This window comes from Leucoraja erinacea, chromosome 4 (genome assembly GCF_028641065.1).
Source record: "Leucoraja erinacea ecotype New England chromosome 4, Leri_hhj_1, whole genome shotgun sequence".
NCBI classification, from domain to species: Eukaryota; Metazoa; Chordata; class Chondrichthyes; order Rajiformes; family Rajidae; genus Leucoraja; species Leucoraja erinaceus.
The window spans coordinates 83692204-83764292 of record NC_073380.1 but is presented as its reverse complement, the minus strand read 5'-3'; the positions used below and the strand labels follow the sequence as shown (position 1 = coordinate 83764292).

Below are 72089 nucleotides of genomic sequence, written 5' to 3'. Positions count from 1 at the left end.
GAAACAGGCCCTATAGCCCACCCTGCTGACCAGCGATCTCCGCACACTAACACTATCTTGCACACGCCAAGGACAATTTACAATTATACCAATCCAATTAACCTGCCATCCTGTACGTCTTTGGAGTGTGAGAGGAAACCGGAGCTCCAAAAGAAAACCCACACAGATCACAGGGAGAAAGTACAAACTCCGTACAGACAGCACCTGTTAATCAGGATGGAGCTCGGGTCTCTAGTGATGTTAAAGCAGCAACTCATCCATTGCACCTCCGTGCCGCCCAAACTTGACCCACAATCTTCCTTCAAATCAAGTCTGATCCCATCAGCTGTTCCGTTTCATCACTCTGTCCCCTGCATTATGGATGCGTCCGAATTATCATGGGCTAACCTATAGATCTTTGCCTTTTAAAATCCATTTAGATGCAGAGGGACAAAGATGATGATGATCCAGCGCATTTGGACCTGTCCACAACATTCCAAGAGCTTAAATTTAGTCGTCAAGTCAAGTCACATTTATTTATATAGCACATTTAAAAAACAACTCTCGTTGGCCAAAGTGCTTTACATTTGTTACAAGAATAGCACAACAAAACAAACTACATACATATATACATGTAGCCCTCACTCAGAGGACGTCAGGGAAGGCTTGGGAGTATAGATAAGTCTTTAGTCTTGACTTAAAACAGTCGATGGAGGGGGCAGTTCTGATGGGAAAGGGGAAGCTGTTCCACAGTCTAGGAGCTGCAACCGCAAAGGCGCGGTCGCCCCTGAGCTTATGCCTAGACCGCGGGATATTCAGTAACCCCAAGTCGGCCCATCTGAGGGGACTGGAGGTGGAGTGGTGGGTGAGAACACTTTTTATGTAGGTGGGGGCAAGCCCATTGAGGGCTTTGTAGACATGGAGGAGAATCTTGAAGTTTATACGGAACCGCACAGGGAGCCAGTGGAGAGAGGCCAGGATCGGGGTGATGTGGTCCCTTTTTCGGGTGCCCGTCAGGAGTCTCGCTGCGGCGTTTTAGACCAGTTGCAGGCGGAATGGGGAAGATTGGCTGATGCCAGTGTAAAGAGAGTTGCAGTAATCTAGGCGGGAGGAGATAAATGTGTGGATGATCTTTTCGAGTTCATCAAACTGGAGGAATTTGTTTATTTTAGCTATCGTCCGAAGCTGAAAGTAGCTAGCTTTTACCACGGCATTGACTTGTTTGTCAAATTTCAGTGCTGAGTCAAATATCACGCCAAGGTTTTTGACGTGAGGTTTGAGTAGTGGGGTAAGGAATCCAAGACTGCCTGCTATCATTTTGATTGAGTCCGAGGGGCCGAGAAGGATGACCTCAGACTTACTCTCGTTTAGTTGGAGGAAGTTCTGGGCCATCCAACACTATATATCCTCGAGGCAGTGGGTAAGGTTAAACAGATTAGATTGTTTTTTGGGCTTCAGGGGGAGATAGAGTTGGGTATCGTCTGCGTAGCAATGGAAGGAAATGCCGTGCCTTTCAATGACTTGGCCAAAGGGGAGCATATACAGGGAGAAGAGAATGGGGCCAAGGATGGAACCTTGTGGAACCCCACAGCAGAGATTAGCTGGTGGGGAGAATGAGTTGATATGTTAGTCGAGAAACTCCTACCTTTTAGGTAGGAGATGAACCAGCTCAGGGCAGTGCCATCAATACCAACCCTATACCGGAGACGGTCAATTAGGATGGTGTGGTCGACTGTATCAAATGCTGCACCGAGGTCAAGAAGGAGCAGGATTGCACAGTCGCCGGAGTCAACGGTGAGGAGTAGGTCATTGTGTACCTTCAACAAGGCAGACCCTGTGCTATGGTGAGCCCTGAAACCTGATTGGAAAGTTTCCAGGATAGTGTTTTGGTGAAGATAAGGTATAAGTTGACTTAAAATTACCTTTTCAAGGGCTTTTGAGAGGAAAGGCAGTTTAGAAATGGATCAGTAGTTACTTGGCAAGGTGGGGTCGAGGTTAGGTTTTTTCAGGTGTGGCTGGACCACCACATGCTTGAAGCAGGTAGGTACAGTGCCAGTGGCCAGAGAGCTGTTGAAGATGGCGAGGATGCTGGGACCAGCTGTTGTAATGATGTCCTTTAGGAGGGCAGAGGAGACAGTGTCGAGGGGGCAGGTAGTAGGTTTCATGGTGGTGATCAGTTTTACAAGGGAGGGTAGAGTAACGGGTTGGAAACAGTCTAATTTTGAAGAGCAGACCAATGAGACAGCCAGGTCACGGATGGGAGGGGAAATATTAGTTCTTATATTCTTTACCTTAAATTTAGGAACATTCCACCAAATATTGACATGGAAAAAGTAGATACACCTTTGTGAAGCAACAGGTCTTCTTGACAACGTTAAGCATCTCGTTGGTAAAGTGGTCACATGCGCCCCACTGCCTGATTTCATCAGTATATTGAGCTGTGCCCTCAGTGGGATATGGAAGAGGCTACATGAATTACTGGATAGACGCAGACAGTACTTACATGTGGCAAGAGATGTAAAAACGCATCCCCGCTCAATGTCCCGACAGCCAAAGCAACCAAAAATGTCAAGAGAAACTTGAAGAATGCCTTATTCATTAAAGGCATAAAGATGATGCCCAATAGAGATAGCAGACTGATGATTGTGACAGATATGAAACCGCCAATCCATGCTGTTGCAAAACAAGAAACAGGCAGAGGTAAATGCTTCCTTATACTTTCCAAAAATATACTTGCATTTATCAATAACATTTGGTAAGTGATTTACGAGCCATTTCCTATCCTCCCCTTCTCTCCACATCAAGACTGCAATCACTGTAGTGGTCAGTAAACTAGCTTTATGGTCCATGATGCGATTTTAATTCGACTTCTCCATTAATGCTGTTATAAAATGGATGAAGCCCTGGGTTTCATAAAGACAGAGTGAAGCAAAAGGAAGACTCTCCAAGTCTGTGCATTGGCCCGTTTGGATCTCAAGATAAAGAGAAATGCACAGCACCATGGGGGAGGGCAGCAATAAGTGGGAGTGAACGGACAACTCACTCAAAGTCTGCATTGACAATCTTTCCCCTGCTGTGACAGATTTTGGACACGTGCATTACTCAGTATGAGGCAATCATTCCAAATTACATAAAGTGACTCACCTGCCCCAACGGAGTAAGCAGAATATTTCTCTCCGGGTTCATGTGCAATGCATGCCTTGCTTTCGATCTGATCCAGAAGCGCTGGGCAAAGGTAGCTGAACTGCTCAGCACTCAGAGTCGCATGTGGGTGCATTCCATGGGATGAGAGTATCTTGTCTGCATTCAGGCACTGCATGGGACACAAGAGGACGTAGCCTGATTAACAGCACTGAACTCACCAAACATCATGGGTAGCCACCAATGATCTAGCCCCTTAAATAATGTGGTGTTTATGTTACTGAACCAGCAGACCCCTTGACCATCAATAAGACCATGGTTGATTTTTGTTAACCTTAGAACAGATTTCTTGCACTATATCCATAAAATTGAAAGAAATGTTGATTCCTGATTGAATATACTGAGTGAATGAGTCTCAACTGTCCTCTGAGGAGAATTCTAAAGATTCACCAGCCTTTGGGTGGAGATATTTCTTCTCATATCTGTCCTGAATGGCCAACTCTTGATTTTGAAGCTCTGATCCTCCATTACGGATGTCTTTGTCATTACTTTTCATTTGCTCAACCAAACACATTACGAAATTTGGATATTTCAATGAGGTCACCTCTTATGTTTCTAAAATCAATAGAGTACAGGCCCTGTCACCTTAATCTCTTCTAATCTACCACCTCAAGCTGGTGAATATTGCCTCCCTATTGAGTATGTGCTGCTGTAGGAAGAGGGAGCAGACCTGCCCACAACATTCCAGAAGCAGCCTCACCAGGTACTACGGTCTCATCAGTCGGGTACTACGCAAAATACAGTGGACTAAACCCCCAGTCATGGTTCCCAATGGTCCTCGACATGGTCATCAAAACCCTATGATTCCCAATAGCCTAGGCTTATCAACCCACCCAGTTCAGGCATAAACCATCCATGCCACGATAAACTACTAGGTTGCAGGAAGAAAGGGCCTGGATTACAGAATTGGGAAGACCACTGCTGGGCCTGGATCAGACAGCACTATCAACATGATGACAGCATTCTGTCGCATATCCACTAGGGAACATACCTGGGAAGAAACTGCTCAAACTCAGGAACTACACATTCAACTACAACAAAACCTGTACTGGAGTTCCTGGCAGGCCTTCACCACAATGAAGGACTCAGCTACTGCGCCATCAATATAGCCAGAAGTACTCTGTCAGCCTACTCAACTCAGGCACCATGACAACAGGGCAAGGGTACCACCCACTGGTGATCAAAATACTATTTGTCTGATGAAATGTTTGCTGTTCTCGAAAGTTACCATTCAGTGATTTGTGTGCAAGGCCATTCAGTTCCAGTTGAACACCAGCACCAATTTATGCTTATCCAAGGCTTTCAATCCCGTTTAAAAAATATTTCACAACCAGCATGAATGACCTCCTTCCCTACCTTCTCTTTTTGTCTTCTCCTATACCCCCCCCTTCCCATCCTCCATTAAAAGTTGGTTAACCAGTTCCAGTCTGAATCAGTCTGAAGTAGGCCTGTCTGAATCAGTCTGACCCAAAACGTTACCTATCCATTTTCTCCAGAGATGCTGCCAAACCCGCTGAGTTATTCCAGCATTTTGTGTCTATCTCTAGTTGACGTCCTGCCTTTCTACTTTATATTTGTGTTTCTATTCGTATATGTCCTTGCCCATTTGCTAAATAACGTTCAATAGTACTATATTTGTTTGGGGTTGAAGTGACTCCACCAACACGATCCCTCTAAACTGCACCCTCATTCTCCACCCTGTGTACAAATAAGCCTCTGGGTAACCCAAGCCTGTGTGGCCTTGTGTGGAACAATAACAATCACCCTGCACTCACTGAATGGCACGGCCTCTGACACCATCGCCACTGTCAGATACTCCTATTTTCTAATCCGTCCCCATGTCTCACCACCTCCAACGCCCCGACACTGCTCCAATTTCAGCCTTTCATGTTTTCAGCTGCCCAAATTTGTTTCAAACCTACCTGCCTCCCTTTATTCACAGTGATCTATAAAACCCATGACCCCAACCAAGCCTGAAGAATGGTCCCAACCTGATACATTGTCTATTCGTTCGCTCCACAGAAGCTGCCTGACTGCCTGTGTTACTCCAGCAGTTTGTGTTTCACCCCAACCAAACCTTTGGTTATCTGTCCAAATATCTCCGAATGCTAAAAGTGATTCACCTTGGTATGTAGGAAAGAACTGCAGATGCTGGTTTAAATCGAAGGTAGATACAAAATGCATGCTGTGCCCACCTGTGATTCACCACCACATTACTAAGTGCTACATAAATGTAAGCGGCTGTTGTTGCTGCAGATTGACAAAGTGAAAGAGTAAAAGGAATCCTTACCTCTTCTTTGCTCGGGTCTTTATCTCCATGGTCCACAAGCTGATTGTTTTTTCTGCGTAGCTCTCCTACAGTATTGTGGGTAGAATCAGGCGGCAGTTGTCCCCCTGTGTTGGTGATGTACCCGGCCGTTGTGCCGAGCTGCCCCCTGAGCTCGAGCACCGCAGATGGCCCGGTGGGAGGGGAGCTGGCGGTCGGAGGGCTGCGGGCCGGCCGTGCGCGCTGCTTCCTTCCCGATCTGTCGCCGGGCGGGACTGAGTGGGCGTGTGCGCCGGAGCCGCTCTGGGCATCCGTCCCGGATACGTTGACGTGCTTTGGAAAACGCCCAGCCTCTCTTGGGGTGGTCTGCAGGCCGATTCTCAGCTGGATCTGCCGGCAGCCGGGACAGCAGTGGCGACGAATGGTCCCTTCTGCTAATACCGTGCGTTTCTTGGTGACGTGGTCAAAGTGCTCGCCTTTGGTCACCATGGTCCGGACTCCCCCCACCCCAATGTTACACAGCAGCTTCTCCAATCCCTCCACGGTCAGGGTGCCATTTTCTCCATACTGGTTGAAGAGCTTGTGCAGGTAGTATTTCTGTTCAAACACGGCCTTGTACCTGTCCATGGCGGTGATGGTCGGATCAGGCCGCTGTGCGTGACCGTGCTCACTGTGCGTTGTGCACTGGGGATCGTGGTCGCCCAGGCTATTGCACCCGTCCCACAGGAAGGTCAGCAGGCAGGCACATGTGAGACCGACAGCGAGAACCCTCCCCCCTGCCATCACCCCTGCAAAATGAAAGAAAGACGTATCATTCTGTTTTTGATATACAGCATGGAAACAGCGTATCATTCTGTTTTTGATATACAGCTCTTCGGCCCATCGAGTCCTCGCTGATCACTCATTCCCACTTTCACATCCATTCGTTACACACTGGGGCCAATTTTGCAGGGACCAATTCACCGGCAAACCGCACGTCTTTTTGGGATGAGAGGGGAAACCGGAGCACCCGGAGGAAACCCACACGGTCACAGGGAGAACAAGGAAAGTCGACACAGCAGCCGAGATCAGGATGGAACAGGTCGTTGGCGCTGTGATGCAGCAGCTCTATCTGCTGCGCCACTGTGCTGCCCATCCACACACATGTATAATCAGTGGAGACGATAGAACAGCACTTTAAGGAATCTTGCAGCTTTGCACAAATCAATGTTCTGTGTTGGTAAGTTCCAAACATTCAGACCACCTGTTCCCTTCCCTACTTGGGACATTTTTAATGGCACCTCAGAATCACGGAAAATTTATGGCTGATGCCCTTCAGATCCAATTTCATCTCAGTTAAATCCCACCTCCCTACAGTGGGAAAGTAATCCTGCAGGACGCAACTCTTCAAGTGCCCATCGAGCCCTTGTGAAATGTGGTGAGACTTTCTGTCTCTCTCACTAGTTCAGCCACTGAGTTGCAGACCCACACTACCCATGGAATCAATTATTCTACCCACATCTCCCCTTTAATTCTACAAATTACTTTACATCTATTCGCTCTGGGTTTTTTTAAACTTTCAAATAAAATACATCTAATGTGCCATCTTGTAATTTTATACTTTTAAATTGAGCTGATTCTTCAACAACATGATCCCAGCCCATCCCTCTTTTATTAAAGATAGAGTTTGTTTTTATGCTCCTGATGCCATGTATTTGTAATGTGACCAGAATTATCTGCAGTGTGCAAGCCCTGACAGTTGCGTACTGTTCTAGCACAACCTCCTTACTTTTATATCACATGCCTCAGGTATAAAGGGAGGCTCCTTTTCACCATCTTGTGGACCTGTCCTGATACCTTATATCCTGTTACGGATATAATGTCCCTCTGTTTCTGCAGATCAAACAGTATTCTACGTTGCTCACCTTCCTTTTCACACTTCCTCAAGTGGGGTGCCCCAAATCCAAAAGTCATAGTGTCCTTCGGCCCATCACATCCATGCATTCCCTCTCCCTCCTTTCTACAGTAATCCCAATTCCTCACATTACGTCTGCAGCTGTCTATGTCATGGTAGGTACTTCTCCTGCTTCTCAAGTAGGGTGGTAGTCTCTGCCTTTGCCACATCTTCGGGTAGCGTGTCCAGGACACACAGAGTGTACAGCGTGGGTACTGCAGCCCAGGGCAGACCTCCCTCCTGCCCCACACAACAGGCTCCAACAACTTGCTCTCTCCCTCCCGGCTCCCCCCCACCCTCACTCACTTGATCCCTCCCCCCCCACCCACCAACCCTCCTTCCCTTGTCTCTCCCTCCCTCCCTCTCTATCCCCCACCCTCCCTCCCCTCGCCCCCCCCCCCACCATCCCATCCCCCCCTTACCCCCCACCATCGCTCCCCCCCCCCCCCACCATCCCTCCCTCCCCTCCCCCCCCCCCCCCACCCCCACCATCCCTCCCTTCTCCCCCCCCCCCCCTCCTCCCCTTTCCCCCCTCTCCCCTCACCCTCCCTCTCCCCCCCCACCCTCCCCCCCCCCTCTCGCACACTCCTCTCCCAACCCCCCCCACCCCACCATCACCTTCTCTCTCTCTTTCTTTCCCCCACCCTCCTTCTCCCACCCCTCCTCTCTTCCCCACCCATCATTCTTCCTACCCAATCTTCCCCCTCCCCGTCCTCTTCCTTTTGTCACTTTCCCTCCTCCTCCCTCTCCCTTTCTCTCCCCTTCCTTATCCTCCTTGCACTCCTTTCCTTCGGTCCTTTTTCCATCTCCAAGGAGAGAGAGCTGAATGGATAGCAAATTGACTCCATGGAAGGAAGCAGAGGGTGATGGTGGAAGGTTGCTTCTCAGACTGGATGCCTGGGACTAGTGGTGTGCCTCAGGGTTCGGTGCTGGGCCCGTTATTGTTTGTCAACTGCATCAATGATTTGGATGAGAACATACAGGGCAAGGTTAGCAAAGTTGCTGATGATACAAAAGTTAGTGGGTTTTTCCGATAGTGAAGATGGTTGTGAACGATTGCAGCAGTATCTGGATCGATTGGCCAGGTGGGCGGAAGAATGGTGGATGGAATTTAATACAGAGAAGTGTGAGGTGTTGCATTTTGGGACGTCGAACAAGGGCAGGACCTACACAGTAAATGGTAGGCCTCTGGGTAGTGTTGTAGAGTAGAGGGATCTAGGAGTACAGGTGCATGGTTCCTAGAAGGTCGAGTCGCAGGTAGACAAGGTGGTCAATAAGGCTTTTGGCCTTCATTAGTCAGAGTATTGAGTATAGAAGTTGAGGTCATGTTGCAGACATAGGTGAGACCGCATTTAGAATATTGTGTTCAGCTCTGGGCACCATGTTACAGGGCGTTCAGAAAAGATTTACGAGGATGTTGCCAGGACTAGATGGTGTGAGCTATAAGAAGTTGAGTAGCCTGGGTCTCTATTCCATGGAGGGCAGGAGAATGAGAGAAGATCTTATAGAGATATACAAAATCATGGGAGGAATAGATTGGGTAGATGCACAGTGTCTTTTGCCCAGAATAGGGGAATCGAGGACCAGAGGACATGGGTTCAAGGTGAAGGGGAAAAGATTTAATAGGAATCCGAGGGGTAAAATATTCACACAAAGGGTGGAGGGTGTATGGAACAAGCTGCCAGAGGAGGTAGTTGAGGCTGGGACTATCGCACTGTGGAAGAAACAGTTAAGGGCCTGTCCCACTTAGGCGACTTTTTAGGCAAGTGCAGGAGATTCTGCGCTCGCCACATGTTCGCTGGTGGTCTCTGGTGAGTCTCCTTCATGGTCGCGAGGAGTTCACGCATTCAGGGAACTAGTCGCGGCCTCAATAAGGTTGGCGCAAATTTTTCAACATGTTGAAAAATTTTCTGCAACCAAAAATTGGTCGCCATGGAGAAAGTCGATAATCCTGTAGTCGTAGGTGCAGTTGTAGTGGGGTCGCCATGTAGTTATGGGTAGTCGAGGTAGTCGTAGGTAGTTTTAGTTAATCACCGTTGCTGAACGGTCATTTTCATTGGCTCATTGGGAAAAAAAACGTAGGCACGAGTTTTCAGAACCAAGGATAACCGACCGGTAGTGTTAAATGCCCGCCGAACTTCACAGCTGTGTATCTCTGGCTTCTTAAAAGTAGTCTGGCTTCTTAAAAGTGTCTCCACTCCTTATCTCCCCTCCCCCCCCTTCTTTTAAAGGACTTACCGTACACTGTGCTAGCTGTCTTAACCTTCCTGTTCATCGCGGTGTGTGTCTGTATCACCTTGGCTTTGTACCGTGTGAATTTCAGACAGCGTTCCCCTCCCTCCCCCCCCCCCCCTGCCCTGGCCCCCGCCTTCGCGATGTGTATGTGTATGTGTGTCCAACTCTGACAGTCGCCAGCAGTCCGCTGGAAAAATCACCTATGTGGGACAGGCCCTTTAGACAGGTACATGGATAGGAAGGGTTTGGAGGGATATGGACCAAGTGGGACTGGTGTAGCTGGGACATTGTTGGCCTGTGTGGGCGAGTTGGGCCGAAGGGCCTGTTTCCACACGGGATCCCTCTTTGACTCGCTCTCCTCATCATCATTCACGAACCCCCATGCTCTCTCTCCTCTCTCCCATGCCTCTCTCCTCCCCCCCCCCCACCATCTCTCCCTCCTTCCCCCACCATCCCCTCCTCTCCCTCCTCCCCCCCCACCCTCTCCTCCCCGGTCCTCCGATCCCCTCGATGATGAACCTCAACCGGAACCGGCGGATTGTGTCCGGACCAAAGCTGCTGGAAGCGGCTCACAGGGCCCGAGATCCGCCCAATCACCGCGCGTCGGCTCCACAGCGCCCCCGACTGGCCGCCCCGGTAACAGCAGAGTCCCGCGGCTCAGTAGCTCCCCCGAGTGGTCATGAGTCCTCTAGGATCTTTGGTCATGAGCAAAGATCTTAGAGCGAAGCAAGATAGGCTGCTCCTGCTGAATGCAATGGACTGACGTGTAGTACGCTATGGAGGGGGATCATGGGCATTTTCCACGCCCATTTTAGCTCTAAGATCTTTGGTCGCCCCGGTAACAGCAGGGTCCCTGCGGCTCAGTAGCTCCACCGAGTGGTCATGTCATAGAAACATAGAAATTAGGTGCAGGAGTAGGCCATTCGGCCCTTCGAGCCTGCACCGCCATTCAATATGATCATGGCTGATCATCCAACTCAGTATCCCGTACCTGCCTTCTCTCCATACCCCCTGATCCCCTTAGCCACAAGGGCCACATCTAACTCCCTCTTAAATATAGCATGTCGGCAACAGTAGAGTCGCTGCGGCCCAGTAGCTCCACCGAGTGGTCATGTCGGCAACAGTAGAGTCGCTGCGACTCATGAGACGCCTCCCACCCTCTCCCTGAGTCTGCACCGATAGCAGAATTCCAACAGATTTGGTCTGGCTAACCCTGAGCTCCACAGAAGTTTGTAAGAAGGAACTGCAAATGCTGGTTTAAGCCGAAGATAAACACAAGAAGAAAAGTACAGTATCCAAGTTCAAGTTTAAGTCAAGTGAGTTTATTGTCAGTACACAAAAAAGCTGGAGAAAGAGTTTATTGTCATGTGTCCCTGTATAGGGTGAGATCTGGATTAGTATTAGTAGACGGAAATTGGCTAGTTCTGCGGCTGAGAAGAAACAGAGGGGTTTAAGTCCTTCCTGTTGAGGGATGGAGGTGTAGAGTGACTGGACATCTCCGCTCAGTCCGCATTAATGTACCTGATCTCTCGTTTGCTCAATACTTTAACTCCTCCTCCCATTCCCAATCTGACCTTTCTGTCCTGGGCCTCCTCCATTGTCAGAGTGAGGCTCATGTTGTCGACCTCCCCGTGGTGAGCCCCAAAGATCTTAAGAGCAGAGCTCTAAGATCTTTGGTGAGCCCTGTCAACTGACCTCAGTCAGGCAAACGACAACAAACAGAGACAGCAGCGGAAATACCAACAGCACATAGAACTGGCTGCAGTGCCTGGAAGGCATTACATAACTTCTTCTGCCTCAAACGCAAGAAGAAGAGTGAGGCCCACCGCAAATTGGAGGAATAGCACCTCATATTTCTCTTGGGCAGTTTACACCCCAGCGGTATAAACATGAACTTCTCTAACCATGTAGCCCTTGCCTTCCCTCTCTCCATCCCCTCACAATTCTCTCACCAGTCTTACTGTCTCCAACGACATTCTATCTCTGTACTTCCCACTCCTCTGACATCAGTCTGAAGAAGGGTCTCGACCCGAAACATCACCCATTCCTTCTCTCCAGAGATGCTGCCTGTCCCGCTGGGTTATTCCAGCATTTTGTGCCCAACAGCTGTTCTTCATGATGAGCGAGGAAACCTGAGCACCCAGAGGAAACTTGTCAGAAGGAGAACAGACCAAAGATTCTGTAGCCAAAGGTTCACAAAAATGCTGGAGAAATCCGATAGACAATATGGGAACAGACAAACTCCACGCAGGCTGGGGGCGGGGCCTGTGCATAGGGGCGGGGCCGGCCCTGGGGCGGGGTGACCGCATAGGGGCGGGGCCTGTGCCCAGGGGACGGGGCATATGTGGGCGGGGCCTTGTCCAAGGGGCGGGGGCTGTGTGGGTTGGGCATGTGTGGGCGGGGCCTGTGTCCAGGGACGGGACATGTGTGGGCGGGGCCTGTGTGTGGGGGCGGGGCCTGTGCCCGGGTTGGGCATGTGTGGGCGGGTCCTGTGTCCAGGGGGCGGGGCCTGTGTGGGCGGGTCCACATGTACAGGGGGTGGGGCCTGTGTGGGCGGGGTCCTGTGTGGGGGCGGGGCCTGTGTGGGCGGGGTCCACATGCACAGGGGGCGGGGCCTGTGTGATTCTATTTTCATCTCCCATGCGACCCGCTGCGGCTGTACGGAAGTGACGTTATTGCCATGCGCCTGCCAGGTGATTGGCGGCGAGTTGACCGCCGTTGGAGGCGGCGATGGCGGAACCGTTGGCGTCCGGGAGCGGCGGCGGTGAGGGAGCGGGGCCGGGGTAGTGGGGTAGTGGGGGTAGAGCGGAGCGGGGCCGGGGTAGTGGGGGTAGAGCGGGGCCGGGGGTAGTGGGGTAGAGCGGGGTCGGGGTAGTGGGGTAGAGCGGGGTCGGGGTAGTGGGGGCGGGGCCGGGGTAGTGGGGTAGAGCGGGGCCGGGGTAGTGGGGTAGAGCGGGGCGGGGTAGTGGGGTAGAGCGGGGCCGGGGTAGAGCGGGGGTAGTGGGGAGCGGGGCCGGGGGGGGGTGGGGTAGAGCGGGGCCGGGTAGAGTGGGGTAGGGGAGCGGGGGCCGGGGTCGGGGGTGGGGTGGTAGAGCGGGGTCGGGGTAGTGGGGGTAGAGCGGGGCCGGGGTAGAGCGGGGCCGGGGTAGTGGGGGGTAGAGCGGGGCCGGGGTAGTGGGGTAGAGCGGGGCCGGGGTAGAGGGTAGAGGGGCCGGGGTAGTGGGGGGTAGAGCGGGCCGGGGTAGGGTAGAGTAGAGCGGGGCCGGGGTAGAGCGGGGCCGGGGTAGTGGGGGGTAGAGCGGGGCCGGGGTAGTGGGGGGGTAGAGGGGGGGGTAGTGTGGGGTAGGGGGGGGGTAGAGCGGGGAGCGGGGCCGGGGGGGGGTAGAGCGGGGCCGGGTAGGTAGAGCGGGGCCGGGGTAGTGGGGGGTAGGGCCGGGGGGGGGCCGGGGTAGTGGGGGGTAGAGCGGGGCCGGGGTAGAGCGGGGGCCGGGGGGTAGAGCGGGGCCGGGGTAGTGGGGGGTAGAGCGGGGCCGGGGTAGTGGGGTAGAGCGGGGCCGGGGTAGAGAGGGGCCGGGGTAGAGCGGGGCCGGGGGCCGGGGTAGAGCGGGCCGGGGTAGTGGGGGGTAGAGCGGGGCCGGGGTAGGGGGGGTAGAGCGGGGGGGTAGAGCGGGGGGGGGGGGTAGAGTGGCCGGGTAGGGGTAGAGCGGGGCCGGGGTAGTGGGGTAGAGCGGGGCGGGGTAGTGGGGGTAGAGCGGGGCCGGGGTAGTGGGGGGTAGAGCGGGGAGCGGGGGGGTGTGGGGTAGAGCGGGGCCGGGGTAGAGTGGGGCAGAGCGGGGTCCGGGTAGTGGGTAGAGCGGGGCCGGGGTAGTGCCCGACATCATAAGCCAGGACCCGTCCCCCCGTCCTCACCCCGGTCTCTCCCTGGTGCCCCCCTCGCCTCCTCCCTGTTGTGTCAGATTTCCCCTGGGTCCCGGCTCTGCCCTGGGGGTTGGAAGTTGTCCACTGATATTGATCCAGCAGCAAGTTACTTTGGGTCCGTTATCGAGTTTATGTTGAAGCTGGTCCACACACAACGATGCTCTGCAACTGCTCAGTGCCTCTGGTGTCGACTGGTGGTTGTCCTTTGTGATGACCTATTCGTTGCTGTCTCCCAACATTATGCCCCTTGATCTTCCCCAGAAGCTATCAGACAAAGATTTTCCTTGTTAATTCCCCAGGCAGCTTGTATGTTGACACTGAAAGGAAATGCTGCAGAGCACTTTAATTTTTCGAAAGTTTCGTATTGGAAATCATCAAAAACGTTTTATCTGCAGAAGTCAAGCATAGTGTCACTCGAGTATCTCTGTTGAATAATTGTTTCTCTATTGTAGATCAGGGGACCGATGTGAAAATAGAAAACAATTCTCTGTCACCAGGAGTTGCTGACCATGAAAAGGAACTTGCGAGCAATGCTTATCAAGCTTACGCAGTGAGTGTTGCAATGTGAGAGGCACGGAGAAGTGAGAGCTGATATACAATCATACCTATAACATTTTATGCAATTTTCATTTCCATGTGCAATTTATTCTCATTCATTAATCTTTGTGATTAACCAGCTAAAAGCAGATGATGCTGAACATACTCAGCAAGTCAGACAGCACCTTGGAAAGACAAATGGAGTTGATGTTTCAATTCGGTGAACCTTCTTTGGAGATTGATCTGCTGACTTCAGCATTTTCAGTTTTTTAACATCTGCATTTTGTGTTTGGTTTTATTATTGTTGCTGCCTCTCCTGTTATTGCCTATGTCCTATACACTTAAATACCAGTTGCCATAAAGGACCTCCAATCAAATGTATTATTTGTTTAAATATGACTTTAGCGGCAAATTATTATATCATTCAAGAGATTAGCCACTTAAGAGGCAACATAGGGTAAGGAGAATGTCGTATTACGTAATTGAGCATTCTCCATGTTGTCTCTCTGTGGCTAGATCTTGAATGATAAATGACATGATGACATGAAGGCAAATAACGACACAATTGTGCTCTTTAGAACAGAAAATCCCATGTTATTTACCAAGTGCTCTGTCATTCCAAGATTAATTGAAATATACAGCATGGAAACAGGCCCTTCGACTCAACTCATCCATGCTGACAGAGGTGCCCAATCTGAGGTGGTCTCATTGGCTTGTATTTGGCCCATATCTCACTAAATCTTTCCTAAGCAGATTCCTGTCTAAATGTCTTTTAAACATTGTAATTGTACCACTTCTGGCAACTTGTTTCATATACCCCATCATCCAGATGTGAAACCCTTATAAATCAAACTCTCCGGTTCCATCAAAATCCTTGTGAATCTCTAGCTTACTGCCTATTTTAATAGCTTAATCCTTCCTGTAGCAAGACAACTCGAACTCTACTTGTGGATGTCAGCTAGCATTTCCAGCATTTCTTTATATGCTGCCTGGTGTCACATTTCATGTGATCTCCAGTTTGCACCTCCCCAGATGTACCTTTTTGCTATTCACTGCCATCCACTTTCAGCTAGCCACTATTATTTCTTATCATTCAACTTTTCCCGTACTCACAACCTTTCACAGACTTTATGTTTACTCTTCCTCTCTCTGCAACTCGGCTTGTTTTATTTATAACTTTGATGAAAGTTAATCGATCTGAAATGTACCTCTTAATTCCCCCCCACTGAGAATTTGACATTCTATAGTTCTGCCTACAGCAGCGATCCTCCACAGTGATTGAATCCTCATCCTCCTTATTGATGGGACATTAGCATAAGCCCCTCAGATCTCTGATTTATTTGCCTGATGTCCACCTTTTTAATATACTTTGTGTAGGAAACTCCTCAATATAGTTGTAAGAATCAAGAGCAGCTTATTGACTCCTTCCCCTGGTCCGGGGAATTTGATTAAATTATTACAATGTAATGTTGCAGTGACCATGCTAACTGAGGCAGAGATATAAAAGTGGAGCTCTTTCTTGTGCTTGTCACAGTGAAGCACAGAGACACTGCACAATTACTAGGCCGATCATGTTGACAGTATTTTGTTGATGGTATATTTATCTCATTAAAGCAAATGAAAGTGTGGGTTTCACATTTTGAAACATAACAGAACAGTAAGAGTTAAGCACAATGACACAGCTAACAGAACAGTTATTATGACTTGAATTCAATCATAACCTCTGGATCTATCAGTGTGGAGCTTGAACGTTCTCTCTAGATTTCCTCCACATATCCAAAAGACTTGCAAGTTGCTAAATTAATTGTATACTGTTGCTGCTTGTCTCTCGCTAAGTGGTTGAATATGGGAGAGGTGGTTTATGGGAATGGGTTAGGGGAGAATTAGTTAAAAAATGGGTGCATGATGGTCAGTGTAGATTCAGTAAGCCAAAGGTCCTGCATTGTGTAGTATCTTGTACAATTCTGTATGTTGCAGAAATAAATTCTGCCTTGCAGACTATTTCTTGGTTCTCTTTTATGAGACTGTTTGCCATCTCTAAGCTTTGCTTGCCTACTCGCACTATATCATGGACTGCTTTTTGTGGAGCCCCAGCGCCGTATATTATTGATATGAAGTTCTAAAGGATAAATTGCTGTAAATCGTGGTTGTCTTTGTGTTTTTATGCATTGTTTTACTTCAGGCAGGGCAGTTTGACACTTGCCTCCAGTGTCTGGCTCATCTGCAAGAACTGAACAAAGATGATTACAAAATATCTCTGAATAAAGCAGTGGTGGAGTTCTATAAAAATGGGCAGACTTTGACAGACACCTTGAGGCAGACACTCAACTTGTTGAGAAATCAGGTAAGTACCCAGCGCAACATTATCTGTGACTTTTCCCACACTCTGGGATATTAAGGAAGTGAGGCAGTTCCTATCTCGAGGAATAGAAGTTTATTTTGGTTCCTGTTTCAGCATTCATTGAGAATGTATCTGTTGTGTGATCTAACCCGGTCTTTTAATCTAACCCTTTTTTATTTTGCTTAATCAATAATAAATCTGTTATAAACTTAATTGATATCGTACAGATTGTTATTTGCAGAGAAAAGTCCCATACTTCTATCACACTCGGTGTGTAGAAGAGTTGCTGAAAGGCCCATTTGTCTTGGGCTCTCCAACCAGACTCGGTCTACACCACCCATTAATATCTGTAAAACTTTGTTCAAATTAAAGGGAATACAGCCAGCCCTTGTTTGTGAAAACTCTCATGGTAATTTGAACCTTGGAGCTTATGGCATCATTTTGCTCAGTCTACACTGCACTCCGTCCAAGACCAATATTTCTTTCCTGTGTCACATGCGTTAGCTCCTGTTGTAATTTGACCAGGTGGTGTGGTGTATTGTATCATCGTGTGCTCCATTTCTCAAGATAAAAGGGCAGATTCCACTGATCTTTTTGGTTTTATTTTGTGTCTGTACATACCAGTTCAATGTGCAGGTGGATTCTTGAGTGTGAATGAACATCCACCCGTTTCCAGTTTTTTCCATGGTTTAAGTAGATGATTTGGGATCACATTAAGATTATATTAATATGCCCAATTGCTGAATTACACATCCTTGTTAAATTATGTTATCACCAACACTGCTCGCAGTGCTCCCATTTTTGTCATTGATTGATGGAGATAGGGAGGTGTTTTCCCATCTGTGGTTTTTAAATACAATGATTATATGTAAGCTCAAATCCTCTTGGTGCGCAATCCAAATGTGCGGCCATTATGAATGAATAAAACTACGAATGAATGAAATCTCTGCCACCAACGCAGATTCCTAAAAAAAGGTCAATAATGTACATTCCACAAGCTTCAATTGTAGCCTGAAACTTGTGCAGATTTATCAAATACCTTCTGAATGACCCAAAAACAACACATGTAGACATTCTCATGCATCTTACAGTAACTAGTCATAATGTATCTATGCTGACTGTCACTGACTATCTGAGATTTGAGGTGTCTTTATATTCACAATGATAAACGTTAGCCGCTGTTTTCTAACTCCTCTCAGTTCACTTAAATATTTGAGGGCACAGCACAGGCTTTCAACCCACGGGAGCCTGCATCATGTGAATGCTGACAGATTGTAGATAGGCTATCCGCAATGCAACCGACATCTTTAAAATCAGGGAATCTGAACCACCTGGTCTTCGCCATTCTCTGTGCAGCAGTTATTGGCTTAATTGCTGTTAAGAGTAGTGTTTCAATAGACAATAGGTGCAGGCGTAGGCCGTTCGGCCCTTCGAGCCAGCACCGCCATTCACTGTGAGCATGGCTGATCATCCACAATCAGTATCCGATTCCATCCGTCTCCCCATATCTCCCTGACTCCGCTATCTTTAAGAACACTAACTCTCTCTTGTAAGCATTCAGAGAATTGGCCTCCACTGCCTTCTGAGGCAGTGAATTCCACAGATTCGCAACTCACTGGGAGAAAAAGTGTTTCCTCGTCTCCGTTCTAAATGGCCTATTCCTTATTATTAAACTGTGGCCCCTGGTTCAGGACTCCCCCAACATTGGGAACATTTTTCCTGCCTCTAGTATGTCCAATCCCTTAATAATCTTATATGTTTCAATAAGATCACCCCTCATCTTTCCAAATTCCAGTATATACAAACCCAATCGCTCCATTCTATCAACATATGGCAGTCCCGCCATCCTGGGAATTAACCTCGTGAACCTACACTGCACTCCCTCAATATCACGAATGTCCTTCCTCAAATTTGGAGACAATATATTCCTCAAATATTGCACACAATACTCCAGGTGTGGGCTCACTAGGGTCCTGTGAAACTGCAGAAGGACCTCTTTGCTCCAATACTCAACTCCTCTTATTATGAAGGCCAACATGCCATTAGCTTTCTTCACTGCCTACCGTACCTGCATGCTTACATGAACAAGGACACCCAGATTTCGTTGTACTTCCCCTTTTCCCAATTTGACACCATTCAGATAATAATCTGCCTTCCTATTTTTGCCACCAAAGTGAATAACCTCATATTTATCCACATTAAACTGCATCTGCCCACTCACCCAACCTGTCCAAGTCACCCTGCATCCTCATAGCATCCTCCTCATAGTTCACACTGCCACCCAGCTTTGTGTCATCTGCAAATTTGCTGATGTTATTTTTAATCCCTTCATCTAAATCATTAATGAATATTGTAAATAGCTGTGGTCGCGGCACCAAGCCTTGCGATGCCCCACTAGTCTATAATCTATAGTTTTGTTACCTCATGTACCGTAACAGAACAATGAAATTCTCACTTGCTGAACCTTAACAGATCTGTAAATGCAATAACATACAGGTAAATCTATTGTAATCATAATGTAATGATTCAATAACACATGCTAGGTAACTGCAATAGTGCAAAACCAAGTACCTAGTGCAAGCAATGATGCAGTCCATAGAATATCATAGTTTCTGAGGTCAGTGTTGTGTAGTGTTCAAGACCCTGACGGTTGCTGGGAAGAAGCCCTTCATAAATCTGTTGGTCATAGTTTCAGGCTTTGCGTTAATTTTGCTTGCGTTAATTTCGATGAGTCTCGTCCCTGATTCAGTGTTAGTTTTCTTCGGGAATCGAGCATACTATTCTTTTCCGCCATTGTGAACATTGGTGAAATGTAGTTGCGATGGTTGTGGATGGGGACAGGCTGTGAACATGTTAATTGAGAGCAAGTTGATCAGCTGGAGGAGGGCAGGTTGAGGGTGGAGTGGTGGGGGAGGGGGGGTGCCAGGTGGGATTGTAGAGGAGGATTCTTAGTATATCAGTAGCATATTTCTCAGGAACAAATTCATGTGGGGAGAATAGATACTTGATAAGGTCACTGCAAACTGTTGGATTGTTTTAGGTCCATTCCACAGTGGAAGAAATGGATGGACTGGACGATGTTGAGAACAGTATGCTTTACTACAACCAAGCAATCATTCTTTACCACCTGCGACAATATACTGAAGCAATATCCATTGGGGAGAAACTTTACCAATTCATTGAGCCCTTTGGTAAGTGTAGGTCCTTTCACTCTCTTGTAAAATGCTTCGTTGGTAGTAGAATGTTCACTTGTGTTGCTCTAGTCATCATAACCCTGTGGCTGGTTAAAGCAAAGTGATATTATTTTAAAAAATTCTAAAATGTTTTTTTAAATAACTGCTTAGATTTGATGTTCTGTATAAGCCACAGCCACTATTGCAATGTCCAAAAAATGTCCCAGCATCCCCCTAAAGATTTTCTTGCAGATAATTTTAGCATGCATCTTAAACAATGTCGAGGTACCACCACCATCATTTCTGCCTAATCTGCTGATAGGCTAAGTGAATGAAGAGCAGTGTTCTTTCCCTGGTTTATATCCCCAGTGTGGAAACTCTAATAATTGACCAGTTCCAGTAGTTGCACTGTGTTGTTTGAATGGAAAGAGCAGAATTCTGGAACGGACACGCTACTGTGAGCTCCACCATGATGCAGGGTGGGCAGAGCTTCCTGGAAAGAATATAATGTTCCCATTGACTCATGGGGATCCACTGGCTCATGGCCATTCATATAGGATACGGAGCATTTGGCACAGTTCCACTGCCTTCAAGGGCAGAGAGAAACCAGTGAGGATGACAGAAGGATTGTGCCTCCTCCAAACTGTCTACCCACCCTGGCCCATAAACCACTGTGTGCTCCACCTTATCAGATTCTGCCACCCAAGAACCTACAGTATTAGTGGAATCGGATCATTTTGGACCTTGAGTAAATGTAGAAGAAATCAGCAGGTTGGAATAGTGAGAGAATTATCAGACCACCACTCATGGAACTGCTTCCTATATATTTACCTTGCTTTGCTTTAATTCACTATTTGTGACTCTTGGTGATATCCTTTAGAATCTTGAGTAGGATTTGTCCTGGAGTCTCTTTGTGGTTTGTGTGAACAGTTCCAGCTTCTCAGGGACTTTATCTCGCCACTCGGGCGAATGGCTCTTTATCTGGCCTTCTCCAATGTACCAAGTGACCACATTCAAACACAATGCTAGATAGGTCCTGATATGATCTTCACATATCCTCTATTATTCTACTTGTTTTTTCTATTACTTGATAAGATTCTACTTGCTATCTTTATTGCTTCAGACGATGCTCTTATAGAAACATAGAAATTAGGTGCAGGAGTAGGCCATTCGGCCCTTCGAGCCTGCACCGCCATTCAATATGATCATGGCTGATCATCCAACTCAGTATCCCGTACCTGCCTTCTCTCCATACCCTCTGATCTCTATGGTCTCTAACCTTCATTTACGTCTCCCCTACCCATGTTGTCGGAACTGTGCAATAACAGCATTTAGCGTGCATTGCACATTTATTATTTTTTCTCAATCGCATGGTTTGAATTATTCCTCATTAAATCTTCCTACTGTGGTTTTCCCTAGATGCAATACTCAATTAGCTCTTATCAAAGCTTCTATTGATCTTTTGTGATTGTGAGAAATGTCATCTTTACCTCTATCTGCAGACTTTGATGTGGCTGACCATCACATTGACCTTCAGTGCCACCATCCTAGCCTGGTTCCAATTTCTATACAGTTGTAGCTGGAGACTCTGCTCTAATTACTTCTCTTGCTGAGCCCAAACTGCTACCTCTTAGCCCCTCAGGAATTCCTCCACAGTCCCTCTCCTCCACTTCCCTTGGAAAGGTTATCGGAGCACCTGTTGACATGGGTGATATGCTTTACCACTCTCTTGACCAACTATCCCTTAAATTGTCTGAATCCCTGTCTGATGTCCAGTACCAAATAAGGAGAAATTACTTGCAGAACTGTAGTCATTATTGTTTCCCAACAATGCCTCCAATCAGTGATTCCAGTGTGTTTGCAGTAATTTCAGCGGTGTTTTGTGTGCATTCCAAGATGGGTTCAAGAAAGAGGGCATGGATAGATGAAGGAATTACATCCTCAAATGTAATATTAAAAATTCCTTTTTATCACTTGTAGAACAAAAAGGGAATTTGTTTATGCGAATGTTGTAAGGACTTGAGGGCCTGAGCTTTAGGGAGAGGTTGAGCCGGCTAATGCTTTATTCCTTGGAGTGCAGGAGGATGAACGGTGATCTTTGAGAGGTGTATAAGAGCATAGGGGGAAATAGTTAGGGTAAATGAACATTTTTACCAAGAGTTGGGGATCAGGAAGCAAGAAACATAGTTTTATGGTGAGGGGGGAAAGATTTAATAGCAACCTGAGGGTCAATCTTTTCCACACAAAGGGTGGTGGGTATATGGAACGAGCTGCCAGAGAAAGTAGTTGAGGCAGGTACCATAAACAGCATTTAAAAGACATTTGGACAGGTAAATCGATGGGAAAGATCTTGAGGAGTATGGGGCAAACACGGGTGGATGGGACTAGTGTAGATGGGCCTTCTTGGTCGGCATGGGAAAGTTGGACCAAAGGCCTGTGAGGTGGTATGTGCCATGGTGTTTTAGTATTCAGGAGCTGTAACTGGAAATTATTGAATCGGGTTGATTGGAAGTAATACTGTTACCTTTGGATGTTAACCCAGCGCCCAATAAATCTTCATATCTGCCATGTAAAAGCTGGATTGAGCATGGTGGATCTGATGAGACTGCCTGTCTATTTGAAATTGCAATATATCATTGTTTTAGATCAATGGTAGTTTGTCAGAATTCTCTCTTTGGGCTTGAGGTGCTTAGACTTCTGCTCATTAAAATCTGACTTTGTTTTGTATTGTTTTTGTCCCTAATCTTAAAACAGAAGATAAATTTGCCCAGGCGCTGTGTTTCTTGCTCGTTGACCTTTACCTATTGACATATCAGCCTGAGAAAGCATTGCTGCTGCTTGCAATCCTGGAGAAAATGATCTCGCAAGGAAACAACAAAAATGGCAAGTCCAATGAGGTCAGTATATCTGCCTGATTTAGATCTTGGGTACGTCCACCCTTGTGTGACCCTGGCGTATTCTGACCATGGCTGTACGACTTATTACAAGCCGTGAACACAGGTTTCTTCAGTTCTATCTCACCGCTTCCCCATCATCGAGCACAGGTTTCTGCAGTTTTATCTCATCGCTTCCCTATCATCACTTAATCTGTTAAGGTATAAATATAACTTTAAAACCAAAAGACCTGCAGCAGACACTCAGAAAGCCAGCAAGATTTTGTCAGATTAATGTTCAGAGTGAATCTACCTTAAGAGATATTCTTTGTATTTCTGTGGCTGACATGGTAGAGACATACACCATGAAACAGGCTCTTCGGCCCTATAAGGTACGTGAAGCCAACAGTTGTGAACCTGGGTTTTAGGATTGACAGTGACTTTAAATTAGATCGCCAAATATGCGCGGTGGTTAAGTCCAGCTTCTTTCACCTAAGGAAGCTGGCGAAGGTGAAGCCCATTCTCGAGCGGCAGCATTTTGAGACAGTAATCCATGCCTTTATTACATCTAGGCTGGATTACTGTAACGCGCTCTATTTTGGTGTTGCTCGTTCTTCACTGGCTCGTCTCCAGTTGGTTCAGAATGCTGCTGCTCGCCTTTTAACAGGGACTCGAAAGAGGGAGCACATATCGCCAATTCTGGCTTCCCTACACTGGCTCCCAGTGCACTTTCGGGTTCATTTTAAGATACTGTTATTTGCTTTTAAATCTCTGAATGGGCTCGCCCCGCCTTACCTCTCTGAGCTGCTCCACCCATACGCTCCTGCCCGGTCCCTCAGGTCAGCTGGTCAGCTGCTCCTGGAGGTACCGAGGTCTAGTCGGAGGCTCAGAGGGGATAGAGCCTTCTCTGTTGCTGCTCCGGCACTCTGGAACACCCTGCCGTTGCACATCAGACAGGCCCCCTCACTGTCCATCTTCAAATCCAGTGTTAAAACGCATTTGTACTCCCTGGCTTTTGACCATGCCTGAGGCTTTGCTTCTGTTTGTGGTGTTTTTGATGTTTCTTTATTTTACATGTCTTTTCCTACTATTTCTTTTGATTGTTATTTTTGGTGTGTATTAACTTTTTTGTCAATGATTAGTGATGTACAGCACTTTGTTGCAGCTATGTTTGTTTTTAAAGTGCTCTATAAATAAAATTATTATTATTATTATTATAATCCATACCGGCCAAGTTTCCTTCCTGAGCTAGTGCCATTGGCCTGCCTTGCATCCATATTTCTCCAAACCGTTCCTGTCTATGATCTGTCCAACTTGTTGTTATAATGAATCTGAGATATTTTGTATATTTTCAAAATTCTTTTACCAGCCTTTGTTAAATGTGGCCCAGATTGGGAGACACTGGTGGATTAAACGGTAGATAACAACAATCAGCCAAGCGGATAAATCTAAAATAAAATCAGAATGCTAGAAATTCTTAGTCTTGGAGTCCCATGTTCTTGAAACGTTAACTGTCGCTCACTCTTGTTTGACCTGTTAAGTATTTCCAGCATTCTTGTTGTGATATTTTTATTTAAATCGTACCTGCAAACTGTGTTTATTGCGGTATGCAGCAATGTAAAATTATTTAAGGCCACTTCTCACTCTTGTGTAATTTGAACAAAGGCTAACAAAGATGCCACCAATCAGAAGATTGATGCTGGAGTTATGGTGGAAGCTGCAAAGTCTAAAATTCATCAGGTCAGTGAACAATTTGTCTTCAACGGGTTTTCCTTCAAGCAGATTTAGTGCGTGGTAGGGGAGGATTTTCAAAGTGCTCTAAATTGAAATGCATTTCGATAGAACAAATAAGGCAAAATTATTTCCATTGTGGTTGAAGGCCACTGGTCTAAAATGAAGGATGTGGGAATGAAACGAGTTAATTAATTTATTCAGTGGGATATAGCCTTGAATGCTCTGTTTGATATGTTGGAGAAAACAACTTCAACAATAAGCCACAAGAGGGAATTGATCAAAGCTTGAAGAGGAAATAAAACCAGACCCTTAGTGTGGTTGAAATGGGGTTCAAGTTCATTCAAAGAATTAATTTGGGTATGATGGGCTGAATTGCCTCCTTTTGATGTAAAATAGTATGATTAGTGTTCATCATCGGGCAAGAATTACAAAGTGATCCCGGTTATTGGTTAGAAACTGGACTGTGAAAGCGTAACGTCACATTGATAGAAAAGTTGGTACAAATGAGATGTGTGTGCTTGCCAGACCTGGGTGTCATGCTTGTAATTTTCACTCCCCAATCAGAAGTAAAATATAATTGTAAATTGATAGAGGAGAGGCGAGAGGTTGATTCCTTGCCATCTTTGGGTGTAAACACCCTTCAAGATGGTCTGGAACAGAACAAATAATTAACATTTACATTGATCAGGCTTTGCAATGGGCTTTCTGATGGGGTATGTGCTTTTTATTTCTATGTCTCCGATATTTTTCTTTTTGCAGTGTAAAGTGAGGTCTTATGTACAGATGAAATCATTAAAAGCCTGTAAACGAGAAATCAAATCTGTTATGAACACAGCTGGAAATGTAAGTAAATCAAGCCTCTGCCAGTCTTCATTAAATCTTAGCAATTTTAGTCTCTGCACACTATCTCTTTCATCCACCACTTTCACCATCTGACATAAATCTGAGTATGGTAGATGGGGGATGATGGCAATCTTAAACGTTACGGCATAAGGAGGCACTCTGCTCAGTGACTTTGCCAGCTCTTTAAAGGAGATTTCCAATCAGCCCCACCCGGCACTGTCCATAAAAGTAGTCGGTTTCCATTTAACTGGTGTTATGGAATTTGTTTTGCTTTCTCAGGTGGTATTCCAAATCGTAACAATCAGTACCTTCAAAACTCTTCGTTCCCCTTTACGTTCTGTACATCTTTTCTGGTTGCTCTCTTGTCTGTCAGAGCAAACAGTTTCACTGGAGTTCAACTTGCTGTGCTCCTGAAAAATGGGAATATACATAACATTGAACAAGAATCTATTCCTCTAAAATTGTTAAAACCTAAGATCTTTCTTGAGCAGTCTTTCAGAGTAACCAGTTTATTTTATATTAGTTCACATTAATTGTCAGTTTCTGTGTAGTTTCAGAACATAAGAATGTAAGTGAAAGCTGGTATAGGATGGTCATCTCCTCTTGCCTGCTTCGCCATTCAATGTTCATGGCTGATGTTTTGGCTCCGTGCCTTTTTCCTTCATTAATCCATATCGATTGATTTAATATCCAAAGATCGATTTAATATCCAAAGATCAATTGATTTATTTCTTGAATGTATTCACTTACTGAGCCTCTGCTGCTCCCTTTTGTGCTTAAATCTATGAAGTATCTTTTAACTTCGACATGATTGTACTCAATTGAATCACGGCTAAGGTTAAATGTTGCAGTAAAGTGTTCAGTTTATGAGTATGTAAGTGAGCACGTTTATCGGATCTAGGTCTATATGCCTGGCATTTGAAAATCAAGCAATATTTTTTTATAGTCGAATTAGTTCTTGCAATAATATTTTGATGGATTGCCATAACTGGGCTTTGATTTATCATTTGTACATAAACTATAATTGTGCGTCTATGTGCATATCTATAAGTTATTTACTCTGGTTTTACGTAGTCGGCCCCATCGCTATTTCTGAAAAGTAATTTTGAATATTTAAGAGGAAATTATCGAAAAGCAGTGAAACTATTGAACAGCGCAAACATCACAGATCTTCCTGGGTTTCTCAGCACAGGTAGGAGTCAAAAGAATTTAGAGTTGTTTCATTCTTACTTTTATTTATTAGGAACATAGTCATAATCAGCAGCATGTTGTAATGCAAGAAAAATATATTTGTATGTATTTCAGTCGTATACAAGCCAACTTTCTTCAGTTTCTCAGGGAGTGCCAAAAAAATCCTAAATGGCTTTCTAAGAAAGAGCTTTCATTTCTTTGGTGTCCTTGTGACACAATATTGTGTTTCAGTGATCTCTGTTAAAAATTGTTTGTTTTATTCATTTCATTTTGTTTCTTCCACAGTTAGTGGTCCAATATCAGCAGTCCTTTCTAACACGAGCTTGCGTTGATATAGTACCTTTGACATGGCAAAGTGTTAGAAGGCTTTGCAAAGAAATGCCATTACACAAATATACTGAGGCACATAAGGAACTTAGTCAAAGATGGAAGCTTAAGATGTATCTTAAATGAATAATTTTGTGGAGTAAATTAGTATTTACGGAGGAAATTCTATTGCTTTGGGCCTTGGGCAGTTGAAGGATTGTGGTCGAGAGATTGAAACATGAGATGCTTGAGATGCCCAAACTAAAAGAGCGGAGGGATTGCAGTTGGTAGAATCTTAGAAAAGGGGGAGAAGCCATAACTACATTTGAAATTGACTGTTTATAGTCATAGAATTGTACAGCACAGAAACAGCCATGCTGAGCATTATTCCCCTACAGTAATCCAATTTACCCACATTAGGACTATATCCTTCTCTGCCGTTCCTATTTAAGTGTATGTCTAAATGTCTTTTAAACTAATAATTGTATCAAACTCCACCGCCACCTCTTGACAGTGCGTTACAGATCTGTGTTTTGCCCAATTGGGTTTCAAGAAATGTGCTCACACCGGCTCCCTGAGGTTTGTTGGACTGGACATCACTCTGACAAATAAAGAGAGAGTTTGGCAAGCCTCTGTAATGGATGAGCTAGCACACAGGCACTCAGTTCTAGGTTTGTAGAAGATAGAAATAGGCTAGTCAAGACGTGTTAACAAAGTCATGTTTACAGCATCTGTTGAACTGACACAGATTTGAACAAAAAGGAAAAAGAGTGGATATGAGGATATTAAGTCTAAAGCATATGTCTGTGTGGATTACCCACTGTTGCGAATTAACTGGTTCATTTTTAGGAAGATGCTTGGAGCTTGTGATTAGTTCGTAAGACAAAGCTATGATCTAAACAGTTTTTAGCTGGAGGGAATCTTTTGTTAATCTATGGTGACCAAAATGTAGCCTCACCAATGTCTTGTACAACTGTAACATGCCCATCTCAACTTCTATCTACCTGTGATGCCAAAAGTTGCATTTTCATTCTGAATATTCTTGATTATCTTGCTGTGCCAAAAAAAAACAACTAAATTTTGACTATTTTCCCTGAATCACTAAATCCCCTCATTGATGAATCCACCAAAATCCTGTCACCTTGAAAATGTTGTCTTTTTGAGCAGTGACTGTTCACTTTAATTTTTGTTTAAACATTTACCCACAGGTGAATGCATTCGGTGCATGTTCTGGAATAATCTTGGATGCATCCATTTTGCTATGGGAAAGCACAATCTTGGAATTTTCTACTTTAAAAAGGCATTGCAGGAGAATGATATTGCTTGTGTGCCGTTGACAGGAACAACCAAGGATCAAGGTGGTTCCTTTTTGTAATTGTGTTTCAAGATTTAAATCAAAATGTTTATGGTAAATAAGTTGAAGTTAAATGCATGCAAAGTGGTGGATACTAATTTCTTGCTTGTGTAGTCCAGCTGCAATTAGGTTTTTTTTTGTACAATCTGGTGATCAATTTGGTGATATATTTTCTGTTGGTCAGCAGTATTGCAAACTTGATTTTGTCAGAGGATTTTGGTGTCCACCCACTCCAGACACTTGAGCGTAACATTCAGAATGCCACATTAACAAAGTTCTCGTCTTCCGTATAGGATATGAATCAAGGCACTTCAATTTGTTAGCCGGTTTAAGATTTTACAGCTCCTTTCTTGGAACTGTAGACAAGTTCTTTCAGGTGTCCAGTGTTCATTTGTGCATTATGACATTAGAAGATAGAACAGTACAGCACAGGAATAGGTCATTCGGCCCACAATGTATGTACGGAACATGATGCCAAGACCAACTCTTATGATGGTGATACTTTATTGCCACTTGTGCCTAGCTAGGTGCAGTGAAATTCTTTGTTTTTTGCAGACAACGTACACAGAAGAGATGCCACAAAAGTGCCAATAAAATTACAAACCGTACTTAACCCTTCCTCGGCCTCCCCCCACACCTGGTCATCCCTTTGTTCTCAGCGCTTCTCCCCACACCGGCTCCCACTGCCTGAACATAATTCATATTCCTCCATTCACTGCATATCCATGTCTTTATCTGAAAGTCTCTTAAATGCCACTATCGTATCTGTTTCCACCACCACCCCTCGTAGCCTCTCATACTTTTATATATTCCAGAGAAAATGATACAAATCTATCCAACCTCTTCCTGTAGTTAATACCCCCTAATCCAGGCATCGTTCTGGTAAACCTCTTCTACACTCTCTGTAAGCCTTCATGTAATGCACACAATACTCCAAATGCTCACTCTATTTCCGGACCAATGAAGCCACGCATCTATTTCCGGACCAATGAAGCCACGCATAGCATATGCCTTCTTAACCACTCTATCAATTTGTGTTGCCACTTTCAGTGAATTATGAACTTGGACCCCAAGATCCCTTCGTACATCAATGCTGTTAATTGTATATTTTCCCCTAACATTTCACCTTCCAAATTGCAACACCTCACGCAAAGCTGTATCATTTGACAACGTTCCTCACTCCATTGGTCACAGAGCTCAACCTGAATATTGTCCTTTCACCATAACCTTTCTTATCAGTAAGCTAGTTCTGAATCTATACAAATGTTAACCCTTAGTATCTTAATCTGGATCATCTTATCATTGGGGACTTTATCAAACGTGTTTTACTAAGATCCCTGTAGAGAACATCTACTTACCCTCATCAGTCATCTCTTCAAAAAAAACTCGATCAGGTTGGCAAGACATGAACTGCTGTGTACAAAGCCATGTGGACTGTCTGTAAGTAACCCATTCTCTTCCAAATGTGAGAAAATCATGTCCGGAAGAATTCTCTCCGTTACTGTAGCTGATCTATATCCCATTCTATACCTTGTAGGAAATTGTGCACATTCTGCAGAATTTCCAGCTTTACAACAGTGATCACAGTTCAACAGTAATTTAACTAGTAACGTTTGGAAAAATACAACCCAAATTTTTTTTTTTAATGTACATGCTTCCTTGTACCCATCGATATATTTTTGTTTACTCATTTTTGTTGAACATAATTCTACGCAGAAATTTCTCGTAGCGGAGCAAACTTTTTTGCTAGTTCAGAATTATAGGGATTGGAAATGTTAGAATTTTCACTTTTTTTGGTTTGCTTTGGGAAGTTAACTTTGAAACCAATTCTCATTTAGCTAGTCCTGCTAAAAGTGAAATAGCTTACAAGAAAGGTGATCAATTTTGCTGCAGTTGGTAGCTTTTCCAAATGCTTCATCAAATAATTCAATATTTTTAATTTTGCTTTTTGTATATTTTTGGTGATTCAGGGAAGAAGTTTTCAGGCAGACCAATGAGTTCTCTGCTCACAAACAAACGTTATGAACTGTTACACAACTGTGGAATCCAGCTGTTGCACATAGGCAGACCTTTGGCAGCTTTTGAGTGCCTGATAGAGGCAGTTCAGGTGTACCATTCCAACCCACGTCTTTGGTTAAGGCTGGCAGAGTGTTGCATCGCTGCCAACAAAGGGGTGAGTGGATTACTTGAATTGTCAACTACTAGATAGCTCGTTATTTCTCCCCATCCCCCACCTACCCATACTCCTGTATCTTCTGTTTCTTTAAACTTTGCCATTATCTTTCTTCAGACATCTGAACAGGAGACCAGAGGACTGCCAAGTAAAAAAGGGATAGTACAATCGATTCTGGGTCAAGGCTATCATCAAAAGATAGTTTTGGCATCACAGTCTACGCAGAACACAGTGTACAAGTGAGTGAGCACCTTGTATTAGTGCATGAGGGAGTCGGTGAACACAGCATGTATATGGGTGATGCTACTTGTACACACCAATGCTGGGTGCAAATGATTTATCAAGTGATCATATATCTATGTTTATAAAGGATTACACTTACAAAATACTTTGATAAGATCCAGATTATCCAGTCTAACAGCATAGAAACCTGTAACTTCAAAATTATTTTGACGTCACTTTTGTAATGTGGTAGTCTCGGTTTTGGGCATATTACGTGATGGGTGGATAGTTTTTTCAAGTGGGCTTATTACAGGAAACTGGCACTGAGGTAAAAGATCAACTATGATCTTATTGAATGCTGGATACTAGCTTGTATTTCTAAAGATCTTTTCTGAATTAGAAAAAATAGACATTAAAATACTTACTGGAAATATGATCTGTTGGGGTACTGGCAAACTGCTAGAAATTTAGTGTTGGCCAGTTTTGGGTATGTGCATATTTCTGGGGGTTGGGGGAAGGGGGAGTGAGCGACAGGGACTATTCAATTGCAGCGGTCATCACGGCTGTGTTATCTTGATCTGACAATTTTATTTGAAGGCCTGCATTGGTTTACTGGTTCAAAATTACAACTATAAGAAAATTGCTGAAGCAATCTTTCTTGGGGGAGCAAATATTTTACTTTGCACTTCGAATTGTGATCTGGTCTAATCTGTTGGGTACCGATTCAATATTATCTGCAAATGGGAATTGGATAAATGCTTAAGAAATCTATTAGCCTCTATATGGGAGGGAATGGGACTAAACAAATAGCTCTCTCTAATAACTGGTATAGATACTGTTGGAACAGGCTGAATGGCCTCCTTTTTCCACTCTGATTCTTCCCTCAGATAGTGCCTGCTGATATTGGAGGCTGAACATTGAGAGCCTTTTTAAATTGAATACGCCACAATATGTGTTAGAAATTGTGATGGATACATTAAAGATAAATTTATGCAAATTATTCAATTTAGCTATTGAAAATACGCCACCCATAATTTTTTTTTTTGGCATGCCTTCATTCTTTTCCAGTGATGGGCAGTCTTCAGCCATCCCAGTGGCCAGTATGGAGTTTGCAGCCATCTGTCTAAGAAATGCTTTGCTTCTGCTCCCGGAGGATCAGCAGGAGATGAAGAAAGATAACGGTTTACGAAATTTCAATCAGTCAGGCAGTGGTGAAATCAATAATGAAAGCAGTGAGACATGCAGGTAGGTACATTACCTTGGAAGGTGTGTTTGTGGGTCAGTGTATAAGTAGAGTGGAATTAGAGTGCACAAGTTTGAATAACAAGTATTGGAGGCGAGCAATCTCTGTTATGTGGTACTCACCATTGTCTCCATGGTCCATGCCTCTCCCCTCAGTAACATGCTGCCTCTTGGTCCAAAGGCATTGGGTGCATGCATGTAAGATGAATCTCCATCTTCAATTCCATACCTCTCTTTTGGCTCCTTTCTACTGAGGCTGTGCAGGCGCCCAGTGTTGGGTGAATGCTGTATTTATATAATGATCAGCAAGGCCCAAATCATCACACCGTAACCCCTGTTTTCTTGTTACCAGGTCAACCTTCCTCTACAAAAACATTAATTCCTCCTTCATTAGTTCAGACATTTTCTTGTACTTCAGTTGCTGGCAGGGTTAACGTTTATTACCCATGAGATGTTGATGGTCATGAACCACTTTAAACTTCTGGTTAAGGTGCTCCCACCATGCGGGTGAGGATTTAAACCCAGCAGTGGTATATTTGGAAGACATGTTAAGTAATGTGGAAGAGCCTTCAGGTGATGATAGACACAACATGTGTATAGAATAGCTGGTGGAGATTACAAGTATAGATGTAGCCTTACTGACGTGCCTTTTGAAAGTGGTACATACTGCAGATGTAGGTGCTGGTGGGGTAGGGAGTGGATGTTTAGAGTGGGAGAGTGGATGCCAGTCAAGCTAGTCTACTTTATACTGGAGAGTGTTGAGTTTCTTGAGCGTTACACTTACCTAGGCAAGTGAAGATTATTCAATCATGTTCCTGACTTGGACCTCATTGATAGAGAAAATTCTATGTGAACATTAAATAATCAATCAAAATAACATGGTGAAATATTTTATCCCATCCACCAGTGGTAAACCACATGAAGGAGAGAGGTATTTGGTTCCAGGCCCACCATCTTCTCCATTAAGGAAGCAGGAGTTAGACAATTTGAGGTAAGAATGCTTTCCTACCTGATCCATTTCCCCAAAGTTATCCTCTACAATGTTCTGTATAAATCTGAAGGGTTTCTTCAGTGGGAATCAAAGGAGAATTAATAATTTAAAGCTTTGAAAGGATTTTAGCTCCAAGTTTAAGTCTAGTAATGGAATATCACGATTACAGGTTGATTATATCACATCATGTTCACTGCTCTCTTAGGTGCTCCATTCTGGCTGGCAGTGCATACATTGCCCTTGCACTTGGTGACAACCTAATGGCCTTAAATCATGCAGAGAATCTTCTACAGCAGCCCAAATTGTCTGGATCGCTAAAGTAAGTAACAGAAGATGTACAACCAGGTGGTTATTATTAAATTGGATTGTATGAACCTTTTGAGGAAAGTGCCTCCTTAAACGTGGCCTCTTGGGCATTTGCTTGAAATGGAACAATAGCCCATTTTCCAAATTGTCTTAATCATTCCCCATTGCTTTGTATATATTTTCAAAAGGGAATTAGACTAAATAGAAAGTCGTTACTAAACGTTGGGGGTATCAAAAGATCAAAAGATGTAGTAAATGAGGGACCAAGGGAAAGAGACAGCGATGTTGAGGAGAAATGTAAGGTAGACGAAAATGCTGGAGAAACTCAGGAGGAGAAATGTGATGTTTATGCTGGGAGAGTATAGCATAGCAGTTCAGTAAATAGGTTAGCATTCCAGAGAGCTAAACTAATGACTGAGCTGTTAGTTCCAATCCCACAACAGCAGCTGGGAAAATTTAAATTACTAACTCAATGATCTGGAATAAAAATGTTAATTGTGATCATAGCATGACCAGACTGTAGAATGCACTAATCCCCTTTAATGTAGAAAATTTGCTTTATTTAGCCACAGCTATGAGATTGTCTAAGTCGTCTCTGAAATGGCCCGGCAAGTCACTGGTAGAAGGGTGAAGAGTGATTGGCAATTAATACCAAGAGATTGGCCAGTGATGTCCACAGCCTGTAAATGTATGGGATGGGGGGGGGAAAGGTTTTAAAGTAATTGGTGAATGAGCAATTCTCTTGATTTGTGCAGCCTTTCTCTTGTCTAATTTTGCTTAGGTTTCTGGGTCACTTGTATGCAGCAGAATCCCTCATCTCCCTGGATAGAATCTCGGATGCCATCACTCATTTAAACCCTGAAAATGTTACCGATGTGTTCTTGGGAGTTTCTTCAAATGAACAGGATCAAGGTATATAATTTTTGAGTTTTTAATATTGATTTGGGGGCAAATTTAGCAGAAGGATGAACTTGCGGGATATTCTATTTTAAGACTTTATTTTACCCCTCATGAAATAGTACAGCACAGCAGAAAACTGAAATCAGCTATTTATCCCTGTTCTTTCGCTAGAGACCTGGATTTTTTCCTTTCCATGTATTTTTCCAACTCCCTATGAAATTTACTTCCACTACCATATTACCATAAAGCAAGTTCTGCTTTACAACAAATCACTCTTCTTAAATAAATAGATAAATCTTGTATTTTTTATACCAATTAGCTTAAACCTGTCTTTATGCCATTTGAAGCAATTTTCAAACTTACCCAATCTCCTCTTGATCTTGCTTGCTCAAAGAACATCTTTAGAAAACTGAAGTTTGCCATTCCAAGGGTAATTTCAATAATCTGCTCTGTGCCTTTCCAAGGCTTTGACATTCTTGCTAAGGTGTGGGGCAGAGACATCAATTAATTGATTACTTGGGAGCAGATGAATCAAGCTTTCACCATTATTCAAACACTTTCTAAAAAATTCTTTCCATCTGTTATTTCTCTGATGTCTAGGCTTTTAAAGCAAAGGTAGAATTTAATTGAAAAAATGTGTATGCTTATCTGTAAATTGTCCAAATGCTGTCTGAAGTATGTTGCAGGGTCAAGAACATGATTACTGTTTGAGGTTTTTGACATGAAGCAACTTATCTTGAATCACTGGTTAATATTTGACAACTACACGGTAGTTGCATTTCTAACCAGAGCACTCATTCAGTGACAAACGTCTCGGTAGTGTTCGTAAATCCTCAAACCATTTAGCCCCCCCGACACCTCCTTACTTCCAATGTCACCCCTCACTCTCATTTCTATCACAAGAACTTCTGACATCTTCCATGCTTCTAGTGTCTTGACATTCTGACCTCAGTACTTTTGAAAATCTCTTAAGATTACTCCTAAGAGGTTTCAGATGTAGCCATACCCAAATACTGAGGTTACAGCTGCACTACAGTGATCCTCGTAGTCTTCTCCTGTTGTAGAGGTCTCTTTTCTGCCAATGGTGACCTAAGAAATGAATGCACATCACGGGAGTAATTGGTGTGTGTAATCCAGTGTTTTGCCTATACGTGGTATTTGGGTACTGGTTGAACTTGCCTCGGGAAGTTAGTTCCAAATTGAGCAACTATCTAGGAACGTAGTCATGAGTTTAGTCCGAGTGACCAAAAATGTTTTTTCCAAAAACTCCCCTCAGTTGCCCCCAGCCTACATTCTCTTCTTCATGCTAATTTTCTAAAAATGAATCTTCAAGGTGAGAGCAATGTTAGAAAGCTTGCCATTCATTGCCCATCCCTGTGCTACTAATAAAGGTGACTACTTTCAGCTGTAGTGGATTTGGGGAAGGTGCTTCCACAGTTTTGTTAGGGAGCAGATTCTCTAACAATCAATAATGTAGGTGGGGCATATACTTCTCTGAGTTGTGAAGTTCATGATTCAAAAGAATTTGAGTTTTGGGTGTCCTCCTGGTTTGGACTTCCACCTGTTGGAGGCTATGTGTTTGGGAGCTACAATGAAAGTTATATAATGTATCATATTTTGTTTCATTGGTTTTAACTTCAGATTGAAGAATGACATAGGAGATTGCAGCGATCAAATTGACGTGCAATTTAGTTGCTTGAAAGGACTACATTTCTTTAGTCATTATTGTATTGAGACATTTTGGCATTTTATTTCAGGTTCTGACCGAGGAGAAAATGAACAGATGGAAAGCTGTAAGTATACATTTAAAATCTTCCCATTTAGAGACAAATTATGGCTATTTCTAGAATCCAAAATAAAATTAGAACATGCTGGAAACGTTCAGTGAGTCAGGTGTCATCTGTGGAGAGAAACTGAGTTAATATTCCATGTTCTTCTTGGTTTCCTGGTCCTCCACAAATATTCCAAAATATTCCAAACTGGAGGTGGCGGAGGGTGGACTTGAGCATGTTAGTGATCTAACATGGTAAACCTAAGCCTAATCTTCCGTCAGAACTGGAAGATGGTCAGAGATTTTTTTCCTCTGAGCTAATGTGAAGTTAATGGAACGAATAATTGCAAAAGTTACTGGTACAATGATTAAACATAAAATGACTCCCATGGCTATCTGGACTACACTTCTTCCCACCCTGCTTCCTGTCTCCGCCTCTTCCTTTCTTCTTCCGGCCCCTAACCCCCCCCTCCCCGACCCAAAACGTCACCTATTCTCTCGCTCCATAGATGCTGCCTCACCTGCTGAGTTTCTCCAGCATTTTATCTACCTTCGATTTTTCCAGCATCTGCAGTTCTTTCTTAAACAAACAGAAAATGGAAGCTTATTTTGGATACTCTGATTTTTATTAAATAAATAGCAAAGCATTTTACTGCTTAGAAACCCGGAGTTTTGTGGCTTTTAAGTATAAACTAGAAATATCTTGAGTTACTTGTATCTGTGTTACATGTAAGGTATGTTGTTGTGTGAGGCATAGTAGACCAGAACCTTTCCTGTGATACCATCTGTGCATGTTATTGTACATTGACGTTCTCACATTGTTGGACAGCAACCACATGATTTAAGTGTTTACAAGCGGGTTAATTTTCCGTTCAAGTATCACCACAAGCTGGATGACCTGCCTTGGCTTCCAAACTGGCAATGCCTTGGTTTAAAAAATGTCATCTATTTAATCAAATCCATGGTTTCAGACTTCCTATCTTTGCAACCGCTTTTGCCCTCGAATTTTGGATCTCTGTACTTTTCCCCTTTTGTGTGTTCCAACTTTAATCCCTTTGCAACTGACAGCCTTTCTTCCGCCTGCCTAAACTGTAGAAGAATTTCTCAAAAAAAACCCCTCTGCCCTTCTTGAAACGCTGCTTAAAACAAACACTTTCACCAACCATCCAATCACCCTTCTTTCATGGCTATGTCTCAAGTTTAATTTATTTCAAGACCCTTCTCCAGTAGGATCATCAGGCTGTTGATTGAGTTTTATTTAGTTTGATGTGACAAAATGGAGATTAGCTTACCTCAGCTAAGCATTTAGTAGAATCATAAATAAAATGACCGTGCCCTTGTCCATGCCAGTGAGAATCTGCTGCGCAAACTAATCCCACCATTGGCATCAGGCCCATAGCCATGCAGGCCATGTCTTCAAATACACATCTGAGGACTGTTTTAATGTGATAAGGATTTCTGCATCTATCATCCTTTTTAACACTACATTCCAGATCTCCACCAATCTATTAAAATAACACAGCACAGGAACATGCCCTTCACCTACAATGTCAGTGCCATAAATGATGCCAAGACCAACTCGTACCTGCCTGCACACATGGGCGGAAATCCTGGGGGAGTGGGGGGCACGTTTCCACCAGTGGATATTTATCCTTCAGTCAGATAGGTCTCAGAATCTGATTCCAAACTAAATTGTGCTGTTCTAATTTTATTTTGTGCATTTAACAGCAGGAAAACAGATACTGCAATGTTATCCAAACTCTGTTACATCTGCCCGTGCAATGATGCTCTTTAACCTTGGCAGTGCATATTGTCTACGCAGTGAATATGATAAGGCTCGCAAGTGTCTTCACCAGGTGAGATAGCAAGAGCATGTGATTTAACCTGCTCCATCCAAATCCTTCAGTGGCTTCAACGTCAGAACCATTGGCCCATTCTCTGGGGTTATTTGCCTGTTGAATCATTGCTGTGAAAGATCACGTTCAATTGCCATCTGACTGCTGGGGTGGAGGGAAGAAGAAATGGGATGTGGAGTCGTGTTGCATTCCTTAATTCTCTAAATGTTGGCTCTTTGACAGTTTGTACACAGCCTTGTCGTGTGATTCCTGTAACAAAACTAAGCTTTCTGCTTTCTTTCTAATGCTTATCAGTGCCCTGGATCTCTTGCACAAATTTGTCCATTGAATATTTAAATATGATGATTAGTCTCTATTTCACCGACCTCTTGGTTGCATACCATTTGTATTTGGATGCTTGTCCTTGTCCAGTTAAGCATTCCTTTCGTATTTATCTGTTGCTTCTTCCTTGCTGTAAATACATGGAGGCCAATGATAGTAGTCTTGCCTGAATAAAAAGTATTCCATGACTGCATCATGTAATCTGTTCACTTTTGGATAGGCTGCTTCATTTATGAATCTTATTAATGAAATTGCAAGCAGCTATTTGCTTTTTACAGTCATTCCCATCTTTCTTTACTTTCCTTCCCACTCATTCCAATCCTGTTTCTATTTGTAAATTATATTTCTTTCAACTATTTTCAAAGAATTGTGAATGTGCATTTAGGGAATAGGTGTATTTGCAGTTTGGGTTTCCAGGGAGTACTGAATGAAGTTTTGACATGTCCTTCTGTAGCTTTTACATGTCTGTCTTTATTGTAACTGGATACTGGCTCATTTCTATGTTTTTCTTTATCAATTAAAGGCTGCCTCAATGGTTAATCCCAAAGAGATTCCACCCGAAGGTATCCTTCTAGCTGTTTATCTTGAACTGCAGAATGGTAAGATTCCATTTGATAATGGTGACTAAGGTCATAACTTTTATATTTAAAATGTTGCCTTGAAATCACAGTGTGATTTTTTTTTTTTTTTTTTTTTTTTTCTTCCCTGAATGGGCTTGTTTCAATAATTAACGTTAATTTTTTTTAATGTAGTATTCTAAGACTGATACATCAAATTTCTATGGGGAATGAGGTTCCAGGGGAATAGTTTGATGCGGCTGAGACCCTGTTTGAGGGCATGAGTTTTTAATTTAAAGTTCACTGACATCTTTTCCAGTTCATAATGCTTGACTGTCAGTGCATATCCTCCATCCCTGGCTCATTGACAGAGATGCCAGTTGGTGTGTCAGATAATGAGCTTCCAGTGAAGGTGGTGGAGGCAGGTTCGTTTTTATCATTTAAAAATAAATTGGATAGTTATATGGACGGGAAGGGAATGGAGGGTTATGGTCTGAGCGCAGGTATATGGGACTAGGGGAGATTATGTGTTCGGCACGGACTAGAAGGGTCGAGATGGCCTGTTTCCGTGCTGTAATTGTTATATGGTTATATTCTGACTCACAAGGGCTTGCGTTTATAACGTAGCTGTCATTCTGCCTCGCACCAATGGATGGATCTCTGGTTCTTTGGGTGCTCACAAGGGATTCTAGTGTCAGTAATACTGCAATGGACACACAAACTTTGAATGGAGAAACAAAAACGGGGGGGCACGTCCCCCCATGTTTTGAGAGGAGGGGGACAATCTTTCTTTCCCCCCCCCCCCCTGTTTTGTAATCCAGACTTTATCAGGCGCTTTCTAAGGGCTGAATCGGCCCGATCGCGGGGGCTTCTCAGCGCCCAGCGCGGCTTAAAATCAAACTGCTGCATCGAGGAGATCTAGGCTCCCGATGTTGAAGTCCCTGCCGGCTGATGAAAGGCCCCGTGAACGGGCCGATTGAAGCCCCACGATTTAGAGCGGGCGAAGCGGCTGTTGCTGGAGTTCGGAGTCGGTCACCAACCAGGTCAACTTCCGATGCTACCGTCCATAGGGCCCACGGCCGAAGCCCAGCGCAGCCGCCAAGAAATTGTCTTTTTGTGTGTGTCTGGTGTGTCTGTACCTGTGTGTCTGTCCTCCTTTCCTCCTCCCCCCCCCCCCCCCCCATGTTTTGTTAGCCATTTCCATGCCTGTAGCTAAGTAATGAACAATTCAAAATTGTTGGAACATAGAATCTGGAAGAGGGATGAATGAGATTACAAAGATGAGGAAGGCTATGAAGAGAATTGAAAAGCAGGGCAAATCTTGCATTCTCATGAGGATGTAAGATTAAAAGCAATCACATTAAATTGTTTTACGATTAAAACAGTATAGAGTAAAACTACTACAGTGGATTCTGCAACAAAGGACCATTACCTTGATATTAGCATCTTGCCGTTCACGGCTGTTATTTGGAAAGACTTCTCTATAAACTGGGTGCTGAAAATCTGAAACAGATTTATAGTTCCTTTTAAGAAAAGGATACTAGGTAAATGCATTTAAGGTATCAGGCAAGGTCACATTGACAGAAGCAGGTAAAGGTTTTGAATGTCTGGCTTATAAATTTCATACCCCCTACATGGGCATCAAGATGCATTAGCCCTCATTCTTGGTTGTATTAACTTTGCTGTAAATTTACGGTTTTGTATTTGTGCTGCTTCCTTTCTTGTCTCTGGTTGCCTACAATGAACCTGTACTGTGTTTGTGGATACAGGCAACACACAGTTAGCGCTACAGATCATTAAAAGGAATCAGCTGCTGCCCTCAGTGAAAGCCCTGTCTTCTGATGTGAAAAAGAAACCGATGTTTCAGTCCATCCAGACTGTGCAACCACCGCCATTCAGCACTGTCCAGCGGAAGTGAGACTGCTTACTGCTTGAGACCAACATCTGCTTGCTGCCTTCAAGACTATTCCCCTGCTGGGGAAGAAGCACAGGCTGCAGGGGAGAAACCCTCGAAGCACTGCTGCTGTCAGCTACCCAGCCAGGGAGAAGGCGGAAATCTATCACCATCCAGTACTAAGGATACAAGCACCAGTCAGGTTAGGTTAGGGTTAATCTAACTTGAACTTGAATGCTCACTGAAGGTAACATGTGCATAGATTCAGTGTGTTTCTGGACCTTGGGGATTTATTGAGTTTATAATGTTTTATTTTATGTAATAGTTTGTAATAACCACAGTATTTATAGATGATCAGATTTGTTTCCTGTTATATAAAGACCACTTTTATATTGCCTTTTAGTTGCCCTTCTCTGTACTAGGTATATGTTATAAATCAGTTTTCTTATGTCATCCTTTAATGAAACTGTCATGGGGTTGCTGGTTGAATTTGATTCTGGAAACACAATTAACAAAATTAATATGATATAACTATTCATCCTGTTATGAAGAATATTGCAAATACTCTTGGTGTCAATAATATAATCTACCAGAGCTGAGGAGACAATGTATAGGGGGGGGGGGGGGGGGGGGGGGGGGGGGGGGGGGGGGGGGGGGGGGGAGGGAGATACTCCTAGACACCATAGAAAAATCTGCAGGAACACAGCTTCCTGAACTGTTATAGATATTTTATGGGAATTTCACTAACAAGTTGAAGATCCTGTCGTAATCAAACCAATGACATTTTGTAAAGTGTTTTGTCAGATCTGCATTTCTTGCTGCTTTTCAGCAGTGATTTTGCTTTTTTTCTGGAGCCATTCAAAGTGTGCAAAGGCAGACCTAGAGAAAGAAATTTAAAAAACTTAAAATATACCAAATGAATAAATTATATTAGGGTGGATTTTTCATCCAGGAAATTTGTAAAAGGAAACAATTTATTTTTGCTTTCCCGACCTGGAGCTGGGCTTTCAAAGGGCACTGAAGGAGTTGGAAGAAGGGAAATGAGCTGAAGAAAATGTGGAACCACAGGAATAGAGCTGGGGTAAGGGGCTGACTAGATTACACCTGCAGGAAGCTGGCATGGATGCAAGGGGCCAAGTGTTTGGAATCATCTTGGAGAGAGGACAGTTTGATTCTTTGTTTCCCCAAAGCGTTCCTTGGACATTCTCCCGCAGGTGATTCACAGTACTAATGCTGAATTTGGCTGCGTGAGTTCAAATACACAGCATTGCCTCAGGACCTGCCATTAGCAGCACCCTACCCCATGTAGCAGTGCTAATTGATCAGCAGGCAAGTACTGCTGTGAGTTGGACTCTCTGCCCACAGCCTCAGAACCACCAGCTGCATTCGACCAAGAGGGCAAGGTTTCAATGTACCACAAAATATTATTGGTCAAACACGGGTACTCCTAAACATTGCAAATCAAATGATATTTTGGAAGCATTGTTGACACTGATTGTGAATAAAGAACAAACAGTTAATTCTGCATTTTGCTGATCAGTGTGATTACTTTGTTTTGGCTGTGAAATGCTCTTGCTTGCCCTCTGTCTCTGCCACATAGGGCTTGATTTCTTAATTATTTTGAGGCTTTAAGATAGTTTCTGTAGGAACGGCTGGTTTGCGAGAGATTCTTCAGCTCTTGAGATGGTACAGTTTGATTATGGCGATCCGATCTACCCAGCACATTTTATCCTTGCTCAACAAAAATCTACTCGCCACACATCCATCTTTTATATTTATGATTATGGACCAAGTTTATTTGCATAATTTAAAACTGAACCTCTCATTTTGGATGTGAACATCCAAGGTTAGTACCTTGTGCTCGAGGAGTATTGCCCAGATCTGCCATTCCAACTAACTACATGTGGTCTCCCAGTGTCTGAAGTTTGTCATTTTGGGCAACCTGCTATGCACACCAGGGTAGTAAAGAAGCTAGTAGCAATCACAATCCTGTTTGTCTTCTACTCCAACACCACTCCCTCCCTCTTTCCCTCCCTCTCCCCCATTCCTGTAAATCTGCTAACATGTATGTGTATAACCTGCACTTAAATCCTGACATTTTTTGTCCTTTGGCCATTGACTAATTTTAGACAAGAAATTCTTGCACATTGTTTTGAATTCCCTTGATTTAAGAATTGGGGTACAATATGTCTGTTAACAGCATGAGTTCTATGAGGTGAATTTCAAGCTATTTCCAACAGGAAGGGAGCACTCAGGTGCTTTTTGTCACGTGCAAATGAACTAAGGATGTTCTGGCCTTTATTGTCATTCAGACCTTGCGGTCTGAACAAAATGTTGTTGCCTTGCAGTCCTACATATAGTAAAAATGACAAAAACACACAATAAACACAAATTAACATCCACCACAGTGAGTTCACCAGGCACCTCCTCACTGTGATGGAAGGCAAAAGTCTTAAATCTTTGTCTCTTCCCTATTTATTCTCCCACTGTGCCGAGGCGATCCAGGCTTCAGATGTTGTGACCCCACCGGGCGATGGTAAGTAATGTCAGTCCCACGACTGAATCCAAGCTCCGCGAACGGGCCGGTTCAACTCCGCAGCCTGGGGTGGGCGAAGCTGCCGAAGCTGTGGCCCTCCAGTCCAGCGGACGCAGCTGTTGTTGCGGGAGCTCCGGAGAACAGGTCACCAACCTGTGACCTGCGAGCTCCCGACGATGTCGTCCACTGGGCCCGCGGTCGGGTCGGGTGGCTGCCACCGCCGGAACACTGCCCTAGCTCCGAGCTCCGAGGCTCCGGGTCGCCGCTGCCACTGCCACTGCCCCAGCTCCGTGGCTGGGTCGCCGCTGCCGCTGCCCCAGCTCCGCCCCAGCTCCGAGGCCGGGCCGCTGCCGCTGCCCCAGCTCCGAGGCCGGGTCGCCACTGCCGTCAGAACACCACAGCTCCAGAGTCGGACCGCTGCCCCAGCTCCGAGGCCGCCAGCTCCGCTATTAGGCCTCGGCGCAGGCGGAGACGGAGACGGGGGATATGACAAGAGGAGTCGCATCCCCCCGGAAGGAAGGAAGAGATCAAAAACATGTTTCTCCCCCCCACCCACACACGTATATAACCTAATAAACCAAAAATTAACTAAAACAGGACAAAAGAACAACAAAAAAAAGAAAAAAAACAGGCGGACTGCAGGCGAGCCGCAGCTGCTAAGGCAGCGCCGCCATCTTGGACAGGAACTGACCTTTGGACCTTTGAACCAAAGATGTTGTGGCAATGTGTGTAGACCCAAGTCACAGACAAATGTATTATTTGCAATGAGAAATCATGTGATAGCTTGGTTTGCTTCCCTTAATATCAGTAGGAAGCTGAACTGTTGCCCAGCCAGCATGTATGCAAGGGAAATTGACAGACTGACCAGCTGTGCATGGTACAGACAGCTCCGTCTGCCACACTCGGCTTCTCTCCTCATTTATTACTTGCCTGCTGAGCAAAACAACAAAGATATTTTATTCTCTTTTAACAGAAAATTATAAGGGAAATGGTTTATCCCGTTCATTGCGAGAGGATTTGCATTTAGTAGCAAGGAGCTCCTACTGCAGTTGTACAGGGCCCTGGTGAGACCACACCTGGGGTATTGTGTGCAATTTTGGTCTCCTAATTTGAGGAAGGACATTATTTCTATTGAGGGAGTGCAACATAGGTTCGCCAGGTTAATTCCCGGGATGTTTAAGAAGGAAATGCACATGCTGGTAAATCGAAGGTAGACAAAAGTGCTGGAGAAACTCAGCGGGTGCAGCAGCATCTATGGTGCGAAGGAAATAGGCAACGTTTCGGGCCGAAACTGGCATATCATGAAAGAATAGGTTGACCGGGCTTGTATTCACTTGAATTTAGAGGAATGAGAGGGAATCTTATAGAAACATATAAAATTCTTAAAGGATTGGACAAGCTAGATGTTCCCGATGTTAGGGGAGTCCAGAACCAGGGGTCACAGTTTAAGAATAAGGGGTAGGCCATTTAGGACTGAGATGAGGAAACACTTCTTCACCTAGAGAGTTGTGAATCCGTGGAATTCTTTGCCACGAAAGGCAGTGGAGGCCAATTCACTGGATGCTTTCAAGAGAGAGTTAGATTTAGCTCTTAGGGCTCTTAGGAATGAAGGGATATGGGAAAAAAGTAGGGACGGGGTACTGACTTTGGATGATCTGCCATGATCCTATTGAATGGCGGTGCTGGCTTAAAGGGCCGAATGGCCTACTCCTGCACCTATGTTTCCATGTTTTTCTATGTTTCTACTTCAATGTACCGCAGACCTTTACCACTTTACCACCAAAAGCGCTTTACCATTTCTCCCCCGATTCTTTTGCTGGTCTCCCCCTGTCTGTGCCCTCTGCTTCAGACTAAAAAAGTGTCCTGACACAAAACATCATGTGTCCTGACACAAAACACTTCCCTTCACAATACTGCCTGACCCTCTGAGTTCCTTCAGCATTTTTTGTAACTCAAATTTCTAGCATCTGTAGTCTCTTGTGTATCCACTCTTTTACTCGGTTCAGTCCCTCTAAACCAATTAATTTTGATGATACTTAAAATCTCTGCTCCATGAAGAACAGTTAGGTGCCCATGCTCTCAATCAGAACATTTGGAAGGCCTTGGAAGAATAAGTAAAGTGAGGGAAAGCATGAGATGATCTACAGCTTCTGGAGGACATGGACTTGGACAATGCAGAGAATAGCAGGAGAAAGACTTGCCTTCCTCTTGCATATTTTACCAACACAGGATATTCCACAGCACATTATAGCCAGTTAATATCTTCTATCATAATGTACAGAATGGAGATCCAACCTGTACACAAGCTCAGACCAATGATGAGCTGGCCTATATGAATGATCTTATGTGAGGATTAATATTGGCCCGCACTTCACCTGCGTGAATACTCCCCGCACTTCATCAAAATCCTGCATTAGTATCTGTTTGCATCTATCTGAGCATGCATAGGGGACCTCAGCTTAGCATCTCTGAATGAGTGCCTTCAACAGTGTGGCACTCTTAGTACTGTAGGAGTTTGTCAGCCTGGGTTTTCACATTTTAAAACTGACTGAAGGTGCGGCAGAAGACTGAGTAAATTCTACTCGGCATTCCTGGACCAATAGGTGTTCCTCCGCAAACAACACCTAAACAAAGAACTAAACATCTTGTTGCATGTAGGATGCTGGCAGCATGCCTACCTTTCAAATGTAATTAATTGCTGTGAATCCGCTCGGGGTCTTTTGAGGAAATGAAGGACCCTGTTCACTTCTTCTTCCTCGTGTCCAGCCATCTTCTATATCACGTCTTTCTGGTCGGTCAGTGACGGTTGACGGTCGGTGGTTGCAGAATTGGCTACTTCAGTCAGTCACTTTGGTACAGTTTCTGGAGGCTTCTGCTTGCATGCCATCTTGTTCACTCATCACAGCCCATCCCTCACCTGTGTTTGCTGACCTTCACTGGCGTGTAGAATGGCAGCAGTTTAATTTTAATTGTTTTGTTCTTGTATCATTCAATGTCCTACTGTAATCCCCTCTAGTATCTCTGCGCTCATGCAACCCTGCTCCCTTGGATGTAATGATGCCTTCAATTGCTTGGACTCTAAACTCTGGAACTACTTTTCTAAACCTCTCTCCCCGTTCTTCTTCAGGATCCTCCTGTTGATTACCAACCTGGATACCTGGTCAGGTGGTTCTCGTCCTGTTTTACAATGTGGAAGGTTGCAGGTCACAATGGTGGAATCATCTGAAGAAAGGTCCTCGCTCAAACCGTCATCTGTCCATTTCCCTCCAAAGATGCTGCCTGATCCTCTGAATTTCCCCAGCAGTTTTTTTTTTGTGTGGTCAATTCCAGCACCAGAAGTCTCTATCTCCCTGCTCCTGAATCGGGAACAGTGACACCTGCTGTTCTCAGTTGTTCCACTCAGTGGTGCTGTTAGTCTTCAGTACTGGTGCTGGAGCCCAGCTGCTGCCAGCGTTTCGGATGGATGTCGGTTGAGTAATTCGAGGATATTTATCCCTGGTGCATGCCACCATGCCCCCTCTTTGACTCTTCCTTAATGGTGTGCCCAGTATGTGAAACATGGGCATGCAAGACGGAGTAGAATAATAAATATTTTTCCCAGATCTCAAAGACATGAGTCGTTGTAGGTTAAATGGGCTCTGAAAATTGCCACCTACTGTGTAGGGAGTGAATGAGAAAGTGGGATAACACAGAACCAGTGTGAACAGGTGAATAATGGTCGGCGTGGGCTGAAGGGCCCGTTTCCATGCTGTACCTCTGAAACTAAACTAAACTAACCCCTCGGGGTCGAGGGTGCCTTACTTCAACTACACTTTGATAGTTACTGAGGCCAATGTGGGAACTGTAAACTCTTCCACAGTTGGCAGAGAAGGTGGTTGATGAATAGCAGGAAGCACATCCTCCCAGGTTTTCAATACATTCCAGAGCATCATAGGCAATGTCTTGTTTTTTACCTCCAGGAAGGGGGGATTTTCAATGATTAGGGGTCAGAAATATTAAATTATTAGGACGGATGGCAATGAGTGTGTTTCTTTCCTTTCGATGCGTAAAGGTAGTCCAGTGTTTTAAGATAATGGGAGTTGAATGTGTGGGATACGAAAAAAACATTTCCCACAATGGATGGAGGCAGAACAACAGGGTGGAATGTTATAATGAGAACAACGATTTAGGATCAGGGAGCTCTTCACATCCGGGGCACTGGAAATATTGAACTGGCTCCTCCAAAAAGCTCGAACTTAGAAGTGATTCCTATGCCCTGATGGGTGAGGATATGAAAGTGCAGAGATCAAAGGCTGGTTGAAGCTGAGATAATTCCTGTTGTGAATTGATATTGCTTGCATTGAATTCAATCAGACAGCCTGCCTGTAAAATAAAAGTAAAACATACATGTGTGCTACCCTTTGCACATCCCCAGGACAAGCAGCCAGTTATGTCCAGTCATCATTGCAGGAAACGCATCTATCCTCAGCAAAAGTCCACAGTCGGGTACAGCAGTTTTAATGATAGTGGTTGGAGTTTCAAGATTGGCCAGGAGACCTTGGAGAACTCACGACTTCATCTTCAGAATTGTGACACTGGACATTTTTGTACGGCTAAAAGAGCAGGCTGAATCTTGGTTAAACACGCCAGCCTAGAAGCAATAGCTGTGATAGTGCAGTACTCCTTTCAGTATTGTAGCAGGCTCATCTGGGTCTCCACTGTGGCCTGTCCCTGCCTGCTGACTGGGGCAAAAATGCTGCAGCCTTCAGCCCGTCAGTACTGTGCATCAAGTTTATTCACTGGCCAAGCACTCACTCTTTCTGTCTAAGCATTCCTTTACAATAATGACTGACCTGAAATATTAACTCTTATGTTTTTCCCCACAATACACTGACATGCTGAGTATTTGCACCTTTTTCAACTTACAACCCAATGGTATGAACGTTGAATTCTCAAATTATAGATAACGTCTAAATACCCCCTCCCTCACAGCCCCATCTGGACTCCCACCTATATCTCCCCACCTCATCTGTAAATTTCCTTCCTCTGACTTCACAATCCGCAACTCTACAAACCTCTCATGCCTACAGTTCTGGCGAGTTTGCCCTCGACTCGTACTCACAGCATGGTCGACACAGGGTCGTTGGTGGTCTTTGTAACTCTCCTTCATGCTCGAGAGTAGTCCCCATGTACTCGAAGCCTCAGCTAGGTCGCGGCGTATTTTTCAACATGTTGAAAAATGCCCGCGAGTAAAAAATGTTCACCATGGGAAAAAATCGATACTTTTTTTTACTCGTAGGTTTAGTCGTAGTAGGTCGACATGTTAGTCGTAGGTAATCGAGGATAGCCGAAGGTAGTCGTAGATAGTCTTCATCATAGTAGTCGAAGGAGGTCGTCTTCACTCTCCACTATTCGGTGTCCAATTTTCCCGAAGTTAAGGGGCTGTCCCACTTGGGCGACCTAATTGGCGAGTTTAGGAGAGTTTGAAAAAATGTCACGTTGAAGACCACCTTCGACTATGTAGAAGACCTCCTTCGACTATGTTGAAGACTAGCTTCGACTAGCTACGACTAACTTTGGGGAAGTTGGACACTGAATAGTGGAGAGTAAAGACGGCCTCCTTCGACCTCCCTTCGACTATGATAAAGACTATCTACGACCACATTTGACATGGCGACCTTTTTTTACTAACGGGCATTTTCAACGTTGAAAAATACGCCGCGACCTAGCTGAGGCCTCGATTACACGGGGACTATTCCCGAGCATGAAGGAGAGTTACCAAGACCTACGACCCCATATTGACCATGCTGTGAGTATGAGTCGAAGGCAAACTCGCCAGAACTCGCGGATTAGGTCGCCAATGTGGGACGGCCCCTTTAGTTTCCTAGCTTTACAAAATGTTTGGAGTTAAAAATACTGCTACAACTCTGCCATTTGAAATGCCATAAATGTCAAACCCATTTTACTTGCTTTGATTTACCTTCCAGATAAAGGACAAAGTAAATTGACTTTGGGGCAGACTAGTCCACCAGAGATTGTGTTACTGCTGAAAGTCCGAATCAAATTAGGAACAAGTGCAGTCAAATTCATCCATGAGAGGACCGATCGAGCAAGGAGGCATTACTGTGCCTCAGCTCATCCAAAATCAAAATTATTTATCCTTTTACTTGTAGTCAAGGTGGAAAGGTTTTTGATTACCATCTCCGTAAATCTCCACAAATCCCCCAAATTTCTGAGACCTGGCTTTTTGAACATTTGGGATTAATGGGATGATGCATTAAATTTACACCTTAAGCTCCAGGGACCTCGGCTCGATCTTGACCTCTGGTGCTGTCTGCATGAAGTTTGCACGTTATCCCCGTGGCCGCATGGGTTTCCCCCAGGTGTACCCGCTGTCTCCAACGTACCAGAGGTGCTGATCGAATAATTGGATGCTGTATATTAATATTTTGGTGTCGGTGAGGGGCACAAAGAACCAGAGGGGAGTTGCCAGTATGGAGCTAGTGGGCCGAATGGCCACTCTAAGCTATAAATAGTAGGTACCATAGTCATAACAATGAGGAGTTTATTCCAACATCTTGGCTGATCTGTTGATCAATGTCTCTAAAGCTGCCTGGGAAAGATACAGTGGAACGTTGTTCTTCCGTCTGAAGAAGGGTGTCAACCCGAAACGTCACCCATTCCTTCTCTCCAGAGATGCTGCCTATGCTGCCTGTCCTGCTGAGTTACTCCAGCATTTTGTGTCTTACCTTCTCTAAAACTGGCTATCTGGCCTTATCCATTTTCTGGGAGTGGGGCCTCACTGGTTACAAATTTGCAGCTCTTTCCAGCATCACTGCAGTGAACGTGCTTCGAAAGTTCGTCATTAGTTGTGGTGCTTTGAACCAACCCGCAAGTCAAAACAGCATTGCAAAATAAAAACCCTTCCCATCGTTCGTACTTCATTTAAATCACAAGACTAATTAGCTTCCATTGACATATTGCCATGTTGAATTCGAAGTAGATACTGTACCTTTCCCTGTGGGTGGAGAAGGCTTTGGAAGCAGTTGAATGTTGCCAAAATATCCATTGTTTTTAGATGATAAATAGGGTACTGTTTCTAATTGTGGTTGCAAGACTTGTTTCCATTTTGTCAATAACATCTCATAAGCGGGCAAAAGCCCAACTCCATTTTAACTGCATGAGGAACATCAAACAGCATTGCGTTCATTGGGGAATCGTTTTGATGTGGGATAAATTGGGTTCAGTTTGTATGGAAGCACTGAGACAATAGGAGGCCATTCACCCCTTCAAGCAGTCCCCTGTATTCAATTAAACCAAGAGACTGCGGAAACTGGAATTTTCAGCAAAAAACAAACTGTTGGACGAACAACTGGAATCTTGGACAAAAAAACAAACTTTTGGAGGAACCCAGCAGCATCTGTGGAAGGAAAGAGAGAGAGATCATGTTTCAGGTCTAGCAACTAAGAATGTTTTAGACTTAACTTTAGATTTTACAGATACAGAGCAGAAAAAGATCATTTCGCGCATCGGGTCCACACCAACCAGCGATCACCCCGTACACTAACACTATCCGACACACTGGGGTCATTTTACAATTTTACCAATGCCAATCGACCTACAAGCCCTGTACGCTTTTGGAGTATGGGAGGAAACCCACGTGGTCACTGAAAGAATGTACAAACTTCATACAGACAGCACCTGCCATCTCCTAAAAATAACTCCCAGTTTTGGAAAGACTAACTTCCTCTCCCACCCCCTCGAACCCCACAATCTGCAGGATTTTGGAGGGTGTGTTCACGATTTCCCCAGGCTGTCCATAAGAAATGACCTAATCTCTGAACAGCCTGCCTTGAATTTTTCTTTTGTTCTGGACTATCCCCCCCCCCCCCCACTTCTATCACACAGCGAAAGACACCTTGTTAGTCAATTTCTGCTCAACCATATGCAACTTAAAGTCTACATTTTTATCTTTGTATCCCAGTCCTGATGAAGTGTCTTTAGATTGAAATTTTCATTCTGGTTACCTCTCCATGGATACAGCTTGACCTGCTGAGTATTTCCTGCATATTCAGGTTTTATTTCTTATTTTCAGTCTTTGCGGTCTTCTGATTTTCAGCCAGTTTCCCAATCTACACTATCATTTCTACTTTTGAATTGTGTATTGTTGATGTCTTTACTTTATTTTTATTTTTTTGTTGTTATTTTTTTGTTTTGTTTCATTCCGCTTACATGTTTTGTAATCTGTTTACTAAATTTTGTAAGGTGTCCTTGAGAGTCCTTGAAAGGCGCCCATAAGTATAATGTATTATTATTATTATTATTACTCAAACACATAAATTAGATCACCCTGTAGTGGCCTGGTCAAGGTCAGGAAAAGACCGGATGCCAGGCGGATTCAAAAGAAGCTTTTTAATTCCAACAGTTCAAGAACACACACCGACGCTCTTATCTCTACCCCTCGGGAGTCGACTGATAAACCCCGTGGCAGACCAACGCCTCTGTCCCTCAATCGGCGAGGGGGATGATCCAAGGAGTGGCCTACCCCCCAGGGACCGCCACAGGACCCCCCCCCCCCCCCCCCAAGTAAGACCCAGGTACAAACGGACAGGATGGCGTACACGACGGCCAGACCTTGACCTGCTGGTGCATTCACTACGCTGCGGGACCCGGAACAGGCGCCTGATCAACAAGTGCAGGGTACGAAGTAACCAAAGGAGGAGGTACCCTAGACAGAGGCCGCCCTCGCTTACGGGGCACCCATTTGCACCAGCGCCGGCCGATCTACCCCCCAGGGACTGCCACAACCCTTTTATTACATTCAAGAGACTCAATGCAGCCTGATGGTTAAGGCCTAGTGGTTTGGAAGAAGGGTTTCGGCCTATTTCCACTGTGAAGATACCTTCTCTTTATTGCCGTGCACATATTATGAGCGATATAGGGACTGCTGTACTGGTGTTTAATTTTAGCTTTAGTGTTAGGGACACAGTGGAAATAGGCACTTTGGTCGACCAAGTCCACACCGACCATCAATCACCCATTTGCACCAGTTCTACCTTGTCCTACTTTCTAATCCACTTCCTATACACTGAGGACAGTCAACCTACAATCCCAGACGACTTCGGAATGTGGGAGGAAACTGGGAAAACCAGAGGAAAACCATGTAGTCACAAGGAGAACAATGCAATCTCAAAACTGACAGCACCCGAGGTCAGGATTGAACCCTGGTCTCTGGAGCTGCGAGGCAGCAGCTCTGCCAGCTGCACCACTGTGCCATCATAAGGGGCTTTAATGAGGGAGTGCTGCACTGCTGGAGTTGTGGTATCAAGGAAATCCTGTACTGGTGGAGGGGCTTCATTGCATGCGTGGTGCACTGGTGGTGGAGCTGTACAAAGGGAGCACCATCAGAGGGTGTACCTCATAGTTGGTGACATGGTACTGGGGAGTGCTGCAATGTTGGTGTGACAGTAACAAGTATTGCACTGATGTAAATGCTATCTTTTTGGTCAGATTATACTGAGGTCTGTCTCAGTGGGCATGTTCTTATTCTACACTTGTCATTGTCGATCTTCCAATCTCATTGTGGATCTTGCACTTTATAACTAATATTACAATACTCTAAGACTATATTCTGCACTCTGATATTTTTCATTTTGCATTATCTATTGTACTTCTGTGTGGCTTGATTGTAACATTTGGTTTGATTTGACAGGACAGCATGCAAGCAAAGCTTTTCACTGTATCTCAGTACACGTGACAATAATCAACACATTACAACTTTGTAGATCTCTGGAACTCTCTGCCACAGAAGGTAGTTGAGGCCAGTTCATTGGCTATGTTTAAGAGGGAGTTAGATGTGGCCCTTGTGGCTAAAGGGATCAGGGGGTATGGAGAGAAGGCAGGTAGGAGATACTGTGTTGGATGATCAGCCATGATCATATTGAATGGCGGTGCAGGCTCGAAGGGCCGAATGGCCTACTTCTGCACCTATTTTCTATGTATCTATGTAGAAGAACAGGTTGACAATTACTAATTAAATCATAATCTAATCATCTTAAAGCCTTTGTATATTAAAGTGTAGGGGCCTCGCCATGGGACATACATATCGCAGGTTGGGTTGAGTGAGTGGTGTAATGGTGGGGCAGTACCGAGGGAGCACAAGAGCGGCTGTTCTTTGTGTCTACACTGGCAGAATATCTCAGTACCCAGAGGGGTTGGTGGCAGTCTGACTCGTTGAACAGGACCATCTGAGGAAGGGTCTCGACCCAAACCTTCACTCGTTCCTTCTCTCCAGAGATGCTGTCTATCTTCGATTTGGATCAGCATCTGCAGTTCTTTCCTGAACAGGATCCATGCCTGCATCTGAGAAAACAGATATTCTGCAGAATTAAATGGAGGTGGGAGCCTTCTGACTTCAATTCCAAATATATAACAGCATAAGAAAGAAATAATTAGAGGTGCTTTACGATCTGTAAAAAGGGCAACATAATCAATAAACCTCACAAACGCTAATTAAAAAGCACCATTAACAGGATCTCTAACCACACGGCTTAACCCTGAGAAGAGCCATCTGGGGATTCTATGCCTGTCAGCACATTGAGATTACTAGTTGCCTGCTATTTAGATTACTTGAACTGTTTTACAATTATTGCTGAAAATTATATTAAACCTGTTCACCCACTCTCCTCTTCAGCACATACTTTGTGAAAACCATAAACTCGACATTTTTTTTACTAGCATATTTAACTAACATCATCGTAGTCCCATAATATTACAGGGAGCAATCTTCAGCAGCAAATGTTATGGTCAAGTGTTAACTATCCAAAAATAAAAGCAGGAAAATGCTGGAAGTACTCAGTAGGTCAGGCAGTGCGTGTGAAGAGAAAAATAGAATTAACCTTTTGGATCAAAGATCTTTTTATCAGAACTTTAGTTTTAGGAACTAAAGAGGGTTCTTGCCCCGAACATTGACTTGGTTGTCCTCTCCATGGATTCCACGTGATGTACTGAACAATTCCAGGACTTGCTGCTTCTATTTTAGACTGCCAACAGCTGTAGTTTCTATGCATTTGAGTAACTGCCTTGCTCTTCAAATAATGTGGTGGGACCTTTTTAAACCAATAGTTCAATAGTGCTTTCTTTGTCACATATGCAACTGCACAGTGAAATTATTTTAGCCTATGTTACACATGAGGGCACCGCCATTTTGGGTGCCATTATTCAAAGTCCAAACTTTGGTTGGCCCATGCGCTCGATGTACTGGAGCAGTTCCAGTGAATCCATGTTCCTCTCCTCTCCTCGCCAGGACATCTTTGTGCCCCCGGGGAGCCTCCTGTAGCTGACCTTGAAGGCGCTGGAGGCATTACTCTGGTTCACCCTCCTACCGGCCCATGCTCCTCTTGTCTCATGTCTCCAGCTCCCCGTTACACGGACCGATGTGTCTTCAGGTGGGTTTCTGGTATTCCTCGCTGTGATGGAAAGCAAAAAATAGTTCAATCTCTTCCCCTCGCTCTCCCACGGTCGGGGGCCTCGAGCCCTCCGTTGACAGGATAATCTTGACTCCCATAGCCGGCGGCAGGCCCTCTCCGATGTGGCGATCAGCTCCTGCATCGAGGGGGATGTCAGATCCCCCGCACCGGACGATCGAACCCCGCGTCAGGGCTGGTCGAACCTTCCGCGACGTTGGAGCTCCCAACATCCACGGCCTCTCCCGAGACTGCGAGCTCTCGACATCCACGGCCTCTCCCGAGACTGCGAGCTCCCGATGTAAAGTCCGCAGGAGCGATCCCAGGCAAGGGATCGACTCCGATGTAAGTTCACGCCCCGCGTTGGGGCCCAAGGTCAGTCCAAGGAGGCCTCCAGCTCCATCGATGGTAGGCTGCAGAGCGACTGGAGATTGCGATCTGAAAATAAGGTAAGAAATTGAAAAAAAAGTTTCCCCCTCCCCCTCCCCTCCCCCCCCACTTAAAACAAACCGGAGAACATTTACGCAAACTTTTAACACACACTAAAAATTGTTAAAAAGACGAAAAAATAACAGACTGTTGGCGACGCCCCTGGTGATCTTATGCAGACCAAAAAGAACTGATCTTCCAGTCTAATTTCCAGTTTAATTGGTTCTTTATTAGTTGCACAAACAAAGAGATGAACATACCAGGTTCTCCTTATTCGCATACAAGTTGTAGCTTTCAGTTCTCCCCAATCTGGTGAGAACTGTGCACTCTCCACCTCCTGTGCCTGGTCTGCCTCACTCCCTGTCCCCTAAGCACATATGTTATGCCCCTCTGTGCATCAAATGACCGCCCCCGAGTGTCCCAAATATTACTGCTAGAAATATCTAGACAAAATAATATAATATGCCAACAGTAGCTAGCCTTAACATAAATAGCTCCTACACTAATGATGCCATTTTTTGTTTAGCCTGAGCGCTTCCTCTCATGATGCGCTGTTTTTATAAACTAATGCAATCATGCAAATTAATTAAGTATATCAAGTTTTTCAAGTTCACCATTATCAGACCCTGGATTATGATTTTTGGTTTGGTTTATTTAGAGTCATCCAGCACAGAAACATGCCCTTTGGTCCAATTCGTCCTTTTGGTCAAGATACCTCATCGAAATTGCTCCCATTTACCCACGTTTGGCCACATCTTTCTAAACCATTTCTAATCATGTAGCTGTCTAAACGTCTTAAGGAGATGTGAAATTTCTTATATTCTCACTTAAAAACTGGCGCACTGAAACGAGGAAACGAGGAAGATTGGCCTGGCCCTGTACACTGTCCATTGTGCCGTCAGCTGCCTTCACTGTTCTGCAAGACTCCATGGTTATTTTTCTCTTTGCACTACCTTTGTACTTGTGTACGGCTTGATTACACTCGTGTTGTATGATTTTTGACTGGATAGCACGCAAACTATGTTTTCACTGTTTCTCAGTATGCATAACAATAAAAACCAATAGCATTTTATTCTCCGGCTGCACATCTCCCCCTTTTCACACCATCGTTCACTACCTGTTTGTCCCACTTTTATATTAATGGTTTTCAGAACCACGAGTCCAAGGTTTGAGCTTACATTGTTGATAAATGTGTTCATTTGGCTTGACAGGCTGCATGATTCGGGCTGTGGAGTGAGTTCACTGGTTCTGAGAGAACAGGTGAAAGTAATATTAGGGCCATCATTGCCGAGTCTGTCCTAAAGTCTGCCCTAAAGTCTGCAATTCCTTTCTAAAGTCTGAGAGACATTCAAAGAGAGTCTGAGACTCTTTGAAAGTCTGCTTAAATCTACCTAATTGACCAAGCTTTTGATAACCTAATGTCTTTAGATCACCCTCAGTTTTTATCTGAAGATAAATGTGAAGCACCTTGGAATATTTTAGAATGAGGATCTGGGTCTAATGCATCTGTCCCACTTAGGAAACCTGAACGGAAACCTCTGGAGACTTTGCGCCCCACCCAAGGTTTCCGTGCGGCTCCCGGAGGTTGCAGGTGGTTGCCGAAGGTTGCAGGTAGTGGAAGCAGGTAGGGAGACTGACATAAAACCTCCGGGAACCACACGGAAACCGTGGGTGGGGCGCAAAGTCTCCAGAGGTTTCCGTTCAGGTTTCCTAAGTGGGACAGAACAATAACTCTTCCTGTGAGAGAATACATCTGACAATTGTAACTGCAGTTTTCTGCCCTTTGAAAGATAGTTTCAAATTTCTGTGGGCCATGCAGAACTAGGCCCACTAGGGTGTGGTGGGTTCGAGTAGAACTGGGGAAGGTTGGGGGAACTGGAGTGAAGTTGAGAGTGAGGGAAAGGTGTAGGAAACTTTGATTTGTAAAGGTATCCAGAGGGAATTTTCTCTCGGCCCCATGTTTGATAGTTGTGCACTCATTGAAAGACATTGATCAACAACTCTGTGATTGTGGTGTCTAGGGACTGCCAACCTCTCTGGACCCTGGTCTATTTACTTGTTTAGATTTTCCTATTAACCTCATTTCTTGAAGCCTTTACAAGGCTGATGTTTGAGATAGACTGACAGAACTATGGAATCTGCCATGTTTGATTAATGGCCTGCAGTGCTGAATTTATAGACACCGGATATTTTAGTTTTTGATTTAACATTTCAACAGATCTTCTGGAACAGGTTATTTAACTCTCACTGTATATGGTAAAGGCTGGGTAATGGCCAAGCCGCTGAAGTCAGAGTGGAACCCTGCATTATCAATGCTCCGTTTTATATTGAACTAGACAAAGTGCGGACGTGTTGGGCCCGCTCCCCCAACGCAATATTCTACCAAACTGTACATGCGCGGAAGCCGCGTTCAAAGATGTGTCGTTGTCGGCTGAAATTATTTTTAAGTTAATAAAGTGAATAGAGGACCCGTAGAGGCATTTGTAAAGTAGAACGGAAACGTACCCGTGGAGCCGTTATGTCCCCATTGTGAGGCCGGGCAAGTACACGTGGGAAAAAAAACATGGCGATTTAAAAAAAATGAAATTTGGGATCCCATTACGACGTCGTTGTGACGTCGAACGCGGCTGATGGGCAGGACAAGAGGAAACGTTTTTTTTGTAGTTTAAAACTAAAGTTTAAAGTTTGCAATAACTTGTAAAATATATCATCAATCTGAACGAAATGCACTCATTTACATCGCAGGACAATGGTGAGTAAACTGGGGCAAAAATTGTAGCGCTATTGCGTTACGTTTTGCCGTAGTTTCGGGGAGGTCACACACATACATGCATACACATGCATATGTTTTAGTAACACATATGCTAGACCAAGTGCGGACTCATTGAGCCCCTTCCCCCAACGCAATGTTCCACCACTCACTCATAGCCCCCAACTGCGCAGGCGCGGCTGACGGGTTCCCGTTGTGACGCCAGAGATCCCCATTGTGACGCGAGTAATAGCAACCCTCCCCAACTGCGCAGGCGCAGCCGGTAAATGGGAGCCGCTGCAACGTTTTTAAAGTTCAAAATGGCAATAACTTGTAAAATATATAATCAACATGAACGCATCTCACTCTCCCTCTTCAGTCCCCTATTACTCTCCTCCATTATCCTACATCGCCCTACCCTCCACCAAACCTCCTCTGCTTCCTCCCCTCATCCCCTCCCTCTTCCCCTACCCTCCTCCATTGCCTCGCCATCCTTCCTACCCCTATCCTCCTCCATTCCCCCTCATCCCCTCTTAGCACTCCCTCCCCCTCCTCATCACCCTCCCTCTTCTTTCCCCTCTCCTCCTCCCCTCCCCACTCCTTCCCTCACCTCTCACTCTCTCCTTTTCCCAGTCACTCCCTCCCTCCCTCCATAACCCCTCTACCCCCTCCTCGACACCCTCCTCTCCCTACTCACCAATTGCTCATCTCCCCATCACACACCCCACTCTCCCTCCTCACCCCCACTGCCCTCCTCTCCCTCTATCCCCCACTCTACCTCCCCCATCCTCACCATCTATCCCCCCCCCCACTCACCCTCCTCACCTCCCCACTTTTCCCTGTCTCCCTCCCTACCCCCCGCCTCTCCATCATCCACCTGCTCCCCCACTCCTCACGTCTCCCGTATGCCACCCCCACAATGAAAATCGCGATTAAAAAAAAATAATAATAATTTCTTTTTTTCTTTAAAATAACCTAAACACAATGTTAGCTGCTAATGAAAACGGAAGAATTTGATTAAAACTGAGTTTTTTTAGAATAAAATAAGTGTCAATGAAAATCGCAATTTTTTATGTAATTTTATGGAATTTCGGGACGTCATTGTGACATCGACGCGGTTGTCCGGCAGGGCAAGTGCAAAAGTGGTTTTGTAAAGTGGTTTATTGTAAAGTTTAAAATGTGAATAACTTGTAAAATATACCATCAATCTGAACGAAACGTGGCTAATGCACACCACAGGACAATGGTGAATAAGGTGGGCCAAACATTGTAGCACTATCGTATACCGATTTGGCTGCGTTTCGGGAAATCACTCACACGCATACAAAAATAAACAAAATAAATAAACAAATAAACAAACGAAGAAGATGATAGTTTTAGTAATATAATCATAGATAGATATTCCAGTCAGCCCAGGAATTCATTACGTTGACCAGTTTTCAATCCAGAAAATGCCTCTCTGTGAGACGTGGAGGGGTGTTACCTGAACGGATAGGTGGAGGCAGATTCAGCAGGAACTTCCAAAAGTGAATTAAAAAAAAATTACGAAGATCTGAAGCAGAGCAGGAAGGTGTCTAATTGGAGAGCTCAGTCGAAGAAGTAGGAAAAGGAATGTGACTAGGCACTGTGAGATTCTTTGCTTGCATACACAATGTATACGGCCACCTACAGCGCTGACAGTTACAAAGCGCGCCGGCTCCCCCCTTTGTCCCCCCTCTCCCCCCCCCCCCCCCCCCCCCCACGCCGGGTCCCCCATTGTCCTTTGCCCCCACCCCCCCCCCCCCCCCCCCCCCCCCCCATTGTCCATTGTTCTCCCTCATGGCGGGTCCCTCCACGTCAGGCCCTCCATTGTCCATTTCCTTCCCCCTCCCCCCCCCCCCCCCCGTCACGGCGGTTCCTTCACGCTCTCATCGACCACGCCGCCTCAGCAAGGTTTCACCACTGCCGAGGCCCCATCGTCGCGAGAGACTTCACTGTTGTCCACACCCCATTTCACGCCTCTGTGGTGCCGACCCTGGCCCCAGCTGTGGGCTCCATCGGCTGCTTCACCCGACCCGGGCTTCTACCCGCGAGGCCTCGACCCGGGCTTCTACGCGGTGATCCAGGAGGCATCGAGACAGCGGCGCATCAATAAAGGCCTCTGGCCGCGTTCCCAGTCCACAGCTGCGCGGCCCATCGGGAAGCTGAACGGCCTTCCGCTCTGTTGCTCTGAGTTTGAAATCAAGTGAAGAACACTCCGATTAGACTTATTATAACTGAAACTAACCAGTCTGAGTCTCAGAGCCAGGACAGGAGGCATATTTTTTTCTTTTGTTCAGCAAAGAAATGCAGTAGGAGAGATTTATCATGAGTCAAGAGAAAAAAGGTCATATATACCAACAACAGAACAATGAAATTGTTACTTGCAGCAGCTTAACAGGTCCGTAAACATAATAACACGCAGGTAATATGTAATAATACAAAAAATCAACAGATTAATAACTGTAATACTGGATTTTAATAGTGCAAACATAAAGTGCAAACAATTAAATATAGACACAGTCCATAGAAGTTAATAGTTGCTGATGTTAGTGTTACATAATGTTGAACAGCCTGTTGGGTGCTGGGAAGAAACTATTCTTGAAACTGGTGATCACGGTTTTCTTCCCAAGTTAAATCAGAGTTTGGCCAGCGTGATGTCGGTCTGTGATGACATTGGCTGCCTTTTAGAGGCAGGGACTCCTACAGATCACTTAGATGTGGGGAGGTCAGTACCTGTGATAGATCAAGCCATGTCCAGCACTCTCTGTAATCTCCTTCCTTCCTGGTTGTTCGAGCTGTCAAACCAGACTGTTACACTGTACATACGGTTGCTGCTGATGAACTAAACCACTAACCTCATCTGCGCGAAGTGCCGATTAGATTAGTTAATAATAGATTGGAGGTGCCGTGATGACTGATGTAAAGGTAACATATCAAGGGGTTTTATCGTCTCACCTACTGGCTCTGCGTTGCTTATGGACTGGTGTGAGGGTAGTGATGGAGCCAACACTATGGACTGCACCAGGGCACTGCAGAGAACATAGAACTGGGCACCAATCAAGATATATAACCACTTGAAAGGAAGCCAGTATAACAAAGTGCATCAACTTAGATATTAAAGACTTTGTTACTGGAGTGAAATTGTTATTAAATGAACTGTTCAATATTATTTTACAACTCAAGGTGTTTCAAAAGTGCTTGGGTTGCTGGTGCTGTGAGGTAGCAGCTCTACCAACTTTATCATGCATGATCTTTTATATTAGCTCCACTTTCCTGCATGGGGTGGCACGGTGGTGTAGCAGTTGACCCACTGCATTACAGCGCCAGAGACCCAGGTTCGATTCTGACTACGGGTGCTGCCTGTAAGGAGTTTGTACGTTCTCCCCATGATCTGCGTGGGTTTCCTCAGAGATCTTCAGTTTCCTCCCACACTTCAAAGACAGGCAGGTTTGTTCACTTTATGTTTCCATCTGCTGAGTTCTTGCCTTTTTACTGAATCTTTCAATGTTGCCCTGAACCCCCTTTGCATCCACCTCCCTGGCTCTTACAGTCACACGGCTTCATTTGCAGATTTGGATATCATACTCTTGATCCCTTCAACCAAATCATTAGCATAAATTATGAGCAACTGTGGCCCCAGCACTGATCCCTGTTCACCACACTGGTCTGAGCTTCTCATGCTAAACATGAAATATTTAGTCCTACTCCCTGTTTTCTTCCACTAACCAAACCTCAGTCCATGCTCATACCATACCCACTATACCATGCACTTCTAGTTTTATTTAATAGTCTCTGCGTGCCACCTTATTGAAGGCCTTATAGACCTTATTTTCTGGTTTACCATTCTACATTCTGCTGGCTACAACCTCAAGGCCAACAAATTTGTCAAACCGGATTTCCCTTTAATAAATCCTTGTTGAGCTTGCCCAATCTTCTTGTTTCCATAGGATCCTGTTATCTTTAATAATTATGTTGTGTCTGGGGTATTTGTGTGTAATGTATGGCTGCAGAAACGGCATTTCGTTTGGACCTCCAGGGGTCCAAATGACAATTAAATTGACTCTTGACTCTTGAGCAATTGGTCTGTAATTCCCTGTTTTCTCTCTTCCTTTTTGAAGTAATTGGGTTACATTTCCTGCCTTCCAATCTGGACATGTGGAATTTTGAAAGGTAGCAACCATTGAAAAGAGTTTCTCTACAGAGATAACTTTCAAAACAGGCCATCAGGTTCTGTTGATTCACCCCAGTTCTCCTATTAGTTTCACTGTCCTCCTGATTAATTTTACTGTTAGCATGCCTCGTTGTCAACTTCCCCTCATCCAACAATGAATCATTGTACATTTCCTTGATCATCTGCTCTGATCTGTACTTTTCACACCTTACATTATTTGTACCCTTCCAGATCTCATTTTCCTCTCCCCTGGCTCGCAGTCTGAAGAAGGGTCTCGACTCGAAATGTCACCCATTCCTTCTCTACAGAGGCGCTACCTGTCCTGCTGAGTTACTCCTGCACTTTTTGTCTATCGTCTATGGATTTATCATCTTGCAGTCCTATTAACTTCTCCAAGATTATTTTTTTGTTGCTCATACTAATTTCTTCAAGCTTCTCGCACACATTCGACCTTTGTTCCCCATGGATAGCCACGGGATCTGTTTTGAGTGGTTGGTTAAAATAATAAACGTGAAACAAATGGTATGCAAAATTAGCCAATCCTTTTTCAAACTGTGCTTATGCTAAGATCTTTTGCATCCACTGAAGAGGGCAAATGGATTCCTGGTTTAACACTGATCTGAAAGATGACCCCTCTGACAAGCTGCGCTCCCTCAGTACTGGATTGAAGTGCCAGCACAGATTCCATGCTCTGGTTCCCAATGTGAGACTTGAATCCAGACCTTTTTTGGCATTTAAGAAAGAACAATCTGCAAAGAGAGCAGAGAGGAATGAAATAAAAATAAAATGACCATTTGGGGAAATAAATTAAACTTAATGGAACACATGGATTGTAAGACCAGGCAGGCCCCTAAAGAGTCATTGAGCTGAAAGCGTAAAGGAAATGCCTAAACTATTATTGTTTCAATGATTTTCAGAATAGAAAATGTAAATACTGCTTCTCATCGTGAATCCAATTTGGCCGAAATTGCAAATGGGTTTGTAGGAAACAGTGAGTCCAAAAGTGACATGCTCATTGAGATGTTGGATTTACTGTTGGGTTTATAAAGCATCAGGTTTTGATGGAATCCAGCTGCGGATACTACAAGTAATTAAAACCAAAACCAGGGGATTGAGCAGTGGAAATATTTTAGATGCTGAAGCATCCAACCAATTTTTTCCCCAAATGGTGTTCTTGAAAATGCAGCTCAGCTGATGTTTGGGCGAAAGATAGTTGCTACTGAAAAATAATTCAAGAACATCTGTTTAAAGGTAACCCGGGTGCCTCATATAAAACAGAGTTGAGTTAGTTAGTTTGTAGAGGGAAAGGACCAAGTTCAGCGCTTGAAATTAAATCAGCTGATGTGTAGTTTTACATTAAACATGCATCTGATCCCTCCAAAAAGCATTGCTGAACTGAACACTCAGGAGATCAAGAAGGAAGTTGTTAAATGGATAATAAACTGATGAAGTAAGTGGAACCAGAACTAACTTTCTTAAGTGCTGATTACCCTGACTACCACAATACACAGATTGAACATAAGATTTGTAGGTTGTATTAATTCATGAACATGATAGATTTAGTGTAAGTAGGTCAAGAGAGAAGTCCAGACATAACTTGGCCTTCCCTCCACTCTATGGGCTTGAGGATAAACCCCAGGCTGAGGGTGCACAGTGTCAAGGTCAAGTGCACCAGTGTCTTGCCTGCCGATATTGCGGGTATCATGGCAGCGGCCACATTCCGATCACAATCCACTCTCAAGATAACCAAATTCATTATTTTTTTTTGCACAATCATGTCATAAGAACATCTAACTCATCTATATTAGTAAGATTAAACGAGAACTTACCAGTTTGAAGTTTGATCTTTATTTTATGAGGAGTTACGATGAGGGATTACGTGAAGAGCCCATCAGCCCGCATGCACGTCAACCTTCAAAGCTGCGGTGTGGAGTCACAGACACCAAACATTGACCTGAGAATAGTAAGATTCGAGAAACTAGAACTACCAGATGATTTTTATGAGGAGAGGTTGGTAGCGGAGGGCACGTAATCCCTCATTGTAACTCCTCATAAAATAAAGATCAAACTTCAAACTGGTAAGTTCTCGTTTAATCTTACTATTTTACTTCGGAGTCACGTGAATGACTACGTGAAGATTTTAAAGCTCTGTGACTACATGCCGTGGAACGAATCCATGCGTCACACACTGTATAGTTGACCAATGAAGAGTGGACAAAAAACTGTTCAGTCATGACATAAATGAACAAATTGACAATTTAATGTACAAGAGAAAACAACAACAATAGTCACCTCTCTACCCGAGAGGGACTATGAACCCGAAGTTAAAACTGAGTTCGCAAACACGCTCGGTCTGGTTAAGGGTTTGTTATAGAACGTCTGAAATGTGCGTTCTGAGGACCATCCTGCAGCCGATAAAATCTGGTCTAGCGGGATGTCCATGACCCTCGCTGCGGACGTAGCTGCAGCCCTGGTGGAATGAGATTTAATCATTTCAGTATCAACCCCCGCATCTGCCAGAACCTGTTTCAGCCACCTGGAAATGGTCTGAGCTGAGACCCTCTTATGCGGTTTCTTGAGGCTGACCAATAATGCTAACTCAGACCCCCTAAGCCCCTTGGTGACCTTGATGTATTGCTGGAGGTGAACAACTACACATAATTTGGGATCCAAAGCTGCCTGCCATGAACTGTAATTTAAGACCCGAAGTACCTGGTCTACTTTGATAGGGTCGTACACAAAAAAGGTGATACCACTGGCAGAGGTGAGCATCCTGTCCAGACGTAGCTTCTGCAATGACTGGACCCATTGAGCTGACACTAAAGCCATGAGCATGGCCACCTTGTGCGTAAGCCGGAGTAGAGGCAGGGATGTTGCTGGAGACCATGAGCGAAGTAGAGTTAGGACCACCCCTACATCCCAAATTTCAGTGTATCTGGGCCTAGGAGGGTTCGAATTGAAGACTCCCCTCATGAACCTCGATACTAAAGGGTGAGACCGCACAGACTGGTGTTCTGAACTCGGCAGCAAGTATGATGACAGCGCACTTCTGGCACAATTTAGAGCACTGTAGCTTAATTTCTCATCGAAATGCAATTTCGAGAGGAACTCCAAAACATCCATAATGTGCGCTGCGTCATACGAGATATCGAACTGTGCACAGAACACTTCCCATTTCCTTATGTATGAGGCATATTGTTTTTGGGTACTGTTTCTCCAGGCCTCAATTAGCACATCCACCGTACGATCAGCTAGTCCCAGTCTGAGGAAAGGTCTTCTCAAAACCTGCAAATCAATAAGTTCAGCTGATCATGCAGAGGATGTACTTCACCAGAAATGGGATTAGTTAGCAGAGACCTGCTTTTGGGAACCATCATGACAGGTTCTACAACCATGCCCAGGATGAGAGGATATCATGGCTGAGTGGGCCAGTCAGGGACTACCAGAATGCCGGAGGCAAGAGTCCTGCTGAATTTTATGCAGACATCGACTGACAAGGCAGAATGGGGGGAATGCATAGAAAAATATTCCACCCCAATGTAGCGAGACCACCGCTACTGCCCCTGGGTCTGGTTCCCATGCAACATACTTCGGTAACTGATGATTTAATCTTGAAGCGAACAAATCCATATCTGGTGTTCCATACCTAGAAACAATATCCTTTAACACTCTATGATTCAACATCCATTTTGTGTTGTCATTGAATTTACGTGACCTGGTGTCTGCCACTGTGTTGAACCTACCTGGGAGGTAGGTAGCTGAAACCCAAATATTTTGAATGATGCACCGGTGCCAAATGAGGTTAACCAATTTATCACAGGATACTGACTTGATTCCACCCATGTGATTTATGTATGCCACTGCTGTGGTGTTATCTATCTGTAATTGAACATGCAGATGGTGCATGTGCCCACAATAAGCCTTCAGACCATAGAGGGCTGCGAGCAACTCCAAATAGTTAACACCATGCACTTGCAGAAAAGATAGCTCATGCACATTCCATCTGCCACTGCAGCTAGAAATGGTGTCAGTGGCACCCCATCCCAGAGCACTGGCATCAGTCCGTAAAACAACAGAAGGACTTTCGATCGAAATATTGCCAGAACAATGCAAAATATTGGCTTTCCACCACTGCAGCTCGGCAATAGCTTCAGCCGGTAATTGCATAGCCCTGTCAAAGTGTCCCGAATTATGTTTGAGTGCCTGCACCTTTGCTCTTTGTAATTGCTGATAGTGCAAAGGTCCATATTTAGCAGCTGGAAAAGCAGCCACCAATTTCCCAATTAAGCTGGCCACTTGCCGAATTGAAGGCAGCTATTGCGTAATAAGATGATTGCAGGCTTCTATTAACTTCAATCTCTTGGCCTCAGGCAAAGTCACACAGGTGATTGGAGTTAATAGTAAATCCCAAATAATCCATAACTCTGGACGGTGTCAACCTGGATTTTACTGGGTGAATTAGGAACCCCAACTGCTCAAACACAAGTTTGGTGGCTGAGACCACCGAAATAGCCAATTCCAGAGTTTTCCCTACAATGAGAATATCATCCAAATAAGCCATTATTATGTGTTTTTGCGCTCGTAATAGAGCAAGAGCAGGTTTCAATATTTTAGTGAATAACCTGGGAGCTGAGGTTAACCCATTACGCAACGCTTTAAACTGCCATAGCTGCCCATCCAGTTAAATTTCAGGTATTTTCTGTGGTCCTTGTGAACAGGCACCGAGTAGTAAGCATCTTTAAGATCGATGCATGCCATGTAACATCCCTTGGAAATCAATTGTTTGGCAGTAACAAAGCTTTCCATTTTGAAATGTTTGTACTGCACAAAGGTGATAAGTTGGGTCAAGTCCAAGATGATGCGGCAGCCCCCATTCTTCTTTTGCCTGGTAAATATGTTGGATACGAATTGGTGAGGTTCATGACTAGTCAATTTTTTCCAATCACTTCCAAACCATCCTGTTTTGAACGAACAAAGATACGGTTTGGGGCATGCTGCGTGAGTGGCAGTGAGTCAGCAAACTCAATATGGAACCCGTCTATACTGTGCAGTATGAACAAGTCAGAAGTTATCCACCGCCACTCATGTAAAAAGAAATGTAACCTACCACCAACATGCGATCGACCCACACCCCGTATGTTACATAGCGAATCAGACCCACCTACCTCCATGGTTATTGGTGGATTCTGGATGTTTATTTCCTCCCCCGATGTTTGGGGATTTGAGGTGCTGGAGTGCAGTAGCTGCGCATCTTGGATGTCGGCCGGTTTGGGCCATGTCCTAAAAAAGACTTCCGGCCGGTTCTTTCGTCCTCGAGCTGGAGGTGGTTTCCGCAGACAGTCTAGTACTGGTCAAGGCATAGGGGTGCTGGCGTCGAAACAACGACTGTCTGCTTGCTGGTGGAGCCCGAAGTAGCCCCACAGCCTTCGATTCGTCATCCAGGTCCTTCACCTGCCTGGACAGGTCTACTCCAAACAGTAAATTGGACGGCTGCACATTACTGGACTTGCACAACCCTGCAAACTTGGGGTTGAGAACAGGACGAATGGCATTCTTGCAAAAGCAATTAATTTCAAAGTGTGCATTGCACAACAATACATTGAGCCTCAGATAAGGCGCTGCTGTCCACAGACCTGGCGAATGCTGTCAACCCCGACGCCAGCAGATTCAGGATTCTCTGTAATTTGACCTCATGGGTCTTAATGCCACCACCAATGTAGCTCCAAATGGAACTATTCACCGCCGGTACCTTGAGGGAGGCGCAATTGCTGGGCGCGTGGTACCTCATGGCTGTCTCCATCATCACCTGCTCTTGAAGTTGGTGGGAAGTGAGGTCATTAATGCTGGCCGCCAGCTCTTCGTCCAGCGGCTCCCCAACCAGCGACGGCATTGCGAACTTGGAGACCATGGTTGGCACCTCTGCTTCTCGCGGGTCCCGTATCGAACGTTCCCCCCGCATCTCAGTGCAATGCGAGTCCGCCCAGGACTGGTGGCCTACACTCCCATCCTCGGATGGGGAGACATAATGCAGCCCTGCACCAGACGCTGCTGCGGGCCCCCGAGACCCGCTCTGATATAACTCCCATATATGTTGGAGCATATCATGTTGGAGCATCTTCTCCATAAGATGCTCCACTCGGGAAAGGCGTCCGACAACGCTCCCCGCTGGAGGAGGCGAACCCTCCCGGCCGGACTCATCCGAGTCAACCGGCCTGTTGGACTTGCACTTGGCCTTCCCGACCCGCGGGGTAGCCACAGTGCTCTCCATGGGCACCAAGCCCGAAGTCGCTGGCTGTGCTGTCAGCGACCGCGATTGTGAAACGGACTGCCGCCCGCTGACCGCACTCCCGCGGTCTTCCGAAGCGGTTCTCCCTGCAGCCCGTCGAGACTTCACCCTCACCTTATCCATGCTTGTCCGTTCTTGAAGCTGCAACAAGAACGGAAGACAAACGACCGCAGACTAAGTTCAAGAACATACCTGGTGGTCTTTTAAAACTTACCGCTGGTGGAGCGACGCGCCTACCAGCCAGTTGCAGCGCCATGCGTTAGACGTAATGACGCGCATGCGGGCTGACGAGCACTTCACGTAGTCACTCACGTGACTCCGAAGTAAAATTTGTGTTATTCTCTATTTAAACAAATATTTATAGCCTTTTCTTAAGAATTGAATAGATGTTTAGATCTAGTAATTGACTTTAGATGAATTTAATTGATTTGATGACACTGATGAATATGTTTTTTTTGTTGGGTATTTACTATTTGTTTTAATGTTACAAATGTTACAATAATATTACGTTCTGTTCTTGAGAATATCACATTTCTGAATTTTCAAAGCAGTCTGGGTGTTTATTACTATTTCCGTCACAACGATCAATTTTGTAATTATCTACAATTAGGTAACTAACTAATTATATGCTTTAATTTCAGGTCATTCAAGTACGATGTATCATATTTGTTTCAGAATGCTTCAATATATAATAACTGAACATTTCATTCAGTTCTCTTATTTTCAATAAGAAAGTTATGGGCTTTTATTAGAATTAGAATTAGAATTACCTTTATTGTCATTCAGACCTTACGGTCAGAACGAAATTTCGTGCCTGCAGTCATACATACAATAATAAACAACAATAAACACAAATTAACATCCACCACAGTGAGTCCTCCAAGCACCTCCTCACTGTGGTGGAGGCAAAAATCTTAGGGCTGCAGTCTCTTCCCTCCTTTTATGTCAATTGACTGTCCTCGATCACAGCTTTTGCGTTAAGTTAATGGAAAAGCAATTTTCTAATTTCCGAGTATGAAAATGACCATATCTTTTTTAATACTGAAGATAAGAAAGTGAATTAGGTATCAAATTAAAGGTCTTTTTATGCTTTATCTGATGGGATAAATTACAGGCTTGATTTTTAAAATCTCAAAATGTTGTAACATTCCTACTCATTGGGTCAGTATTTTTAATGTAGTGTATGACATCTGCTAACTGGATAATCTCTTCCTTGAAAACACTGATTCGTGAAGTTCAAATGTTCCCAAATGATTTGAGGTTGACTAATTAAAGCAACCATGAACTTTTCCCTGGTTTGATTGCCAATAAACAGTCTAATGTAACAATGAATTTATCTCTTCTTGTTGCAAGATATTACTCATTATACCCTGGCAATAAACATCAGCCAGAATTAGTTTGCTGCCTAATAAATAATTCCACCTTAATTTCCTCCATTTTCTCAGGGAATCATACAAATTCTCACCATTCATTTATTTTCTCCTGGATTTCTATCCAAGCTAGTCTCAACCAAAGTTGATTCCAACTTTTCCCTTGGGTGCATGGACACCTTATGACATTAGACAAAAAGGTACTCAATATTTAACACAAACTTACTAAGCCCACTCTGGCTTACTGACTGATCTCTTTTAGTTGCCCTTAGGTAAACTGCTTGACCAACAATGTTATCTTTTTTACAAACTGAATAAGGAACTAGGAGCTGAAGAAGATCGCTCACCCCTCAAGCCCCATAGCCATTTAATAAGATGATGAAGATTATGGCTGATCTTTAATCTACATTCCTGACTGATGTACAGTTCTTAATGTGCTTCCTTGAATCTACTCAATTCCTCTGGGGACCAGAATTCAAAGACTGGCAACTTTTGCATAGTTCACCTTCATCCTATATGGCTAAGCTGAAGCTGAGACCATCCATGGTTTGAGATTTTCCAGTTAGTGGAGACATTGTCTCAATTCGGTTATGAAACCATCAGCAGTAGAAGCAATCATTTAATGGCCTTGAGAAAAGATCTCGAGTGTGTTAGAATTCCACTACAACAATTGATTAATTTAAATTGTTAAATGAATTTGGAATTTTATCTAAAAAGACTCTCTGTAACAATGGCCATGAAATTACAGGATTGTTGTTGTTCGAACTCCCTCTGGTTCACGACTCTTTGGAAACATGATCTGCAGGCTTCATCTGATGTGACCTACATATCGCTCCAGCCCACAGAAATGTGATTGAATTATCAGCACTTTGAAATTATCAAGCAAGCCACTCAGTTGTAGCAAAGTGTACAGACATTGGCAGTTCAATACGATGGCTCACCACATCTTCTCCAGGGCAGGTACAATTTGGAAATACACATTAGCCTTGCTAGTAATGCCCACTAACTGCGAAACACGTTGTGTCCTCTCAGGGATTTTGTAAGTTTCAATGACAATATCTTTCATTTGTCCGAATCCCATAATATAGTCTCCAGATCCCAGGAATCAATCCAAGAGCCCACTGTCGTAGTGTCAAAGACCAGATAATGCAGTGTTGGATGATGTAGTCAGTGTGAGGGAGGAGTCTTGGTGCAGACACCAGGAACATTTAATTCCCTTCTTCCCACAAAGCAAGCTTATACTGGAGTTCTTGTGAGCTGGCAGAGAACCTTGGTTTGACATCTTCTCTGCCTGATGGGACCCTCAAATACTCCGAATGTGGGTCTAGAAAAAGGTGTATAAATCAGACATCCGAATCTACTTGAGCTCCATCTGAGGAATGAAATAAATAATTTCTACTTCTTGTGATGTCTATTTCCCATTCATTTGTAAATAGGATACCCAGTTGGTGAGGCGCTGACGCCTATCATATCACACAGTGGCTACTCATAGATGCCAGTTCATTCGGCCCTTCGAGCCTGCACCGCCATTCAATATGATCATGGCTGATCATCCAACTCAGTATCCTGTACCTGCCTTCTCTCCATACCCCCTGATCCCTTTAGCCACAAGGGCCACATCTAACTCCCTCTTAAATATAGCCAATGAACTGGCCTCAACTACCTTCTGTGGCAGAGAATTCCAGAGATTCACCACTCTCTGTGTGAAAAATGTTTTTTCTCATCTCCGTCCTAAAAGACTTCCCCCTTATCCTTAAACTGTGACCACTTGTTGTGGACTTCCCCAACATTGGAAACAATCTTCCTGCATCTAGCCTGTCCAACCCCTTAAGAATTTTGTAAGTTTCTATAAGACCCCCCCTCAATCTTCTAAATTCTAGCGAGTACAAGCTGAGTCTATCCAGTCTTTCTTCATATGAAAGTCCTGCCATCCCAGGAATCAGTCTGGTGAACCTTCTCTGTACCCCCTCTATGGCAAGGATGTCTTTCCTCAGATTTGGAGACCAAAACTGTACGCAATACTCCAGGTGTGGTCTCACCAAGACCCTGTACAACTGCAGTAGAACCTCCCTGCTCTTATACTCAAATCCTTTTGCTATGAATGCTAACATACCATTCGCTTTCTTCACTGCCTGCTGCACCTGCATGCCTACTTTCAATGACTGGTGAACCATGATACCCAGGTCTCGTTGCATCTCCTCTTTTCCTAGTCGGCCACCATTTAGATAATAGTCTACTTTCCTGTTTTTGCCACCAAAGTGGATAACCTCACATTTATCCACATTATACTGCATCTGCCATGCATTTGCCCACTCACCCAGCCTATCCAAGTCACCTTGCAGTCTCCTAGCATCCTCCTCACAGCTAACACTGCCCCCCAGCTTCGTGTTATCCGCAAACCTGGAGATGTTGCATTCAATTCCCTCATCCAGATCATTAATATATATTGTAAATAGCTGGGGTCCCAACACTGAGCCTTGCGGTACCCCACTAGTCATTGCCTGCCATTCTAAAAAGGACCCGTTTACTCCTACTCTTTGCTTCCTGTCTGCCAGCCAGTTCTCTATCCACAGCAATACTGAACCCCCAATGCCGTGTGCTTTGAGTTTGCATACTAATCTCTTATGTGGGACCTTGTCGAAAGCCTTCTGAAAGTCCAGATATGACACATCCACTGGTTCTCCCTTATCCACTCTACTAGTTACATCCTCGAAAAATTCTATAAGATTCGTCAGACATGATTTACCTTTCATAAATCCATGCTGACTTTGTCCAATGATTTCACCACTTTCCAAATATGCTGCTATCCCATCTTTAATAACTGACTCTAACAGTTTTCCCACTACCGATGTTAGACTAACTGGTCTGTAATTCCCTGTTTTCTCTCTCCCTCCCTTTTTAAAAAGTGGGGTTACTTTAGCTACCCTCCAATCCTCTCCAGAACTACTCCAGAATCTAAAGAGTTT

The 72089-nt window shown here is 44.6% G+C and overlaps 2 protein-coding genes across 3 annotated transcripts in view; one reads left to right on the top strand and one right to left on the bottom strand.

Moving 5' to 3' along the window:
* The window catches only part of LOC129696624 (zinc transporter ZIP6-like), a 25480-nt gene extending 18066 nt beyond the window's left edge, over positions 1-7414 (bottom strand). Inside the window, exons 1-4 of the mRNA XM_055634681.1 lie at positions 7351-7414; positions 5471-6234; positions 3124-3292; positions 2483-2652 (exon numbers count right to left, since the gene is read on the bottom strand). Of these exons, the coding sequence (XP_055490656.1) occupies positions 2483-2652; positions 3124-3292; positions 5471-6234; positions 7351-7399 (1152 nt within the window). The 5' untranslated portion in view covers positions 7400-7414. The remainder of the gene's footprint in view (positions 1-2482; positions 2653-3123; positions 3293-5470; positions 6235-7350) is intronic.
* Positions 7415-12272: 4858 nt separating this feature from the next.
* On the top strand, positions 12273-41642 carry cnot10 (CCR4-NOT transcription complex, subunit 10). 2 transcript variants are annotated; one of them, XM_055634683.1, is made up of 19 exons: positions 12273-12378; positions 13985-14082; positions 16252-16413; positions 19451-19601; positions 22338-22480; positions 24122-24196; positions 24950-25033; positions 26108-26225; positions 27739-27888; positions 29855-30057; positions 30175-30296; positions 31348-31524; positions 32429-32512; positions 32718-32831; positions 33600-33730; positions 35476-35511; positions 37218-37345; positions 38190-38265; positions 39993-41642. In XM_055634683.1, exons 1-19 carry the CDS (start codon positions 12345-12347, stop codon positions 40139-40141), a joined length of 2235 nt encoding a protein of 744 aa, XP_055490658.1. In that variant the 5' UTR covers positions 12273-12344; the 3' UTR covers positions 40142-41642. The 2 variants fall into 2 exon arrangements, with proteins under 2 accessions (XP_055490658.1, XP_055490659.1); XM_055634684.1 differs by lacking the exon at positions 12273-12378 and having other exon boundaries at positions 13984-14113.
* The last annotated feature ends 30447 nt before the right edge of the window (positions 41643-72089 follow it).

Excerpts from the sequence above, each read along its gene's own strand:
- cnot10 (XM_055634683.1), top strand. The coding sequence starts at position 12,345 with ATGGCGGAACCGTTGGCGTCCGGGAGCGGCGGCG. Across the intron at positions 14,083-16,251 it reads ATGCTTATCAAGCTTACGCA|GCAGGGCAGTTTGACACTTG; the intron begins GTGAGTGTTGCA and ends GTTTTACTTCAG. Across the intron at positions 25,034-26,107 it reads TTATGAACACAGCTGGAAAT|TCGGCCCCATCGCTATTTCT; the intron begins GTAAGTAAATCA and ends GGTTTTACGTAG.